This window comes from Mizuhopecten yessoensis, unplaced genomic scaffold (genome assembly GCF_002113885.1).
Source record: "Mizuhopecten yessoensis strain PY_sf001 unplaced genomic scaffold, ASM211388v2 scaffold6863, whole genome shotgun sequence".
NCBI classification, from domain to species: Eukaryota; Metazoa; Mollusca; class Bivalvia; order Pectinida; family Pectinidae; genus Mizuhopecten; species Mizuhopecten yessoensis.
In genome coordinates, this window is record NW_018406762.1 from 349,245 (window position 1) to 404,627 (window position 55,383).

Below are 55,383 nucleotides of genomic sequence, written 5' to 3' on the forward strand. Positions count from 1 at the left end.
ATACACTCCAATAATATGTCAAATAAAACTATGGAATTGTGCCGTGTTTGTAATTGATATCGGCCTGGTGTTTTGAAATACATGTTTGATGTTTTAAACACTTACTATGTCAAAATAAAACTATGTGATTGTGCCGTGTTTGTTATTTATATCGACCTGGTGTTTTGAAATACATGTTTGTTATGTGTAACCACTCTGACACGCCCCCTTTACATATTTATATATTATTTGCAAAACAGTGTAAGTTATGACAGCAACCAATATATGTTGTATGGGTTAAGTCATCAATAGACAAAAAAGAAGACATCAATCCTTAGTTATACCTCCAAAACTGAATAACAGAAATCGTATTCCGTGCCTGCATTAACTACATTCAATGTACACTATAACTTTTAGCTAAGGTATAGTAATATACAGTTGACACACCTAAATATCTTACCTGTGAAATAAAAGGTATGTTAATTACCTGTAGTTCTTACCACTTTATACTATAGCCAAAGGGCATTTACGATACCTACCTGTGAGTTAACAGGTGAACTAATTACCTCAGAGGTGTTACCTGTGAATGTCGTGACCAAAGGGCATTTATAACCGATCCTCCAAGTAACACAGGTAGAATGGTGTACCGTCGCGTTTCTTTTTGTTTCCAGTTATGGAAGAAAATATGTTTTTGAATGTATTTAAGTAAATCTAATAAGGTAAAAATGTATGTGCATCATTACAGATTTATATTCGATCTAAGTCCGTGGTATCATATAGTCCAGGGCTCGCGCTGGCGATCGACACTGGCGAATGTAAAACGTGATTGGCGATTTGAAACTGCTCTTGGCGAAAATGTCGATGTGGGGCTTTTGTTTAAATTACTGTCGACAATAGAAAAAACCGTTGGCGATAACTGTTTCTAGAGCAACTGTTACAGGTAAATTTAGCCCCCGGACACCGCTTGTGTACTACGTTTACGATGTCACGGCTGAATGCATTTCCGATGCAAGGTCATGTATTTGAACTCACCTGAGTTTTCACAAGGTCACCTGGAAACACAATGACTCCCGTCTAATATCAAAATTGCCTATTATCCAATTATAGCGATATTGTCTTATTCCGAGGGTTGCTCTGTGGAGAACAATAAGGTAAGCTAGGGTCGGGAAAGGGTTGTTTTAATTGGATTTGATTTACTGCAGGAAATCGCGTGAAGTGATGCGAGGCAATAACGAGGCACGGTCATTTGTGTGTGCTTATATTGGGACGCAAGCGGGATATTTTTCATGACTTTCTTTTTAATTTTGTTTAGCAGCAACAGGTATATAATTGCCAGGGTACATACAATTTAGTTGATATTTTGGTGCGTGGTTCTATCACGGTTTCTAATCTAATTCCGAGGTTCTATAAATAAAACGCGAAATACCATCAGGGTAACGTAGGCCCTAAACCGGCGTGACTGTACCCTGAAAGGGACATTTCGGTATTTTGGCTAATATTTGGGGATAAACGATCAATATAAGCAGAAAAGAAGACATATTTCAAATACTATAGAGTCAAACAGGGCATTTACGATACCTACCTGTGAGTTAACAGGTGAACTAATTACCTCAGAGGTGTTACCTGTGAATGTCGTGGCCAAAGGGCATTTACAACCGATCCTCCAACTAACACAGGTAGTATGGTGTACCGGTGCGTTTCTTTTTGTTTCCAGTGTTGGAAGAAAACATTTACGAATTCAAAACGAATTAGAGTAGATCTAAGTCCGTGGTATAATATACGATATTAGTTTTTTTTTTAAAAAAAATCTGAATTCTACAGTAAAGTTATTTTTGTAGTAATGGTAGTGATGATATGACATTGCTTCATGGGTATTAAATATACATGTAAACATATAGGAGGAACAAATGCAATCGGAGACTTATATATTACATATGTACGTCTCTGATGCAATTTATCAGCAGATTTTAGAACACTACAGTACATTGCAAATATATGAATCTTTAAACTAGCGCTAACGTCATATTATTTTGTTTTAAATCACGTAATTTATAGTGAGTTTTCTTTCTATCAGAGACGTATATATTACAGAGATTGTAAAATATACGTCTCTGTAATATATACGTCTCTGATTCTGTGTAGCCAGAGAAGTATATACTATATGTCTCTAGTGTAACCGTTAAGCTAAATGCATATCTTATATAAACGTCGTACGTCCCTGCCATAATAGAACCGCCCTCCGATGTAATTTTTAACGTATATATCGATTCGGTCTTCGTCCTGTCTTCAACCTTATTATATATACATTTACAATTAACAAACACGGCACAGTTCGAGTATGTTACAAACACGTACATTTTAAAAAACCAGGTCGAAGTAATTAACAAACACGGCACAGTTCGAGTGTGTTTAAAAAACCCCAGATCGAAGTAAATTACAAACACGGCACAGTTTTATAGTTTTAATTTGACATATTAATCGAGTGTTTAATAAACACGTTTTACAGATCATCAGGCCGAATAAAGTACAAACACAACAAATTTATTTAAATATATTTTTTATTACAAATCGAGAAATAAGCAAACATATTCAACAGACACGGCCGAAGTAAACTACAAACACGGCACAATTCCATAGTTTTATTTGACATATTAATGAAGTGCATAAAACATGGATTTTAACGGCACAGTTTGACAATGTTACAAACACGTATTTCAAAACACCAGGTCGAAGTAATTTACAAACACGGCACAGTTCGAGTATGTAACAAACAAGTATCTCAAAACACCAGGTCGAAATAAATTATAAACACGGCACAGTTTTATAGTTTTAATTTGACATATTACACAAGTGTTTAATAAACATGTATTTCAGATCATCAGGCCGAATATAGTACAAACACGACAAATTTATATATAAATATATTTATTACAAATCGAGTTATAAGCAAACATATTTCAACAGACACGGCCGAAGTAAATTACAAACACGGCACAGTTCGAGTATGTTATAAACACGTACATTTTAAAAACCGCCAGGTCGAAGTAAATTACAAACACGGCACAGTTCGAGAATGCAACAAACACGTATCTCAAAACACCAAGTCGAAGTAGATTACAAACACGGCACAGTTTTATAGTTTATATTTGACATATTAATCGAGTGTTTAATATACACGTATTTCAGATCATCAGGCCGAACAAAGTACAAACACGATACATATATTTAAATATATTTTTATTATAAATCGATTAATAAGCAAACATATTTCAACAGACACGGCCGAAGTAAATTACAAACACAGCACAGTTCCATAGTTTTATTTGACATGTTAATGGAGTGTATAAAACATTATTTTAACGTCACAGTTCGATTATGTTACAAAAACGTATTTCAAAACACCAGGTCGAAGTAATTAACAAACACGGCACAGTTCGAGAATGTTTAAAAAACCCAGATGGAAGCTAATTACAAACACGGCACAGTTCGAGTATGTAACAAACACGTATCTTAAAACACCAGGTCGAAGTAATTTACAAACACGGCACAGTTCGAGTATGTAACAAACACGTATCTCAAAACACCAGGTCGAAGTAAATTATAAACACGGCACAGTTTTATAGTTTTAATTTGACATATTAATGGAGTGTATTATTTCAACGGCACAGTTCGAGTGTGTTATAAACACGTATTTCAAAACACCAGGTCGAAGTAAATTACAAACGCGGCACAGTATTATTTTGACACATTAATCAAGTGTTTAAAACACGAATTTCAAAACACCAAGTCGGAGTAAATTACAAACACCGCAGTTTCTATAGTTTAATTTGACATATTAATCGAGAATGTATATAACATTTATTTCAAAACACCAGGTCGATATAAATAACAAACACGGCACAAATCCATAGTTCTATTTTGACAAAGTAAGTGTATAAAACATCAAACATGTATTTCAAAACACCAGGCCGATATCAATTACAAACACGGCACAATTCCATAGTTTTATTTGACATATTTGTTGAGTGTATTATTTCAACGGCACAGTTCGAGTATGTAACAAACACGTATCTCAAAACACCAGGTCGAAGTAAATTACAAACACGGCACAGTTTTATAGTTTTAATTTGACATATTAATCGAGTGTTTAATAAACACGTATTTTAGATCATCAGGCCGAATAAAGTACAAACACGATAAATGTATTTAAATATATTTTTATTACAAATCGAGTAATAAGCAAACATATTTCAACAGACACGGCCGAAGTATATTACAAACACGGCACAATTCCATAGTTTTATTTGACATATTAATGGAGTGTATACACATGTATTTTAACGGCACAGTTCGATTATGTTACAGACACGTATTTCAAAACACCAGGTCGAAGTAAATTACAAACACGGCTCAATTCCATAGTTTTAAACATGTATTTCAACGGCGCTGTTCGAGTATGTAACAAACACGGCACATTTTCAAAGTTTAATTTGACATAAATCGAGTATGTATCAAACACGTATTCCAAAACACCAGTTTCAAGTTGAAGTAAATTACAAACACGGCACAGTTCCATAGTTTTATTCTGATTACACCAAATAAACATAGGTGAACAAAGCACAGACACGTTGTTATTTATGAGGCGAGCTGTCAACTGACAAGTGTTCACACATGGACAGAGCTACCTGGTGATGCTTGACACCGCCCGCGGCAGCTCGAAGTGGTCGACAGGCTACTACCCGGTTAGGTCAAAGGCCTAGCTAACCGCCAGCGCAGATCCTGTTGCCGTGGAGCACAGGTAAATAAAGGGGGTAAAATAAAAAGCCACGAGTAAAATAAAAAGCCACGAGTACTTTAAAAGTCTAATGAGTAAAATAAAACGTCTAGGGGTAAAATAATAATCCAGGAGTACTGTAATTCGTTAGAGGGGTAAAATAACCTAGATATGAGTACTTTAACTTATCAGGGGGGTAAAATAATAATCTAGGAATACTTTAATTCGTCAGGGGGGTAAAATAATAATCTAGGTGTACTTTAACTCGCCATGGGGTAAAATAACTCTGAAAGGAGTACTTTATCTCGCCAAGGGGGTAAAATAACCCGGATAGGGATAAAATAAAACGTATGGGGTAAAATTTTACTCCTTTCCAGGTTATTTTACTCCTAGACGTTTTATTTTACCCCTTTACGTTTTATTCTGCCCTATTCTGAGTATTTTACTCCTTTTCTAATCACCAGTGAATTACAATTTCAGGTTTTTGCGTCACTTCGTCTTTAGCAATGTGTTTTACAGGAAGTAAAAAGTACACTGCATTTTTTATCCTTGCCATACCGCTTGTCATTCTTAACATGTGCCTTACTTTGAAATGAATATGTTTAAGCTAATCTGCATATTAAATACAATTTAAATTACTTCGACTTCTTTTAAAAGAAACATTGAGAAAAAATGTACGTACCTGCGCTCGCTGTTATCCAGGTGGGTGTTTTACTCATTTACATTAGTCCTATCTCGTGACAAGCAGTACATAAAATGCTTAAGGGTAAGATATTGTATGACACATCATGTGATATGACTGCCTTAACAACGATCATAAAAACCATCCAAGCAATTCGGGTGTTCGTAAGTGTCAATATAAATCGGCAAATCTCGCTCAAAAAAACTAATTTACATATAAGTAAAATTGTACAGGTCGTTAAAAGCGTACTGAAATACCACATTATTTTTTATAAAACGTCTCAATTATATTCTGGTGACATTTGTTAGAAAAGCCAATGAACCTTTCAAAAATCCAGTTTTATGGAAAGTTGAGCATTATGTATCTACAACAAATCACCAGTCCTGAGGAGGTAAACGGTTTCACTTTATGTACCCGTCAGAGCGTATTAACATGTTGACAGGTGACCATCTTCCACAATTTATACAGGGATATTCCCTCATACTATTCAGTTAAAAGTAATACTTCGTTTCATATAACTTAAAATTAGATTAGGCATATTGATTGTACTTGTGTTATTTTCGTTATCGTATTACACACATGAAAAAAAAAAAGCACAATGAAGTTATTTATTCAACTACAAACTATTTTATATGGAAATTGAATAAAAGACATCATTAAACCTGTGCTTTGTGTGACAGTAAAGACGGGGTACGGTGGCGTTTCTCAGTCAGTGTCAGAGGGGGACCCAGAAATTAAATTTGGGTGTTGCCTACATTTTAAACTGAGAATAAGTCAGATTTTTGAACTTATCTTAAACTAATAAATTATAATTGTCGTGTCGGTTCTTCATGTATACTACTTTCTGGCACCAAAAAGATATAGATTTTTTTTGCTGTGATTGTGACAAGTAAACTTCTACCGCCGAGCGAAGCGAGTCGATTTTATTTTTTCTGCATTGTAGATGTAATACTTAACTTTTTCAAGCACTACCGATCGTAAAAAGCAAGAATTTGTCGGACATTATTTCCATTGACAAACAAATCGAGTGAGGCGTAGAACAGTTTTCTGAGTTTGCGCTATTATTCCAGGTTATATTTTATTACGTAGAGTATTTATATTTATGAAGACCAAGCTGGGCGAGTGTTACAAAGTTCAGTAAGAAAAGTGGTAAAAATGTAGTGTTTTGGTTAAAATGTTGATGTTTGTGTCAGGCCCTTGAAATGACCACTTGTCAAAATTTAGGTGCTTTCTGTAGATTCAGCTGCTAATGCGCGCATTGTGGCAATTTAAAAAAAAAAGAAAATTGTCATAAATATGAATTATGATTTAACTGTTTGTCTTTTATTGCGAAATAGTATGCATACATATGTACAGGGGCAACACCTAATGAAAAGGATGTACACGCCAGGCTTTTATGTTAACATTGGTTATTAATCACCTGCTGAAGTGATGCTAATGAGGGTGCTTCATTTTCATTGCCTTTGAAATGTTTGAAATTTATATTTTTTAATTGGTATAATCCTGGTTTACATGTGTACTTGAAACCACCGGTGAGAATACATGTATATCTATCATGAAATAGACCCTACCTTTGAAATAACACTTTACCTATATACCTAATTCCAACAGATGGTATAATCCTCTCCAAAATGACAGGATAATCATGATCACCACACCGTGACATTGGAACAATAAGAAGATAACGTAGAGTCAGTCCGGTGAGCCTTGACCACTGTCCTGACAATGGAAGATTAGTTCCCTATTTTTTAGAGTATAAGTAGTTCAAGTTCAAGTTCAAATTCTTTATTCACCAAAAGTCTTAAGACTTATAGGTACAAAGTAATCATGATACATTGTACATGTATATATGTTATAGGAGAGTGACTATAAGCATACAAGTGTAAACTACACAAAGAACATAATACAAAAGCACAAAAATTATAAATACTTGTAGCTAATTAATCAATTTCGCCGCTTAGTGGCTAGATATAAATATTAACCTAGATTTGACAACTCTTTGACATTATTTACAGATAAAAGTTGGACAAGTTTGTAAACAGAGGGACTCTTATAATAATACTTCTTTATATACTTTAACCTCAAATCATTATAAAAAGGACATACAAAAATGAAATGAAATTCGTCCTCGACGTCTCCCAAATCACATTTGCTACAGTTTCTATTTCTGCGAATGATATTATTGTGTCTACCCTTTTCGATATTCAGTTGATGAGACGACGTTCTAAATTTAGTTAACATATATTTGTATTTTGTTTCAATATGTTTACGGAGATAAAACTGAATACTATGACTGTCTATAAGATATTGATATAGTCTACCTTTTGATGAAGCTGCTATCTTTGCCAACATATTTTGCTTAGTAACATCTTTCAATCTGTGTTCAATAATTTCAAAAGTGTTTACCAATGGTAGATTCGATTCAAAAATATAACCAAGACCTAGGGCAGTTAATTCATTCTTAATGTTACAAATCCACGGATCATTCACGTTGACACATTCATCATAACAAGTTTTTAATATCAAATTATCAGATTTCGTCAACTTCAACCAATATTTGAATACTTTTAGCTTTCTTGTAACAATTAATGGTAGTCTACCCAATTCACAATAAACTAAATCATTGAATGTAGATTTACATACTCTAAGGACTTTTTTGCAGAAATTCAAATGAACTCTCTCTATATCAGGAGCTTTGTGAAACCCCCATATTTCTGCACCATAGCTTAAGATGCTGCTGACATAAATATCAAAGACAGAGCATTGGGTTTCCAAATTCAAACAATGGTTCTTTAAAGAGGATGATAATGAAAATAAAGCCTTTCTTCCTTGGTCCGCTAAATGCTTTTGGGTTTTATAAAATTTACCATTATAATTAAAAAACATTCCCAAATATTTGAAACAGTCAACAATTTCTATGTTCTCATTATTATATTTCCACACTTCATTATTTCTTATGTTTCCCCCGTTTCTAAAAACCATGACTTTTGTTTTATCAATGTTGACTTCCAGATCCCATTTTCTAGAGTAACTGTGTAAAGAATCTAACATGTTTTGCAATGCAGCTGGACTATCAGCGAAAAAAACCATATCATCAGCATACATTAGCAGGAAAAGGTTAAGCATCTGTAAATCAATACTTGGACAATTATCATTAATAAAATTAATTTCAAAATCATTCACATACAAAGAAAACAACACAGGTGACAATATTTCCCCTTGTAAGAGACCGGTATAATTAGGGAAACAATGACTTAATTGACCCTCAAATTTTACACAGGATTTGACATTATCATACAAAGATAATAATATTTTTAAAAATTTTCCACGAATACCTTGGTGTATTAATTTACTCCACAGTTTTCCTCTATTAACAAAATCAAATGCTTTTTTTAAATCTATAAAGCAACAGTAAAGTCTCTCTTTTTTACGCAATTTCTTGTTAATTAATGTTTGTAAAACAAATATGGCGTCAATGGTTGAACTGCCTTTTCTAAAACCAAACTGAGCATCTGTTATTATACAATTTTCTTTTTCCCATGTCATAATTCTATTATTCAAGATTGATGTAAATAATTTACCAAAACAGCTTACAAGTGATATACCACGATAATTATTAGTGTCGTTAATACAGCCTTTCTTAAAAACAGGAACAATACATGCTTGTGACCAAGATTCAGGGAAAAACCCAGATCTAAAAATAGCATTAAACAACCGTTCCAAATATGGCACCAGAATATGCTTTCCTTGAATAAAAATTTCGTTTATGATTAAGTCTTCACTACAACTTTTGTTTGATTTCAGGTTTTCAATGGCTTTAACAATTTCTTTTGTTGTGATATTAGAATCAAGATCTTCATAAACTGACTCTATATTAACATTAGGAACATGTTGGTCAGCGCCATCATTCTCCTTTTGCGCCAGATATTTAAAGTGTCTATAGAAGTCATCTATTGTGAGTGTATTCATAGCTCTGTTCGACTTCCGATTATTAAAGATACTGTAAAATTTTCTTGGATCATTTCTTTTCAAAAGGACCAGCATGTCGCCTTCATATCGTTTATAATCTCTTTTAAGTTTAAACACCAACCTTTTGTAATTACGTTTGGCGGTTATTAATATATATATTGTAATTTTGATTTGATTTATGCCGGTTAAAATTAATCAACGAATTTCTGTATTCAGTATATAGATCTTTGCACCGAGGAGTTATCCACGGTTTATCTTCAATAACAACAGTTTTAGTGCGGTGATCGCGGGAGTTTCTCAGAGGGGTATCTCTACACTCACAAAAAGGTAATGTACAATCATTTAATATTCTACTTAAATTTTTCACACATTCATCAACTGCATCTTGGTTATTTAAATCAACATTCAATTGTTCATCAATTAACTCACAGTTCTCACTTAATTTATCTAAAATTAGCATAGTATTCTCGCCTTTCCATTTCACAGACGTACAGGTTCCTCTACTGTACATGGCATTGTAATCAGCCAACTCATTTACAATTTGAGTATCTAAAAATTTGCCAATACATATATGAAACGCAACTGGACAGTGATCAGAAAACATGTTAAATTTACCAGAATCAAACTTAAGTATATTGTCTATTGTCGCATTTACAACCAACAAGTAATCAATCGTACTTTTACCATTATTATTAAAAAATGTATATGTACCAGTATCGTCATCTGGGTGCCGCCCATTAACTATACGCAGACCTGATGACTTGCACAAGTCAATAAGCTTACGGCCAAAAGTGTTTACCCCCTTATCCATATTCTTACGCTCAGTGCTGACAGTTTCAACATTATAATTAACCACATTTTCTAAATTATGTACTAAACTATCATGTAATGTATCTAATTCTATATAATCATGCCTGCTTCCAGTGCGTGCATTCATATCACCGATAACATATACATCACCCATGCTTTTATATCTACCAACGGAATCTTCTAAAATTTGGAATAAATCTTCATTACAGTGATCATAAAAAACACTTCCCTCAGGTGGGATATAAGTAGCTATATATATATATATATATATATTGGATTCCTTGTTTGGGCAACACCCTTAGGCATATATAGATATTCAAACTGCTGGCAAAGGGAAGCCATAGAAAATCATAGTTCAGGGGATGGTTGATATTAGAAGGAAATCCCTTATGAAATAGAGGAAAATCTTCAAAAACCTTGGTCCAGATTATTTTTGGACACAGAAAAAGGGTGCAACTAGGGCAACACCCCTGGGTTCGCCACTGAGTGTCGCCATGTTTCCCGTTGTTGACCACTGTCATTATATCTAAAACATTTTTTTTACTACAATGTAAATGTCTATAATAAGTCTAATATTTGACAAAAATGACGGACTGCTTGTCAAGGGTGATATTGAATAAGGTTGATTTTTTTAGCAAAAGTCTAGGGTTATGTCATCCTGAAATGGAGTGTCTGTTTAGGTTCAATCAGTCCATACATAGAAAAATGAGCGACTATAGTTTTAAAGGCATAACAAACAAAAATGGTTGGAAAATTAAAACCGAAACACTGATTTCGAAATATTATTATGATAGAAAGAACCAACTGTAGTCTGCCAAAGCGAAAGTGCTTTATAGAGCTGCCTTCATCATAATGGCCAAAGTCTGATCATTTTAATATCTTTTAACGCAATAACATAATATCCATCAATATTGGCATCAAACCACACACCATATACATGCTGCAGCATATTACATGGAGACAAACGAGCATTGAAATACAAGTTTGGATTAGTTAGAGACATGTTACCAGGGAAACATGTTACCTGGAAGTGGCGTTGGTCATCTCCGGACACGAAATATTACTGCAACAACAATATTTCTATTCGGTGCTGGACTTGGAATTAATCTGATGAAAGATCCAAATCTTCAAGTGCTTTTGTGAAAATAAGACCAATGAACCAGTTGTCTTATAAAATCATCTTTTACAAAACTGTTTGTAAACAAAACATTGATTTTCTCATCAATATCTTTTCTTAAGATTCAGGATTCTGGTTGGTAAAGAGGGACAAATTTCATAAATAAAATACATGTAGTTACTTGTTTTTTTACAGACACATTCTCCTGATGCAAGTTTTACAAGCATTTATGAGTATTTGGTAAACTTGGGATGAAATAAAATATCGCAACTAGGATTATACTACGTGATCGCATTAATTAATTAGCACATTTTCAAGAGCATTTACTTTATCATTAACGATCTTTTGGTGCTGTATATACAGTGGTTTTTTTATAAACCAATACTTTGTGAATTGAATTTTACGAAAGATAACCTATACTCTTATAATAGTCAGTATAGATAATCTATACTGTAAATAACAGTTAATACGGGTAATATATACTCTATATTACAGTAAATATAGATAATCTGCACTGTACATAACAGTTGATATAGGTAATCTATACTATACATAACAGTTAGTACAGGTAATGTATACTCTATATTACAGTAAATATAGATAATCTACACTGTACATAACAGTTGATATAGGTAATCTATACTGTACATAACAATCAATTTAGATAATCTATACTGTATATAATGGCTATTATGTTTTTTGAAGAATGCGTCCTGAGTTGCCCTTAAAATCATGAACGCATTTTGATCAGTGTCATTCTGAAGCTTTTCCTTCTACTTCTAAAAACATGGAACAACCGTGAGAAGAAAACATTTTGTTGACGTTAGGCTTTTCCAGGAATATCTTTCTGGTAATGCTTACAGAGGACTTTGCATTGGAAATGTAAATATAACATTAAATGTTTGCGCTTCTGCAAATGATATCACTATTGACATGTTAGCTAACAACTGTTACAGTTGTATGTATAGTATCATTATAATATAACAATTAAGATAATACGTCTTCACGCGTTTTAAAATAACTGTTTGTTAGAAGGTGGGTGTCTGAAGCTTTGTTAGATGCATTACACTTAAAATATCATAGCATTTTTATGTGTTTTGTGTTGTCTCTTTGTCTGTGCCTGTCTGTCTGTGTGTCTGTTCCTGTCTATCTGTTTCGTCTCCTCCAGTCTGACACTGCCTCTCCGTGTTTATCTCTCATTCCCTACGTCGACCTAGATTTGTTTTCAAAAGCTAGAATGCAATAGGTGAGTCAACAACAACAACAATATGTACATTAAATCACCACACATATTTAAGAGATATGGCATGAAGTGTATACGTATGTCACCGGTACATAATGATCTAATTAATTGTATAGTTATAAGTAGTTTATTCATACAATATGTACACGTGTGTTTTACGATGTATACGCACTTGTGTAATGCAATGTTAATACATTTATGATGTTAAGTTACATTTCTACTAGCAAAACGTCAATCACGTGTATTAGACAATCCCATTTTATCAGTCAAGGATGTGCAGTATTCACAGATCGTAAACATGTACGTCTGATAAAGTCACGTACTGATAAGGTACCCTCTGTTAGGTAAACATGTACGTCTGATAAAGTCAGGTACTGATAAGGTACCCTCTGTTAGGTAAACATGTACGTCTGATAAAGTCACGTACTGATAAGGTACCCTCTGTTAGGTAATGCTTCCGTAGGTTAATGTTAACGTTAACGACCTCGCACTGATTGTATACACAATGTAGAATTAAAATCGATCTTAGAATTTGTGACGTTTCCCCTCTTGGTCCGTACCAGTCATACTGGAGATTCCGGCGAGTATACCTACCTCAACTGGAGTGTATCAATATACTAGTATAGATACAAATATCTACAGATAGGTTAATCTGGCTCTGCAGCATTGCCTGTCCGAGCAATCACTGCTTGTGATCATGGACGTCTTGTACTAATAAATATATACAGGGGATATATACAAAGCAGTATCTGTGTAACAGTAAATGCAAAATAACTACGTATAGAACATTAAATCACCTAATACTAATCCGTGCATATACACACGCGGCCGACCGCTCGCTGACCACTCACGCCCGCGACACAGGTCTCGACCACCCTACCTGTACTCTGACGATAGTTCGGAAAGCCCAGTACGGCAGATGTTTCGCTACAATGTCAGCACTACATATACCAATAATGTACAATATATAGAACTCCTCTTGCTAACCTTAAGTTACCCTGACCACTCGGTGGTCCCTATAACTCCATATAGCTATCTAACGAGCACTCACAGTGCCCGTGATTTATCAATGTAGCGGACCCGAAATGTAAAAGATGTGGATTAATTAGGTTGCCTTACAAGCGTCAGCTGTAGGGAATTTCCCTTTAGCTCAACGGTAGGGCATCGGGCTGGAGAGTCGAGGGTCGCGGGTTCGAGGTCCACCGACGGCACTATCTTTATCACTATTCCTCGTCCTACTACAGAAGCAATACGATAGCTTGTCCTACCCATAGGCCCCGCCCTACCTGTCAATCACCCGGATATTGTCCACATCACCTATGTGTTTTGACCGGGGCTAGGTCAAGGCCAGCTCTACTCTAGCGCGTAAATAACATGGAGAATGCATAGGAACACGGCGGTTGTTCATCACATATTCCAGTAATGACTGACTTATTTTTTGTATATAAGACTCTTTCATGCTCAGGGATGTAGGATAGTGAAATTCCACCCTCGGGATTTTCAAATTTGGTAAAACCCCTGGTTTTGCCGAATTTGAAAATCCCGAGGGATTGCAATGACGATACACACGTCGCCTTTTCCGAATTGCGGAATCGGAGAGTTCCAAATTCGTGACGTCACGTCAATGTCGAGCCATTGTGACGTCACGTAAAATGGAATGTAAGATTAATATAATCTCTCACCCCCTTGGCTTTGCCGAGTGTTTGGCAACTTAAGAATCTTTCCCCGAGGGTTGAGAGTCCCCTGTCTCACCAACAAAGGGGTGAATTATTCTTTTTCTCTTACAATACAAGATACCTGACCCGTGTCTGGCAGCACAGCAGCATTCAAACCCTGGAGTCACGGCAAAGTGGGCTGGTAAATAGTTGTTTACTATTTGTTGCCGTAAGGTAGTGAAACCCTTGTTATAAACTGACCTCGATTTCTGAGAGCAATGTGAGCTTTTATAATCTTTAATATCACACCTCATTTCAAATGTTCCACAGCATTATATGTTTTTTAAATCTTTATTGTTTCAGAGGACGTGTTGCTTTCTTTACATACGTTCCATAGCTCTTAAATATCATCTTGGTTCCTGAGGCAACTTAAGAATCTTTCCCCAAAGGTTGATATTCCCCTGTCTCATCAACAAGGGGGTGAATGATTCTTTTTCTCTTACCCTGTTCTTCCTTTGTGTATCATATTCACAATGGAATGATAACGTAACATGCTAAATTCAGGGTTGACGTGACGTTGAAGGATTGTTCACGTGACGTCATTGTATTGTTAAAGTGACGTCATACCATTGTTATGAATAGGGGAATCCCCCGTCTCAACCCTAGGGTGAGACAAGGAAATCTCACACCGGTAAAAGTGCTGATACACCTATCCGGGGTAAGAGAATAATAGAATCCATCCCTGATGTGAGGTATGGATAAGGTTATTCAAACCCAAGGGATAAAATATTGAGCAGGATACCCGAGGCTTTGCCGAGGGTCTTTTGCTCAATATTTAATCCCAAGGGTTTGAATAACCTTATCCTTACCTCACATCAGGCATGGATTCTATTTCTTGCTTATTACCTAAAACCCGTAAAAACAGCTGCTCTTCTAATAATGTTGTAAACTGTCCGGACATTTCTCATTTGCATATGAAGCCCGGATGGCAATTGTTAGAGACGTCAATGACCCTGACTGACCCCAAAAGGTCATAAAATGACGTCACGAACAATTGCGTGACCCCGAAATATCACTATAATTCCCCCGCCAGTCTGCGCGTGTAAGCGATCTAGACCCGTGGGTCGGATAGAATTTTCCAGCACAGCCGGAAATGCGGATAGCTCGGTCTAGTATGCATGTCATCGGTGATTCTAAGGGCCAAAAAAGGGTGTAAATCCAAATTGGAGTAATCTCCTGTTGAAACATAAGGAAGTGAAAGTTAGATATTGATCACAAGTAGAGTGTGTATACTATGAACCATACGTCACTATTGCGATCAAGGCAGACGTCGTGGACTAATAAATCCACCAGGAGAGTCTGCCACCTTGTTTCCTGACAGATGTACGTAGGACACACACAGGTATTTTGGTTCAGTTTGGATTGTTTGTGTTGTACATCCTATTAACTGCTATGGTCATTTAAGGAAGTGACAGGTTTTGGGGTGGAGGAAAGCCGGAGTTCCCGGAGAAAACCCACCGACCTACGGCCACCTGGCGACTGCCCCACGTAGGTCTCGAACTGGCGATCCAGTGGTGGAGGGCTAGTGGTAGTAGATTGTCACACGCCTTAACCACTTGACCAACGCGGCTCCACGCAAACAAGTAATTGTACCCTACAGGTGTTTTGTCCTTCTTAAATACCTCAGCGCCACCACACAGAAATTTAAGTCCAATTCTCAAGGACGACTTATGTAATGTTTGTATAACAACACTTTTGTGGGGTATTGTTATACAATTTGAAAAGTAAAAGTTCTCGAGATGTTGTATGGTCCAAATATAAATTTATTAAAATAACTTTATCTAGGTCGGTTGGTGATTTCTGGAGTATCCAAAAACACACCCGTACAGTCCGATGCCTAGCTCCTAACTGAAGTTACAAACCATAATCGTGTCCTAAGTACATTTACACAATAGCAATTAAGTAATTAGTTTGAGTGACATCTGTCATTCATAGCAATCGGCCTTTCAGACTTCGGTCGTACCGGACCAGGTAAGCCAATTAAGCTGTTCTTTGTCTGAGACTGAATGCAGTGTCCGATCTGGTATGACCAGTTAATCATGTTACGTAATATAATTAAGTTGAAAGATGTATGGTATTAGATGGACAAAGTAAATGCATGAGTTAATATGACAACAATGACACATGTCGACTTTAAGGAAAAGCTTCATAAAGAGAACTTATCTAAATTGACACAAGTTCAGGAGAAACAATTTACACATATAGTTCCAGGATAATAATTATATTTATGTCACACGATGGTATAGCTTAAATGAAAGTTTGTAGGTTAAAATACGCCAAATAACGAATATAATGATATATTAAATCAAAGATCAAATTTAGCACTTTTATCTTAAAATCCTTTATGATAATTTCCCTCCGGCTCCGGTAAAGACGCGTCCCGCGGCTTTGTTTTAACGATAAAAACCGCGTCCGTAATTTCGGTTGTAATATCTGGATCCTCTACCGTAGTTCTGTTGGTTTACAAAAACTGGCGTTGGTGGCACTAGTCTTAGTTGTTGTTTTATTGACATATTTCTTTTTTAAGTTTGTCATTTATATCCAGCATTAACTTGCTTTGCACACACAGTTTTTCTGCGCCTTGCAATTTATGTGTCAAATCTGCAATTTCTCCTTTTTGTTGGATGATCACTTCGTACAGACTGTTTTTGTGTGCATTGTCTTCGTTGACAGAAGTTAGTGCTACGCTTAGCTTTTTGTTGCTATCTGCTAGTTTTTCTTTCAATGTTGAATTTTCTGTTCTCAACAGCGTTGCTTGTCCCATGGTTATAAGGCACGTGTCACAGTCATTGGATTTTAACAGTTAAATATTGTGGTCACTTTGTAATTGGTCACGCTGACTTGATAAGTCCGAAACTTTCTGTTTAAGTTTTAAAATCAAATTACATTCTGTTGATGTGGGAACACATGGTTTTGGTATCTCACTGTCAGGAATTGACGAAAATGGTAGCATACCTTGCAGATGTTTTCTTTCCTTGTACAGTGTAATTCTTTCATTGTCTCTCCTCCTTTTGGCGCGGGATTTAGACTTTCTTTTGTTGCTCTGTTTCTCTGTTTGTCGCGATGTCACTGAAAGGGTTGTTAAGGGGGTGTCGCTATGGTTGTGAATTCAGGCGTTGGTGCCGTTATGAATCTCGGCGTCTGTGCCGTTGTCGATTCATCTAGTAATGGGGAAGGGGGTGCTCGGTGACATCAAGGGTTGACGGAAGTTTCGTCGTCGGTAATCCTTTACGAAACAGAGTCTAGAAAAGTTTCGATTTTTTCCACACTTAAAACACTGGGCTGATATTGCGGGGCATGTTCTGAGATGGCCGTTGTGAAACGTTAAGCCGCATCGGGTGCAATGTCTGTCGGTTTGCAATTCCCAGTGGTTTCGTCCAGTTCCGGTGTTATTCCAGAAACGTTGAGGAGTCTGATGAGATGAGTTGACGGCTTTCTGTTGAAACATGGTCGATCTTATCCACGTAAGTCTTGATGGTTGTAGATGTGGGGAAATCTCGCTTGGCAGTGAAGGTTCGGAATCTTGTACGTAAATTGACTAACACAAATGAATGAGGCAAATTGCCCGGATTCTCCACCAATTATTAACAACACTTTTGTGGGGTATTGTTATACAATTTGAAAAGTAAAAGTTCTGGAGATGTTGTATGGTCCACATATAAATTTATTAAAATAACTTTCTCTAGGACGGTGGGTGATTTCTGGAGTATCCAAAAACACACCCGTACAGTCCGATGCTGAATTTACAAATCATAATTGTGTCCTATGTACATTCACACAATAGCAATTAAGTAATTAGTATGAGTGACATCTGTCATTCATAGCAATCGGCCTTTCAGACTTCGGCCGTACCCGACCAGGTAGGCCAACTTAGCTGTCCTTTGTCTGAGACTGAATGCAGTGTCCGATCTGTAATGACCAGTTTATCATGTTACGTAATATAATTAAGTTGAAAGATATATGGTATAAGATGGACAAAGTAAATGCATGAGTTAATCTGACAACAATGACACATGTCGACTTTAAAGGAAAAGCTTCATAAAGAGAACTTATCTAAATTGACACACAAGTTCAGGAGAAACAATTTACACATATAGTTCCAGGATAATAATTATATTTATGTCACACGATGGTATAGATTAAATGAAAGTTTGTAGGTTAAAATACGCCAAATAACGAATATAATGATATATTAAATCAAAGTTCAAATTTAGCACTTTTATCATAAAATCCTTTATGATAATTGTGTATTATACGTTTGATTACCTGTCACATATAATGATATATAGACATATATAACACAGGTACAATGTTTTTCCATATCATTGAAAAAATAAGATTTTGTAATTCATGCCTGAAACAAAACATTACGTTTCAGAACAAAATCAATACATGAGCATGGAAAAAGTTTCATGAATACGAGCCCTGGTCTTCTTTACGTTTTGATTATTGAAGTTTTGGATGTTCTACAGAAGAGCAGCAGTGACATATAATGTCATTGTTATGTCGGTCGTAGTTAAGAAAATCCGATATCGTGTAAGTTAATTTACTTTTCTCTCAACAGTATCTTTGGACAACAGAGTCTACCACCTTGTACCCTGACAGATGTACGTAGGACACACACTTGTCATTACGCCTATACAATTCGGAAGTTGGTACAGTATGTAAAAAAAGCCCACTGAACCCTGCAGCTGTTTTGTGCTTCTTACATACCTCAGTGCCAGTACACAGAAGTTAAAGTCCAATACTCAATGACGACTTTATGTAATGTGTGTTTACCTATTACACAAGCAAAAATATAGACAAGTATTATACATGTACAATTTTTTACCGAATCATTGAAAAAGTATTATTTATTTTATTAATTTATGCCTGAAACAAGAAATTAGATTGTACATACATATATATAGGTAATTACTTGTACTCGATCATCTGTATCTACTAAAGTGTAATTAACTATGTTCTTTATTCTAATATATTCTGATTTACAAATGAATAAACACAACGTTTTATTGATGTTCGTAATTTTATTATTTTATAGATACAGGAATAATTAAAAGTAATTTTCGTTTTGTTTTCTGTCCAAACACATGATAAAGCATGTGTTTGTATAAACACAAGTGATTACAATGTGCCACGCTATGTGAAGTAGATCAAGATAACATCACGCACGTTTAGGCTTAGGATATATCTGGGACGCACAGAATGGAAACAATTTCATTTTTTAATTATTAAGGCAAGATTATTTGACATTTTTAATCAAGAGGGATATATTTTAATTACAGGAATGTCTAAAGGTATGCTTTACAGAGAATTAAACAGTACAATTTTACTACAATCGTATCTAACAAAATAAGTTAATATAGGTTATATGAAAGAAATTGCTCGACTAAGGCTGTCAGCTCACAAATTAAACATTGAATCTGGACGTTATGTTGGCACTGTTAGAACTAATAGATTATGTACAAAGTGTAATCTTAATGGCATAGAAGACGAGTTTCATTTTGTTTTAGTTTAAACAAGATATACAGATTTAAGACGGAACTTGAACACACGCACCACAGTGTAACACAGACAATTAAATACACTGTAGGTTTTTGAAAATAGTGATATATAGATATTCGGATATTCCATCTAAAATTTAAAAATGTTAAAAAATAGCGAAATAATATTTTATTTTTATTTTTTGATCGCTCTGCCACTGCATGACCTCACACGGAAGGAGGTAAAATTTGTATGGGAAGACCGTCAGTGTGAGGCATTCGAGGCCCTGAAGAAGGCAATTACCACTGCTCCGATATTGTCATACCCGTTGGAGAATTGCAAATTTGTCATAGATACGGATGCTTCTAACAGGAGTATAGGCGCCGTTCTTTCGCAAGTCCAAGATGGGGAGGAGAAAGTTGTTGCATATGCAAGTAGAAGACTGACCCCTGCACAGGAGAAATATTGTGTGACAGGACGCGAACTTCATGCAGTTGTTGCTTTCTGCCAGCATTTCAAACATTATCTTCTTGGCCGGAGGTTCTTACTACGCACAGAGCATAGCAGTTTGTCATGGCTTTTCCGATTCAAGTCACCACAGGGACAGCTGGCGAGATGGCTAGAGGAGGTCAGTCAATACTCTTTTGACATCGAACACCGTGCTGGGAAGCTGCATGTGAACGCTGATGCCATGTCACGGATTCCGGATCACGATTCGTGCCCTTGCTACTTCGCGGGTGCCACCGTTGAAACTCTACCCTGTGGAGGATGTATGTACTGTGCAAAACTACAGACTGCGTGGGAAAGATTCGAGGAGGATGTTGACGATATTGTGCCTATAGCTGTTCGTTCGGCGGAGGTAACTGCTGTCGAAAAACACTCTGAGACCGGAGAGGACTCTAATACGAAGGACGATATTCCTCAATGTAACTGGCTACAGACCAAAAGTCCGATGGAACTTCACGAAGAACAGATGCAAGATGAGGATCTAAAACAACTGTATTCATGTGTGGCCAACAGCGAGACAGTTCCTCTGGGTGAGGCGCAAGCAAGAAGTCCTGCTCTGCGGAAGTATCTACTAACCCTTCAGCAGTTCAAACTGATACACGATGTTCTCTACTACCAGTGGGAGGCAAATGGACAGGAGTCACTGCGACTCCTGGTTCCATTCCAGATGAGAAAAGAGATCATGCAGGCATGTCATGAAGCTGTTTACTCCGGTCATCAAGGGGAGAAGAGAACTCTGGAACGAGTGAAGAAAGACTTTCACTGGCACAACATGTCGATGGATGTGAGCATATTTGTTCGGAAATGTCATGTATGTGCCGCTGAAAAGAAGAGTAGTAGAACTATGAGAGCACCTCTTCAGACCTACATCTGCGGAGCGCCAATGGACAGGATACAATTGGATGTCGTGGGGCCTTTTCCTATTAGTGATGCTGGGAACAAATACATACTTGTCATCATCGACCAGTTCACGAAGTGGGTCGAGGCTTACCCAATCACACAACAGGACAGTAACACGACAGCAAAAAAACTGGTCCTGGAGTTCATCTCTAGATTTGGCGTACCCCTGGAGATCCACACGGATCAAGGACGAAACTTCCAAAGCGCCCTGTTCAAGGAAGTATGCCGGTTACTCGGAATCGCACAAACCAGGACTACGCCCTATCACCCTTCATCTAATGGTCAGGTTGAGCGGTTTAACCGCACGCTGTTGCAGATGATCAGGTGTTATCTAGATCATGGCCAGGCGCATTGGGATGAGAACATTCCCCTTCTTCTGTCTGCTTATCGAAGTACGCCACACCCTGCGACAGGATTTACACCAAACCTGTTGATGCTGGGTAGGGAGGTCCATTCTCCTCCCGAGCTGATCTACATGGATCCGGATATTTCGCGTTCCTCTGATGACGCACCCACCTACCTCGACCGGATGTTAGAGGGTATGCACATTACAGAGGAATTAGCTAGGAAAACATTGAGGGCTTCAAAGGTACATCAGAAAAAAGTATATGATCTACGGGCTAGGGGAAGAGAGTACCACGTCGGGGATCTTGTATACGTGAAGAACCAATCACGATCTGTTGGACAATCTCCGAAACTCCAATCTGTTTGGAATGGTCCTTTTGTGATCACCAAGAAATTTGGTCCGGTCGTGTATGAGGTCCGTGGCCGCAAGAAGGCTTCAGTTCTTCACCATGACCGGCTAAAACAATATTTGTCTGAGGTCATCCCGGCCTGGGTTACCAAGATAAAGCATGATCTTGGTACCTCCTCTCTCCCAACGATTGCTGAGGAAGACCATCTTCCAACCATGGATAAGAAGTTCGGGACAGAGGAAAACCACCACGAGTCGCAGAACAGCCAACAATCGCTGAAAGCCAGTTTACCAGAGGAAGAGCCAAAGACACCTGTGCCAACTGGGATGTGTTCACAGCGAACCATCTCAGATGAACCATCCCGGTCCTCGCGTTACGGCCGGGCATATAAGCAGCCTACCAAGCTTGACCTTTAGCAGGAGCTAAAGGAGCCTGGAAGGGGGTGGTGTAATGCGGATTTACCTCTTCCGGAAATCGGGGTCCGGTCCCCGGATTTGATGTTAGACGCGGAAGCACGTTATCCGGTGTTCGTTGAGTTTTACCGCCATTAAAAGGTTTCACTGAAAACTCGGACGATCTTTGTGTTGTTATTGAAGAACACAGCCAGCCATCCGGCATAACAATACTTTTCTAACTCTACAGTCGCATCACGTGTACGGTACCGTCGTTACACCCGATCCACACGTTCCCACACGTGTCCACACCCACCGCTGTAGGGTTGATCACTCCGTGTTTCTGATCCAGGAGACACGTGGCCTGTGAACCATCTCTCGGTAAGACATACACCTGATTGTTAATGTTGTCTGGTACAAACAGTCTGTCGTACTTGTCACGTGACATTTTACGGAGGTTTCTACTACCAACCTTTTGACCGTTGTTGAGTTCACCAGATCATTTATATTTGGTTGTACCAGAACTGTCTGTTATGACTGATACATTAGCAGAGCCCGACACTGCAATGTCTCCTGACGACAAACATGTGATAAACCGCCAAACCATTCCACACGTCACCTTCCTCACAATTGTATCTGACTGATTCAGTACCACTATGTCTGGTGTGTATGTACTGACAAACACCTCGCCCCTCTCGTTGATGCTGATGTCTTATGCTCTATGTGGTTTGATGTCAGCAAATGTTGTCACTTGTATGTCTGTTGTCCCGACCATGGTGAGTATGTACGGACAGAAGTCCAGTTTTACTTTCTCTATGACCACACCCTCCTTGTTGACTAGTACCAGATCCTGGTATTGATTTATTGATAAACATGCGTATCTGTCGTCGACTGGACATATACAGAACATTTTATTTTGCTGAGTAACAGTAAACTTAGAGAGATGTTGAACGTGTTTACTGTCGATGTCTGTCTTCTCGTACTGGTTCCCGTGGTGTAATTCACCTAACATTTTCGTCAACAGGACGCGGTCGATACTTCCGGTAACAAAGCTTGGTAGTTTCGGTAAAACATCCTTCACATTAACATCATACAATGGTAGAGTTGTTTTCAATGACCTTTCCATTTCAAATGTACTCGTTGTATCCGTCATTTTCGCTTTTTCAAGCAGACTCGTCAACGCTCGGACTTTTTTCTCCGATTCTTGACAATCTTTTTGGTGCATTACTGCTTCTTCCTTTTCCAGGGACGATAACTCGACCAGGACTGCATCCGCGATAGAATCTATTTCTGACTTTATCATTGCCCGCTGTGTGTTAACGTCTTTTCTCATTGTATCAATGTTACCTTTGAATGTTTTGTTACCATGCTCCGACGTCTCGTTCTTGAAGTGTGCAATTCTGGCAGATATTGCTGCCATATGTTCTAGCAAATGTTGCTTTTTGATTTGAAATTCATCTACAAAATGTTTCCAGTTGTGTTGTTTGTGTGTCTGGGAAAAACACATCAAACACATCAGTATGTCAAAATCACAACAGTACACGTCACACAGTTTACCGGGGTGTAGTTTACATACCTCCGGCACAGGCTTGTCGCCCTGACGGTTAGCCTTCCCTATCACTACCACCTCGTCGTTTTTAGTTTTCTTTCCGCGCGAATGGAATTTCTTACACTTATCACACAAATTCTCATGACAATCGTTGCAATACCATCGTACCCCGTCTTCACTGTTACACAAATCACACGTGTAGGTAACGGGTTCCTGGGCACGCCCTACGGATCTGTTACTTGCCATATTGTCGGCTGTTTTTGTTTGAATGTGAAAATCTTGATTCACAGACAGGGAAACGCCACCTAACTAAACTTCCTTGTTACAGTATGCCACGTGACCGGAAGTCAGCTGATAAGTGTGAAGAAATAGGTCAACATTTCATGAACTTCACCGATCTATTAAAAGATCAAAAGCAATCGTCCTCTTAAATACAAATTTTTAATAAAAATAATCGTGTTTGTCTGTATATTGTTGTGAGTTCACAGGTACTAGCCTAGTCTGTGAATACACCTATAATATAAGTATGGGTGTATTAACAGATGAGTCTAGTACATGTGCTATGTCCCGTAATATTGTCGAAACTTAGTACCAGTTATCTCCCTTTGAACGATCAACACTAGACCTTCCGTAATAGGTAGGGTTTTGCCACCGTTTAGCCAACTACTTCCCCTCTCAACCTAAATCTTTCCCCCATTTTATCAATAAGCAATACTCTTTTGAAGCAAAATGTGAAAATTAATTAAAAATGTGATATTACTTTATCGTTTTACCTCTGCGATCTTCTTTTACTCATTTATTATGGAATTCATTGCTTTTTTATGCATATATATTATAACTGATAACGATACTTATATATTGTTATAGATTTGTTATTATTACTTGTTGTACCTTTTTACCAAATAAAATTGAATTGAATTAAATACTTCCAGTAAAAAAATCGTCTGTAATTAATATGGGATACTGAAATTCGTTCGCTAATACGCTAACCATAAAATGCAGCTGGTGTTCTATAACTGTCTTCACGTTGTGCTAGGGAAGCAACGATATTAGAGCGCCACTTCAATCCGTCTAGCGATACAGAAACCAAAATACGAATAAATAAACGACAAAACCAATATCACGTGGTGCTTTCTACCTTATCTACTCGTACTTCGTTGGGCTGTGTCACCCCAGTCATCTGTCTCCATGACATCCTAGGTATTGCTAATTCGATCCGGGAAAAATCACATAATATTCGAAGCGAATCATAATGAGGCCACGTGATGTATTTTAAGCATAATGAGGTATATGAATTGCTATACATGGTCCAATGTCACGTGACAACGGCAGACAAGAGCTTCAGTACACAAGGACAAAATCAAAGTCGATACGAAAGTCATTAACAGTAACCGAGGAAACATCAAAACAATAGGAACTGTGGAGACATCAAAACATTAGGAACCGAGGAGACACCAATACAACAGGAACCGAGGAGACATCAAAACAACAGGGAACGAGGACATAACAAAACAACAGGAACCGAGGAGACACTAAAAACAGGAACCGAGGAGACATCAAAACCAACAGGGAACGAGGACATAACAAAACAACAGGAACCGAGGAGACACCAAAACAACAGGAACCGAGGAGACATCAAAACAACCGAAACCAAGGAGACATCAAAGCGACAGGAACGAAGGAGACACCAAAACAACAGGAACTGAGGAGAATTCAAAACAACAGGAACCAAGGAGACACCAAAACCAACAGAAACTGAGGAGATATCAAAACAACCGGAACCGAAGAGACATCAAAACAACCGGAACTGAGGAGACATCAAAACAACCGGAACCGAGGTGACACCAAAACAACAGGAACCGAGGAGACATCAAAACAACAGGAACCGAGGAGACATCAAAACAACAGGAACCGAGGAGACATCAAAACAACCGGAACCGAGGAGACGCCAATACAACAGGAACCGAGGAGACAGCAAAACAACCGGAACCGAGGAGACATCAAAACAACAGGAACCGAGGTGACACCAAAACAACAGGAACCGAGGAGATATCAAAACAACCGGAACCAAGGAGACATCAAAACAACCGGAACCGAGGAGACATCAAAACAACCGGAACCGAAGAGACATCAAAACATCCGGAACCGAGGAGACGCCAATACAACAGGAACCGAGGAGACATCAAAACAACCGAAACCAAGGAGACACCAAAACAACAGGAACTGAGGAGAAATCAAAACAACAGGAACCAAGGAGACACCAAAACCAACAGAAACTGAGGAGATATCAAAACAACAGGAACCAGAAAACTGTAAGAATTTTCCGTCATACTAGAAGAGGAATCAGGGACAAATCATGGCGTGACTTCCGTATTAAATTCTGACTTTAGTTCCCAAATGGTTTCCGGTTTATGTTTGTCACCTGACAGAACTTGATAAACATAGAAAACACCATGGTGTTTCGGTGTAAAAAACGAATATAAGGATTGAAACACATCTTACAAAATAAATTGCATCACATTTCTGTTTCAAAATAGTTTTCAAGATGCGTTGACGCAAAGAAATTTCGTTAAGGATCCATCAAAATTTAGCTGTTGACATAGTACGACAGATCCAAGTAAAAAAAAATTAGAATATAACAAAACAATCAAACAAACAACACAACTAATGATATGTCATCATTTCTGATATAACAGGGATGATCATGTCAACGACATTCTGAAATGTCGTCCGTAAGATAGTTTCAAATTCTGAATTATATAATCAATAGTAACCATTAGTCTGGTTAACATTATTGTTTCACTGACAGAATATCCAAATCAATCAGCAAGAACTATAACGGGAATAACAAAGATAGAAGTTATAGAAAGTCTTTACAGATGTTGGATAAGATCCCGTGGTTAGTTTTATAACTTAATATAGACTTCATTCTCTGACATAAAATTGAGCTTGCTAAAGATATAACATCTTTACAGAGATGTAAGATAGCTACTGTAGTTAGTTGTAGAACTAATCATAAGATTATACACGGACATAGGATGGTGCATAGTAACAAGAGGCCCAAGGGCCTTAGCGGTCACCTGAGTTATATCATAGATACTGGTAGCTTTATTTTATGTTTAGATGTGATGTGGAAATCAGCATGTAAACTAAGTGAAATACAATACTTGTCATGTCATCAATGGATAAGAATTTGAAAATATTGGTAAATGTTCCCTTTGGGGCCCCGCTCTAGCCCCTGGGGATGGGGCAGGAATCCTAATTTTACAAAGTAAAACTCTCATTTACCCAAGATGATTCTGACTAAGTTTGAGCAATTTTCTGCTGAAAATATATAAAATATATACCGAAAAGTGTTATTTCCCTATATAAACTATATTAAACGTTAACCCCTCCCCAAGGGAGAACGGATAGCTCGGGGTCCTGATATTTTCAATTTAAATAAAGCCCCTGATGATCTTTCTTTCCACGTAAAGAAAATCACTGTAGTACCTCTGAGTCTGGAGAAGAAGATTTTTGAAATATTGATTAATTTTCCCTTTGGGGCCCCGCCCTGGCCCCAGGGGTCGGGGTAGGAATCTCAATTTTACAATTTGAAACCATCTACCTCCAAGGATAATTCTCACCAAGTAAAAATAATTTCCTACAGAAAGTTGTCAAAATATACCCAAAAGTGTTATTTCCCTATATAAACTATAGTAAACTTTACCCCCTCCCCAAGGGAGAACGGATAGCTCGGGGGTCCTGAAATTTACAATTTAAGTAAAGCCCCTGATGATCTTTCTTTCCACGTAGAGAAAATCACTGTAGTACCTCTGAGTCTGGAGAAGAAGATTTTTGAAATATTGATTAATTTTCCCTTTGGGGCCCCGCCCTGGCCCCAGGGGTCGGGGTAGGAATCTCAATTTTACAATTTGAAACCATCTACCTCCAAGGATAATTCTCACCAAGTAAAAATAATTTCCTACAGAAAGTTGTCAAAATATACCCAAAAGTGTTATTTCCCTATATAAACTATAGTAAACTTTACCCCCTCCCCAAGGGAGAACGGATAGCTCGGGGGTCCTGAAATTTACAATTTAAGTAAAGCCCCTGATGATCTTTCTTTCCACGTAGAGAAAATCACTGTAGTACCTCTGAGTCTGGAGAAGAAGATTTTTGAAATATTGATTAATTTTCCCTTTGGGGCCCCGCCCTGGCCCCAGGGGTCGGGGTAGGAATCTCAATTTTACAATTTGAAACCATCTACCTCCAAGGATAATTCTCACCAAGTAAAAATAATTTCCTACAGAAAGTTGTCAAAATATACCCAAAAGTGTTATTTCCCTATATAAACTATAGTAAACTTTACCCCCTCCCCAAGGGAGAACGGATAGCTCGGGGGTCCTGAAATTTACAATTTAAGTAAAGCCCCTGATGATCTTTCTTTCCACGTAGAGAAAATCACTGTAGTACCTCTGAGTCTGGAGAAGAAGATTTTTGAAATATTGATTAATTTTCCCTTTGGGGCCCCGCCCTGGCCCCAGGGGTCGGGGTAGGAATCTCAATTTTACAATTTGAAACCATCTACCTCCAAGGATAATTCTCACCAAGTAAAAATAATTTCCTACAGAAAGTTGTCAAAATATACCCAAAAGTGTTATTTCCCTATATAAACTATAGTAAACTTTACCCCCTCCCCAAGGGAGAACGGATAGCTCGGGGGTCCTGAAATTTACAATTTAAGTAAAGCCCCTGATGATCTTTCTTTCCACGTAGAGAAAATCACTGTAGTACCTCTGAGTCTGGAGAAGAAGATTTTTGAAATATTGATTAATTTTCCCTTTGGGGCCCCGCCCTGGCCCCAGGGGTCGGGGTAGGAATCTCAATTTTACAATTTGAAACCATCTACCTCCAAGGATAATTCTCACCAAGTAAAAATAATTTCCTACAGAAAGTTGTCAAAATATACCCAAAAGTGTTATTTCCCTATATAAACTATAGTAAACTTTACCCCCTCCCCAAGGGAGAACGGATAGCTCGGGGGTCCTGAAATTTACAATTTAAGTAAAGCCCCTGATGATCTTTCTTTCCACGTAGAGAAAATCACTGTAGTACCTCTGAGTCTGGAGAAGAAGATTTTTGAAATATTGATTAATTTTCCCTTTGGGGCCCCGCCCTGGCCCCAGGGGTCGGGGTAGGAATCTCAATTTTACAATTTGAAACCATCTACCTCCAAGGATAATTCTCACCAAGTAAAAATAATTTCCTACAGAAAGTTGTCAAAATATACCCAAAAGTGTTATTTCCCTATATAAACTATAGTAAACTTTACCCCCTCCCCAAGGGAGAACGGATAGCTCGGGGGTCCTGAAATTTACAATTTAAGTAAAGCCCCTGATGATCTTTCTTTCCACGTAGAGAAAATCACTGTAGTACCTGTGAGTCTGGAGAAGAAGATTTTTGAAATATTGGATAATTTTCCCTTTGGGGCCCCGCCCTGGCCCCAGGGGTGGGGGTAGGAATCCCAATTTTACAATTTTGAAGCCTCATCTACCAAGGATGATTCTGACCAAGTTTGAAAAAAATCCATCCACTGGTTCTTGAGAAGAAGTTGAAAATGTAAAAGTTTACGCACGACGCACGACGCACGACGCACGACGGACGCACGACGGACGACGGACGACGACGGACGAAAAGCGATTGGAATAGGTCACTTGAGCAAAGCTCAGGTGACCTAAAAATAAACCTACTTTACAGAGATGTAAGATGGCTACTGTAGTTTGTTGTAGAACTAAACATAAGATTATACACGGACATAGGATGGCGCATTGTAAAACAAACTTCTTTACAGAGATTTGGGATGGGTAATACAGTTAGTTGTAGAACTAAACATAAGATTATACACGAACATAAGATGGCGCATGGTAAAAACAAATCTTCTAAACAGAAATGTAGGATGGGAAATGTAATTAGTTGTAGAACTAAACATAAAATTATACCAGGACATACATGTAAGATGGCGCATGGTAAACATACACCTTCTATACCGGGACGTAGGATGGGTAAGGTAGTTAGTTGTACAGCCTAACACAAGATAAGATTGAGCATGGCACAAAAAATAGTTTACAGTTAAAGTAACTATTCAAGTATCGCCCTTTATCAATTAACTAAAACGAAACATCCAAAGTCAAGAATCGCGTTATGTAATTGTACCATAAACAATTTGTATACATCAGATATATCCTTCAGTTGTTGACAAGTTTATGTCAAAGGCATTCGTTTATTGAATATTCAAGTTCTAGTGTGGCGGGATATCGCATGACGTAATAACAGTATCTATCATCTTCCTTATTTAAATATATAGCAAGATATGTACATTATCTAGTGTGATGTCCATCTATGCTAGTTAAAATCCTTATTATTGTAAATGTTTTGGAAATATTGATCTCATTGCACAACAAATGTGTTAAAAATTAAACTGAGAATGTACCATAGTTCGTACGCTAGGTCAATATGCACCCACTGTCTGTCTGTGTGTCCCTGAGCGTCCCTGAGCAGGCCAACAATAGGGTATGGTTTGGAATTATTGACTTTAGCGTCCTATACACGGTATATGTCATTCAAGGACGTACCTATATGTGTGTAGTATACACGTGTGTGTAATGTGCACTGTATACAGGTTGTTGATGTCGGTGTCACATTACAATAAAGAGATTTCACATATCTGACTGTAAAGTCATAATTAGAGTACTGTGTCCTTACATTTCCATGGGTGCTAGCGTTGTGGTATATGGCCTTCTAACTATATACAGGGCTTTTACTGATGTAATAAGGTAGTTGTAAATTTCACTACCCAATTTACGTATATTTAAGACGTTCTCTCTGGTCTACTGAATAGCCCTCATCCTTTTCCCGTCCTGCTGTCTTTGCGTTTTCATTGTGGAGTTGTTACGCACATGTTTATAATTGTAGCTGTACTGGTATATGTAATAGAAATAGATAGTACAGGGTTGTTTCTTATGCTCTACTGCTTTGATATATATTTGGTGTCCATGGCTACATTTAATGTATCTAACTCTGCTAGTAATGTCATGCATGAATATTTCGTAAGTAAAATGTGTCCGATATGGAAATGAATGAATACCATGTTCTTTGGATGTGTACAGTTTTATTATATGATTAATTTACCGGTATTTACTAAATTAAACCCGCTTTGTTTCTCGTCCATACAGATAATAGTACACATCTTTATAGAACACAAGCTATTACCTTGTCTCCGGGTATGTAAAGTAGATCAGCATAACACCATACGACATTTGTAATATTGATATTTGCATATGTAGAGTATTCCTTCGAAAACTAATAACAAAACAAAAAACGAAAAACATTTAATTTTGTATCCTTGTCAACGACAGGATTCAACAGGCCCTATACCTATACGTGAGTATTATATACGTGTGTGTAACGTGCGCTGGGAGCAGTTTGTTGCTGAAATATATTCTAGAGTCTTCTAAGTTCTGTTGAGACAAGAATAGTCAGATACAATAAGTGGATATACAAGTCCATCAGTAGTTAAAAAGGAAGCAAACATACACACCACATTACATTTGTAACGAACAAGTAGGTGACATGATCAGCAGTTAGAGCCTTTTTCGGATGTTATCATCCCATTACTTGATGATGTGTTGATCGGGATAAAGGACAACTCAGAACCAAACGTGGGAGGATGCTGCTCTGCTGGGAAAAGAGAGGTTCCTATTGACAATCTGCGGTTATATGGGTAAAGGTCAATGTCAAGGAAGGTAAAGATGGACTAAAATTTGTCAAAAAAGTTTGTTCGGGATGATGGCACAATAGTTAATTCTGTGTAAGCCGATTTCCCCATCAGGAGAGGGGAAAAGCCTGCTTATTTTTATTTAGAGCCAAACGTCAAGGTCACAATGGCAAAAATAGGCTGTACAATTAGGAAAGTTTTGTTTTAGATTATGGGATTATTATGTGGCAAAATAAGGACATTGTGGCTACCATTAATCTGATTTCATTATTAACCAAGGCTACTTGAATTTTGTAGAGTTCTATCGACTTTTCCCTTTGTTTTTATTTGTTTATTTCTAACTTTAAACTCCCATGAGAATTAATGGATAAAAGCATACAAATATACATAACGTACACGTCACTATCCTTGGTCTAAATGTACAGGTTTGTTTGTTTGCGTCGAGTGTAACGTCCTTACAGTATAATTACGGACAATGCAGCTATTAATACACCAATTTCTGTAATATGGTTCCTTTTCTGCAATCTGAACTTTTGTTTTTGTTTTCCAGCACTATAATTGGGTGCATGCCTTCAAACCAGGGGCCCCGTTTTGGATGGTAGTTATTACTTGATTAACGTTCAACATTTAGAATAAATGTAACGACCGATTTATTTCCAAAATCTATAGACGCAATCTCATCAGTGTATGTAACGTTCATTTTTGATAGTTGAGAACAATATGATTTTTTTTTCTGTAACCAAATCTGGTTGTTTCTGTCGTCGGCAGGAGAAAGATGATTATGATTTACATATGCGTGATAGCAATAACCATGATGGATACATGTGTGCCATGTGTACTCGTGTGTGGTGCAATGTGTTCACGTTTGTGATATAATGTCTATATGTGTGCGATACGATGACTACTCGTATCTTATACAATATTTACACATGTAAAATACAACGTGTAAACTAAAGCATTACATGTGTAAACGTGTGTTATATACGACTGTGATGCAATGTGTACACGTGTGATAAACTATGTATATGTGTGAGATACAATATGCACTCGTGTGTACTATGATATTCACATTTATGCTAGACAATATGCATAAGTATGCGGATGTGATGCCATGCGTACAAGGATAAGATACAATGTGCAAACGACTGTTACACATTGTATATACATGTGTGTACGTGTGTTATCACATGTATACATGTGTGTAATACAATGTGCAAACGACTGTTACACATTGTATATACATGAGTGTACGTGTGTTATAACATGTATACATGTGGGTGATACAATGTGCAAACGACTGTTACACATTGTATATACCTGTGTGTACGTGTGTTATAACATGTATACATGAGTGTGATACAATGTGCAAACGACTGTTAAACATTGTATATACATGTGTGTACGTGTGTTATCACATGTATACATGTGTGTAATACAATGTGCAAACGACTGTTACACATTGTATATACATGTGCGTACGTGTGTTATAACATGTATACATGTGTGTGATACAATGTGCAAACGACTGTTAAACATTGTATATACATGTGTGTACGTGTGTTATACCATGTATACATGTGTGTGATACAATGTGCAAACGACTGTTAAACATTGTATATACATGTGTGTACGTGTGTTATACCATGTATACATGTGTGTGATACAATGTGCAAACGACTGTTAAACATTGTATATACATGTGTGTACGTGTGTTATACCATGTATACATGTGTGTAATACAATGTGCCAACGACTGTTACACATTGTATATTCATGTGTGTACGTGTGTTATAACATGTATACATGAGTGTGATACAATGTGCAAACGACTGTTAAACATTGTATATACATGTGTGTACGTGTGTTATACCATGTATACATGTGTGTGATACAATGTGCAAACGGCTGTTACACATTGTATATACATGTGTGTACGTGTGTTACAACATGTATACATGTGTGTAATACAATGTGCAAACGACTGTTACACATTGTATATACATATGCGTACGATTGTGTTATGTTTCATACATGTGTGTCATATAATGTGTACACGTGTATTACACAATTTGTACATGCATATCATTAAATGTTTCATGCAATGAGTAGACATGATTGATACCAAGTTGTACGTTTGAGTCATTCAATGTTAACACGTGTGTATGATACGATGAATATACGTTTGTTATACAAGTTGAACACGTGAGTTATACAACATGTATACGTGTGTTATGCAATGTGAACACGTGTGTTGATACAATGGATATACGAATATGATACAATTTGAACACGTGTGTTATGCAATGTGTACACGTGTGTTATTTAATGTTAACACGTGTGTATGATACAATGTGTACACATATAAAGTTACTAGCAATAACTCAATCACGTGACGGTTTATGTTAGACAACCCCTTTTTCATCAGGGGAAAAGAAATTATGGTAATTATGGACAGTTTTGACTTGTCCTGATTTACATGACTAAGGGCATTGTTGATAGTTTGTGAACCTGTAGCTCTGATAAAAGTCTTGTACTGATAAAATTCACGTCACGTACTGTCAACACCAACTCCCCTCTGTATTACTGTATACCGTTAAATATGGCTTTCCAATGTTTACATCAATGTACTCGTACCTTTGAAAGTATTTCGGAAACTTCCCAAACGACAAACCCTAAGTGCATAACCATTTTCCTGAGGTTGAAATTGAATTAAAATACACCTTAGCATACCATTAATTACTGTCTTTTGACAAATAAAATCTAGTGCTATATTTAGATTTGAATAAAGATTGAATATTTCTGTGTATTTGATAACGACTGTATTAGAGGTAGGTACTTATTGAATTCGGTTATAATTACAGCATGCCAACATTAATTCACACTACACCAAACAGCTGCTGCTTGGGGCCAAAAGAGGTGGATATCAAAAATGGAAGTGAACGAACCCTTTATTGCGTAGACCTAAAGAATTAGAGGAGCACAGTTTAAATAAATAAATCAAGAGTAGAGAGTGTCTAGCATTGCCATTACTAATCAGAGATCACTGTTACAATCAAGGTTACAACAGACTTCGGGGGCTACGGTATCCACCAGCAGAGACCACATGTACCACCTTGGATCCTAAAGATGAACGTGAGCCACACACATGTGATTGCACCTATACATTCGGTTATAATTAGAGTTTGTAACAAGAGGCCCAGAGGGCCTGTATCGCTCACCTGAATATGTTTAAAATAATTGGTATGAAGTAAAGATATAGCACGCCATGGTAGGTGCTGTAAGTACATATGAAATTTCAGAAACATCCATCCAGTACTTGAGATAAAGCGAGAACAAACTTCAAACAGAGTCCCACCCCTATTGGGCCCCGCCCCTCAGCCCCCAGGGGGATGGGGGGGGGCAGACCCACCGTTTATACAAAATTGGTTCCCCTTCACCCAAGGATGCTCCAGACTAAATTAGGAAAAAATCCCTTAGTCCCTAGGGTAGAAGAAGGATTTAAAAGGTTTTACCTCTATTTCCCCTATTGGGCCCCGCCTCTCTGCCTCCATGGGGCGTCAGACACACCGTTTATACAAAATTGGTTCCCCTTTACCCGCGGGTGCTTCAAACCAAATTTGGACAAAATCCTGTCTTCCTACAGAAGTAGAAGGATTTTGAAGAATTTGCTATGTTTCCCCTATTGGGCCCCTCCCTGCTGCCCCCAGGGGAGCCACATTGGCTGTTTATTCGAAATTGAGTCCCTTTTGCCCAAGGATGCTCCATACTAAATTAGGATAATATCCCTTAATCCTTATGGTAGAAGAAGGATTATAAAGGTTTTTACCTCTATTTTCCCTATTGGGCCCCACCCTCAGTCCCCGGGGGGGGGGGGGGCACACCCACCGGTTATACAAAATTGGTTCCCCTTTACCCAAAAATGCTTCAGACCAAATATGGGCCAAATCCTTTCATTCCTACATAAGAAGAAGGATTTTGAAGAATTTGCTATATTTCCCCTATTGGGCCCCGCCCCTTAGCCCCCAGGGGGGCCAGACTCACCATTTATACAAAATGTGTTCCCCTTCCCCAAAGGATGCTTCTGACCAAAGTTGGTCAGAATCTGCTAAGACTTTAATGACTAGTAGCGTTTTAAAGAAAAAGGTGACGGATGGACGGACGGACGACGGACGGACGACGGACGCTGCGATATGGCATAAGCTCACCATGGCTAAAAATGAATTATACTCAACCCTACAGCGTTGTTCTTCTTCTTACATACCTCAGTGCCAATACACAGAAGTTAAAGTCCAATATTTAATGACGACTTCATGTAATGTATTTGTTTACCTGTTACATGTACAGATATATAGACATATATAACACATGTACAATGTCATTCCTATAATGGTCTAGTGTATGTTTTATGATTCAATATAAAATATTGAAATAGTTGATGTAATGTGATCGCTATCTTCATTGATTTAACAACAATAACTGTATGTTTTATCTCGCGTAGATCCACATTACATTACAGAACGTACATATCTAGCTACACATCTAAATATAGAATATAAAGGGTACTATCTTTATGTCACGAAGTATCAGACAGTTTAAGTTGAAGAGAACATAAATATTCTATACAAAAAAAGTCTTCAATCTTAATTTGTCAACAACATACCAATATATATGGTCTCCGTCGGGTATTATTTAACAAACTCATTATTGAACTCGAGGGTGTTCTACGGAAGGGTGTTAGTGTCATATGATGTCATTGTTATGTCGTAGTAACGACAAACGATACAGAGTTTTACACACCTTTCTCTCAACTGTAGTTTAGAACAGTTCTGATTTTCACCTTTCTGACCCCTAACATCACGTACGAGTCCTAGAAGGACGAAGCTGCTGAATAGTGTAATATAATGTTTGTTTGTGTACAGAATCGATCACCAATTATAACAGGTACAGTCACATGTACGTTAATCCTAAAAACCTATACAATCTGCCAATACTCATACGGGCCTTTATTTGACCACGTCACAGGTCTTTGTGAATTGCCGTCCTCATCTGGATAACATTTTAGTTCACATTTGTATAATCTACTTGATAGCCCTCCATCAGTTCTCACGGTCTGTGAGTTCTCACTGTGGTGTACATAGGTATGTAATTGTACTCGATCATCTGTATCTACTATATATATAGTGTACTTAACTCTGTTCTATATTCTAACATATTCTGATTAACAAATGAATCAACACAACGTTCCATGGATGTTTATAATTTTATTATTTGATAGATACATAAATAATTAAAATTAATTTTCGTTTTGTTTTCTGTCCAAACACATGATAGTACATGTGTTTGTATAAACACAAGTAATACAATGTGTCACGCTATGTAAAGTAGATCAAGATAACATCACACACGTACCACAGTGTTACACAGACATTTTAATACACTGTTGAATTTGTGAATAGTGATATAAAGATATTCGGATATTCCGTCTAAAATATTAAAATGTTAAAAAATAGTGAAACCATATTTTATTTGTATTTCTTGTAAAACAACTGGATTTATGAATTGTAGAAACGTTTTCAGTTTTTGGATTTTAAGAATTTGACCGAATATAGGAAAATAAAACTTGTAAATGTAAATGACAGATTATTGGTCAAAGCGTTATTGTGATCATTATCTGAGAAACTGTAGTATATCTATGTGTATCTTTCGTTTTATGATCATCACACTTTCATATTGCTATTAAAATGTACATATAAATATATATATATATATCCAATCATTCTAAAAAAAAAACACCTATCAATTATAACGGTAAATCGTCCAAATATAGGCAAAATAAACCATTTACGTCACGTGATACATGATATTGAAGTTTATGAGAGATTACATTATATTATAGAGGATAGATCAAAACAAAGTCAATTGAATCTATCTGTTGACACAACAGGTGATTAAAAGACTGCTCAACCCCCAAACACGGGCATATTATTTTTGTCCGTGAAATCATTTTTTTAGCACATATATTCAGTACAAACTAAACTTTTCTTTTGAAAACAAATTTTCCGGTTGGATGCGGTTCCACTTTTTTTCGGTCCACTATTTCCATTACGTGCAATATACAGTTTATTATCAACCGTTAACGTTACTGATTATCTAGCTTCACACCTTAATAAAGTCAACGCCAATTTTACACCACATATCAATAACTGATCCATTCAATTCTATAGATCTATATATGTAGTACAGGTAGAACATTAAGGGATTATCTCTAAACACATTTGTACCCGGCGATATGTTCTATCATTACCACGGATTTCTGTATGTCACAATACTTTTCTAACTCTACAGTCGCATCACGTGTACGGTACCGTCCACACACCCGATCCACACGTTCCCACACGTGTCTACAGCCACCGCTGTAGGGTTGACCACTCCATGTTTCTGGTCCAGGAGACACGTGGCCTGTGTACTATCTCTCGGTAGGACATGCACCTGGTTGTTAGTGTAGTCCGGTACAAACAGTCTGTCGTACTTGTCACATGAAATCTTACAGAGGTTCCTACTACCAACCGTTTGACCGTTGTATAGTTCACCAGACCATTTATAATTGATTGTACCAGATCTGTCTGTTATGATTGATACATTACTAACGTTCGACACTGCAATGTCTCCTGACGACAAACATGTAATATACCACCCCTCCATTCCACACGTCACCTTCCTCACAATCGTACCTGACTGATTCAGTACCACTATGTCTGGTGTGTTTGTACTAACTAATACCTCGTCCCTCTCGTTGATACTGATGTCGTATGCTCTATGTGGTCTGATGTCAGCAAATGTTGTCACCTGTTTGTTATGTAGTGATAGTTTATATACATATGTACTACGTGGATCTCTGGTCATAAGTATGTCTGTTGTCCCGACCATGGTGATTCTGTACGGACAGAAGCTCAATTTTACTGTCTTGATGACCACACCCTCCTTGTTAACCAGTACCAGACCCTGGTATTGAATTATTGATAACCACGCGTGACTGTCGTCGACTGGACATATACCGAGTATTTGATCTTGTTGAATAACAGTAAACTTAGAAAGACGTTGAACGTGTTTACTGTCGATGTCTGTCTTCTCGTACTGGTTCCCGTGGTGTAATTCACCTAACATTTTCGACAACAGGACGGGGTCGATACTTCCGGTAACAAAGCTTGGTAGTTTCGGTAGAACATCCTTCACATTAACATCATACAATGGTAGAGTTGTCCTCAATGACCTTTCCATTTCAAATGTACTCGTTGTATCCGTCATTTCCGCTTTTTCAAGCAGACTCGTCAACTCTCTGACATTTTTCTCCGATTCTTGACAATCTTTTTGATGCAATACTGCTTCTTCCTTTTCCAGGGACGATAACTCGGCCAGGACTGCATCCGCGATAGAATCTATTTCTGACTTTATCATTGCCCGCTGTGTGTTAACGTCCTTTCTCATTGTATCAATGTTACCTTTGAATGTTTTGTGACCATACTTCGACGTCTCGTTCTTGAAGTGTGCAATTCTAGCAGATATTGCTGTCATATGTTCTTGTAAATGTTGCTTTTTGATTTGAAATTCGTCTTCAAAATGTTTCCAGTTGTGTTGTTTGTGTGTCTGGGAAAAACACATCAAACACATCAGTATGTCACAATCACTACAGTACACGTCACACAGTTTACCGGGATGTAGTTTACATACCTCCGGTACAGGCTTGTCGCCCTGACGGGTAGCCTTCCCTATCGACGAGACGTCATCGTTTCTAGTTTTCTTTCCGCGTGTATGGGTTTCCTTACACCGGTCACATAAATTCTCCTGGCAATCGTTACAGTACCATCTAACCCCGTCTTCACTGTCACACAAATCACACGTGTAGGTAACGGGTTCCTGGGCACGCCGTACGGATCTGTTACTTGCCATAGTGTCTGCTGTTTTTGTTTGAATGTGAAAAACTTGACTCACAGACAGAGAAACGCCACCTTACTATAAACTTCCTTGTTACAGTATGCCACGTGACCAGAAGTCAGCTGATAAGTGATAAATAGGTCATAACTTCATATTATATATTACGACATATGGTCTGGAACTTCACCGATCTATTAATAGATCAAAAGCAACCTTCCTCTTAAATTCAAATTCTCAATGAAAATAATCGTGTTTGTCTATATATTGTTGTGAGTATAACACCTAAAATTTAATCATCGAAACTTAGTACCAGTTATCTCCCTTTGAACGATCAACACTAGACCTTCCGTAATATATTGGGTTTTGCCAGCGTTTAGCCAACTACTTACCCCCCTCAACCTAAATCTTTCCCCCATTTTATCAATAAGCAATACTCTTATAAATCAATATGTGAAACTTAATTAAAAATCTGATAATCCTTCATTGTTCTACCCCTGCCCAAATTGATATTTCAATAAATACTTATCGTACAGCAATATGGTAGTGAGTGCTTGGCTTTGCTTTTATGTATATCATTTGAAGCTGTCAGTGTTTTACACTTTTGACCTTAAAAATACAGCAATACCGTTTACAGAAAGCTCGCATAACTAGAAGCGAGATAATGATTTTCTTTCTACCCTCTCAAAAGTAATTTTCTCCTGTCTAGTAATTTTAAATTAGAGTTTTCCTCGCCATTTTTTCGTGTGAATGCCCAGCCAACTTAACTGCTAAGATTTATAAAGTTGTAAATATTAGCTCAAAAACAAAAATATCAGGGGTGGCCGAACTTGCACCGGTCTCCCGTCTGTAGATTTTTTATCGTTGATGATTGGTAAAAATGTATTCACAATATAATGTTTGCATCAATGACGCCATTTCCAAAGCTAAAGTAGATATTTGTTCTTGTGCGTAACGTATATGTGGGTCGGGTGGTGCATTGGATAGCGCGCTCGTCTTCACCAAGATGGATGGATTCAATACCAGTTACCTGCCCGACGACGCGGGTTTTCTCCGGATACTCCGGTTTCCTCCCACATTAAGAATTAAATCATCTGCGTGCTTCCGTCAGGTCACACAAAGAAGGATTGAATAAGTTCGGGGAAAACTGTTTGGTAATTGCTATAGAAAAAAGTGCAAATTACATATTTGACGATAAGTCTATAAAAGTAAATTTATATAGAGAGATGTTAGTTAAAAATGAAATTAAAAAAAGAAAAAATTGTAATACTTTGATGTAACTGAAATTGTCGTTATATCGATATATAGTCTGAATTCCTGTTCCATCCTGAAACACCGGATTGAATTTCAAGTTTTGTAACTGTCACTGATTGACAGGTGATGATGCCAAATAAAATTAAACAGTTTCTGCCTGTAGTTATCAATCGGCATGCATTGTGAAAAAGTTGATTTCGACATAAATGAATTATCCATTGTTTCTTCTATGAGTGTTGATGCATACATAAATTATGTAAAGACTATAACCAGACTTTCAGAAATGTTAATTATTTCGTTCATATACACAATAACGATAGATAAAGTCCAAGATTTTCCGGTTACTTTTCATCCTTCCGGAAAGAACCGATGAAGGCCGATGGAGTGTGACGTGCTTGTGACGTCATAGTATGATCATCTCTGAACGACGTTTCATGCCAGCTAGTATCAAAATTTATGTGATCGATTTTTACACTCAGAATGTATATTAGTTTTTACCTAAATAAATAAGAAATAAAACATGGGTATTATTTTCACTATATGAAGATGTTCATGTATGAGTTGAAACACAATTGTTTTTGCTTCAAGGATACACTTCCTGTTTCCCCACTGGACGTCTACTTCCGGACGAAAAAAAATAAAGGCAATGTGTATAAAGGGAAGCAACTCTGTTTACGCACGCATGCGTTACCATTAAAGAGCTACGCTCTTATTAAAGAATTGTGTATACTAGGAAAATTCATCTATGAGGCAAACAAATTAAGGGTATTATAATGGAATATGATTGTCTTCATTCTCTGTACATTGTCCATGATTTGTGTATAATATGTATTGTATACTGATGGGTCAATGGCCTAAAGTTCGAATAAAACTTCAAAACTTGAATAACTTTTGTGCCATACAATAGTGCATTTTAATATTTAGATATACGTTCAAAGAAAAAAACAATCCATCAAACAATACAATTAGTTTGAGGGGTAATGACAGATTTGAAACAAACTGTTAAACCCAATGAAGGTACAACAGGTTTTTTGTGTAAGGACAAGGTCGTGCATTTCTATGGTTACCATTTCCATCAGGCGACAAACATTCGGAAACCATTCGGGTAATTCCGTCTGTTTGATTTTGACGGCACATCATGATTGGTCGCCGATTCCTCTCACGATATCACTCAGGGTTTCCACTTCCCATACATTTCTATAAATTCCTATTTATTTTTGCCACTCCTATATTTTACCTACATTTTACTTAAAGTCCTATATTACAAACCAATGACAATGACAATTGTTTTATTCTCATAAACAATACAGTGTAGAGAATACATATATACAAATGGGTGGCAATAATACATGGTGGAACAGGATGGACATTAGTATTGTAAATTAATTATGTCATTAATATTGGTAATAAATTTAGCCAATGATGTCAATTCATGTTGTGTTACATAATTGAATAATGTATGATATTTAAATGTGTTTGGTCTTTCATAATAATATCTGGACATATGTTTTCGCCTACTATTGAGAATTGGTTGATGTGTACATGTAAACAGATAATGAAATTCGTCGCCAATTTCTCTTAAATAACATAAACTACATAATCTATTTTCACGTGGCATATTGAACCACCTACCACTTTCAATTGGTAACTTAGTATTACATGTTCTTAACTTACAATACGCTTTGGCCAGTTTGATATGAATTTTCCTTTTAGTTGAAAAATGTGTCTGAGTGATAGGGTCAAAAGGGGTCAAATTCAGACCCAGATGTGAGGTCCTTTATACAAATTGTGAATTTCCTCTTCACTGGGTCTCCTGTCCCTCCTGGGAAGGAAGTAAAATGTACTGTATTTTATAAAATCATTCAATTTTAGTTATAATTATAATCATATTATTGCAGTTCGACAGTATGAAAATTTAGTCAAAGACTCACCCCTAGGGCCTAAGCTAAACTTGGCTAAAATTTCAAGAATCTTCTTCTGGTCACCCATTTTCCCTGCAGAGGGATAAAGTTTACGATAGTTTATAAAGATATCACAAATGAAAATGGCATTGGTTACAGGTAGATGTAAATACCAGATACGATACCTGATATGTTAGGACACTGTTGACAAACTTGCTAGTATTTACAAAAATTAAGCAGGCTTGATGTTCAACTCCTTAAGTTTTCATTTGATTCTTACATAATATTATCGTTTTTAATGACAATTTATTTGTCACCTTTGTATGTGGCATTTAATTTGATATATGTTCATATATATATACAATTGTTAAGATTTAGTTCTGGTAAACTTTCGGGCCTGGTTTTCGGATGAACACAATACATAATATGCAGTAGGGAATTCCTGTATAACATCTACGTCAGCCTATCTGATACACAAACTGTCCAAGCATCCGAGTTCTGGATCTAATATGGATTTTTTACCAAATTGTTGTAACTGTGAAATATTACAACTAAAATTTGTAACCAGGAGACCAGTCTTCGCAAGCTTAACAAATGAACAAATGAGTTATAACTAAAACAGGGTTTTTTTCCCCGAATTTCTGCATTGTATGTACATTCCTGTATAAAAAAAAACCCGTTTATGTCAGAACTCAATTCTACATATGATAAACTATAGAAAAACACTCAAAGAATTAATATCGCGTTTATTCATTGTTGAGCTGACTGAATTACTGACAACCGATCTCTGTACGTGTATGCGATACTCCTAGGAATCAGTGAACAGCTGGGCAAACCTACACAAAGAACGTAACAGGCCATTATGAATGTTCTTAGGAAATGTCAACCGACGGTTCAGTTGTGTTTGACTATATGTTTAAATTTGTTTTAAAATACCAGTTGTGGTTGTTATTTAAGTGTAGATACTATCCTGTAGAACCCTTGTGTGTCAATACAATAGATAACGACGTACCTGTAAACCAGAATCATACGTAATATAGGTCAGACGTCGATACTCACGGTAAGGGTACCTGTACAGGTAAACACAGGTGCAATGAGATGTGTAAAGTCGTAGTTAGAAGATTGGGTTTAAATATGGCAATCTTTCAATAATTGTACACGGTTTTTTTTATGGCCATACAAAGCGGTCTCCGTGAATTTTCTACTTCATTTTGGTGTACCTCAGAAGAAATCTAATTATCCCAAACAAATACTGTAAACTCAAATAATAGCGCATTATCCAATTTTTAATAGATTAGCGCATTGATGAATTAACTCCCCCGGAAATATGCAATACAGAAGAATGTCCAAGAACTTATTTTATGGCATGTAAAATTTAATAATAGTATACGTACATTTATAAATTATCCATACTAGATATGTTCTCAATATCCTAACGATTTTATTGTGTGGCCCCAGATACATGTATATAGTTGTAACCTGCACTAATAGCAATGTACATTTCGATTATTCAGTATAATTAACTCTGATATTATCAATATATCTGATATATTAATGAATAAATACCATGTTCTATGGATGTGAATAATTGTATAACATATGGATTAAACAAAAGTTTACAAAGTAAATCTCGTTTATTTCCAGGCCTAAACACATGCCAGTACACACGTTTGTCTAAAGCACAAGTGATTACACATTGTGCCACGCTATGTAAAGTAGATCAAGATACCATCACACCTGTACCACGTGTGTAACACAAACATGTTAACACAGTGTTGGATTTAGTTGATAGTGATATTAAGATATCTGAATATTCCATCGAAAGCCTAAAATTTTAGAAATATGAAACCGAATCATATTTTCAAGTTTTTGACCAAAACCTGAAATAATGGAAATGTAAACTCGTCTTCAGTTTTCATAGTTGTATTTTTAGATTTTTGCCCAATTATTAAAACAGAAAATGTGTCCATATGATTACCTGTTCATCTAAGCGTTGTTATGATCATGATCTGAGAAACTGGCCTTGAACCAAATATATCGTTCGTTTTCTTATCTTTTCATTTACTTCATAACTTATGACGCATCCCCATATTACTTTTATTTTACATTGGAGTATTTATTTCTATTCTATACATGTAACGTTTATTGTCATTCAACGGAATGTTTTAGTTCACAAAAAGCACTATATGTTAATATTATATATATATAAACTACAATCATTCGATTACTCATGCGTTGCCCATAATTCGGACGTTCATGCCGAGTTTCCATTTAAAATAGGGGAATTAGTTATATACATGTATGGGTTAATCACACATTCCCATTGTTATACATATATATCCAGTCATTCTAAAATGTGAGATAAGTATGACTTCATAACGGTAAATATTTATATACAACGACAACCTTCCAAATAAAGGCAAAATAAACCCTTTACGTCACGTGATGTCAATGTTTGTAATTTCTATCAATACCACGGATTGCTGTATGCCACAATACTTTTCTAACTCTACAATCCTATCACGTGTACGGTACCGTCCTCACACCCGATTCACACGTTCCCACACGTGTCTACACCAACCACTCCAGGGTAGTTCATTCCATGTTTCTAGTCCAGGAGACACGTGGTCTGTGTACTATCTCTCGGTATGACGTACACCTGGTTGTTGTAAAAGTCCGGTACGAACAGTCTGTCGAACTTGTCACATGACATCTTACAGAGGTCCCTACTACTAACCTTTTGACCGTTGTTGAGTTCACCAGTCCATTTATATTTTGTTGTGCCAGATCTTTGTTTTGATTAATAAATTAAGACTGCAATGACTCTTGACAACAAACATGAAATGCACAAATATTTTAACTTGGAGTATAAATTATTAATTACATGACTTAAATGCTTATAACCATCAATCATCATTAAGGTGTTCGTCAAATAGGCCTACAGGTGGCCGCATGAGCAGGATTCACAGTGAACAACTACAGTATTTCAAGCATGTACGCAAACCAACTTTCTTATAACTTGCTTAAATCATGTGACGTGGTCAAATAATAAAGTGTTAACATTGATAAACAGAATTCGGCTTTTATTCTCTCAAAAATTCTTTCAAATCTTTGCCAAATTTTACATTTGATACATTGGTCATTAAAAAAACCGTAAATTGGTTTTAGCAGGAGAGCAGTTGCATGAGTACAACACTCAGTTCCATAACTGGTTGGTGTTGTAGTTCGCGCTGTCGCTGGTTGAGGCGAAGCTACGATATTTACTTCGTTCCGTCGACTCGCAACAAACGAAGACGAAAGAACGAAAAAAGGATGCTTTTGCGACTGAAGGGGTTAAGAAAACCCTGGTCATCGTTTTTGAGAATTATCCATCCGTCGCCTTCTGAAACAGCACAATAACGAAAAGATGTAACAGAACTAATAAGCCAAAAAGATCTATCCAGTTTTATATTGTTCCATGTAACGCTTGGAAGTCCACTTTTAGTAATATTGAAAGTGTGAAATGTATTAAGCATTCAAGTAACGAAGAGTGTTGGAATGCTGTTCAATCTTGTTACATCGACGATACTCACACATACAAAGAACAGCGATGATAAGAGTACATATAGGGTTTAAATGGAATTTTTTTCATGTACATTGCGGCAATGAATAGCAGTAGCTGATCTACATATCTTCTGAGGAGCGCTCCATTCATATATTTACGTTACGATGAACAACAATAAAAAAAGTTGTAACACTTTTTGTAAATTTAATATTTTTGATATTAGTATCGGACAGAAAACCATAAAAAAGGAACAGCCAAAACTCCAGCCTACAAACAAACTTCAAACGTTCGACTTGCGCCGATCAGCTGATTTGTTAAAACGAAAACAAAACACTATAATCTCATAATAAACAACGCTTGGTATTTCCTTTCATTTTTGAAAGGGTTTTTTTTAAGTTTTTTTTATTGATTTTTTTCATTTCATAGACATATACATATTAGACATACATCAACATATTATACAAGTAATTTCAAACACACATCAAATACATACATATATCCACATCTGTCTCCACACCGTCTCATCTTCAATTCATATAAGCCTTAGTACATAATTAGGCCCACATTCCTATACTCAAAAGTATGCTTAAGCACATATACATACAACATATACACACAAGATACACACATATATACACATACATACGCACAACACACATACATACATACTCCACACACACTGCATATACATACATGCATCATTCATACAAACATGTACATACATCTGCACACACATCCACGCCTATACACATACTGTACAATGCATCACATGTATGCATAATAATGCAGCATAAATATATATCGAGCGGTGAAGAAACATTCTTTCGTACCTACACATAAAAAAGTAAAGAGGGAAATCTAGGCAAAGGCAAAAGCAGCTGGCCAGAAAGAAAAAAGAGAAAAAAACAACCACATATCTATTCTAAGAACAGAGACCATTTGCCCCATATCCTTTGAAACTCATCACATTTATTTTTCTGTTGGTATATAAGATTTTGTATTCTAATTCCCATTTGTATGTGAGTTTTCAAAGTATTCAATTGTAAATCTTTCTTTAAGCATCTAGAATTGTAAATATATTGTTTTATTATAAGTAGCAAATAATTATCTGCTATATGAGCCTTTTGATTATCTCTATATTTGCCAAACAGAAACATATTTTTTTCGAAAACTAAATCAATATTTTGTGTATTTAAATATATTTGAAAATTTTGGAGTAATTCCTGGGTCTTATCACATTCCCACAGAAGATGTATTATAGTTTCTCTTTCTGTTTTACAAAAAGTACAATCTCCATTTTCAGTTAAACCAACTTTTTGTGTATATGAATTAGTAGTCAAAATTCTATGGTTTATCCTATATTGTAACCATAAAAGCTTTGAGTTTTCAGTGGTCTCCAAAAGACATTTGTAAACTAATCTCCAATCTTCCACAACTATTTCTAATGAGAGATGCCATTTTACCTGTCTGTACAGCTGGTTGAGTATTGTTTTTAATGAGTACTCGATATACATCTTGTGCTCCTCTTGTACTTTTTATAACTAATTTCAAATTTATAGGTACAAAAGGTAAAAATAATCTCTCATGTATATTTAGTCTCTGTCGATCAACATATTTGCGAATAGCTGCAACCATTCCCTGATAAGTAAAAAAATTGTCCTGATATCATATCTGGTATTAAACCTTTCATGTGAATAAATAGATCCATCATGTCTAATCATATTATGTACATGTGTTATTCCTTTAGAGTACCAGGTTTTATAGAGCACTGTTTGCCCGCCAATTTTGATATGTTCATTATACCATAAAGGATTTTCCAATATATTATTTTCATATTGTTTGCTCGCCAAAACAGTAGCAAACCAGGCTTTTAAAACATCCTTCCAAAATAAATTTGTTGTATTATTAGAGTTAGCCTTGATGTTTTGTATTCCACAATTTGCTAGGTAGTCGGTATTAAAAGCATTATTAAACATATTTACCCAATTATTGGTTTCTCTGTATAGTCTTCTTATCCATGTTGACTTCAGTGCTGTGATAAAGTGTTTAACATTGATCATCTTTAGCCCCCCCTCGTTTGGACATTTTGTTAATACATCTCTTTTGACACGATCTGTTTTACTATTCCACACAAACTCGTATAAAATACTATTTAATTTTTTAATGAAAACTTCATCAGGGTTTGGTAATGCTATAAAAAGATGATTCATTTGGGATACCAGAAGGGATTTTACAATTGTTATTCTTCCAATTGGAGTTAATATTCGTCTTTTCCAATTAACAATTAATGATTTTAATTTCACTAATTTTTTATCAAAGTTTAATTTGGTTATCCGGTGAAGATCTACATCAAATTCTATCCCTAATAAGTTAAAATTGGAATTACCCCATTATAGGTTTAGATTAGTCTCGTATACTGTTTCACTATATTTTTGGTTGCCAATCCAAATCACTTGGGTTTTTGAAAAATTTAAATTCAGTCCTGAAATTCTGGCATATTTATTTAAGTCTGAAATAGTGGTATTTAGAGATAATCTGGTGCCATCTAGTATGACTGTGGTGTCATCTGCGTATTGTGATAGTAAAAACTCCTTATCTCTTATTTTTATACCTTTGATATTTTTATTATTTCTCAATTTAATTGATAAAATTTCCGCACAGTGAATGAATATGTATGGTGATATTGGATCCCCTTGTCTGCACCCACGCTCAATATTAAAAAAGTTTGACAAATTGCCACCTTGAACTACTGCTGATTTGGAATCATGTTGGAATAAGTAGATCCATTTAATCATATTTTTACCAAAATTGAAAAAATCAAGTGTTTTACTGATAAAACTCCATGAGACAGAGTCAAACGCTTTTTCAAAATCAATTAGTAATAAAAGTCCTGGTAAATTATTTTCCTCTGTGTAATGCATAATATCATAGATCAGTCTTGTGTTTTCGCCAATATATCTCCCCGGAATAAAGCCTGTCTGATCAGTACTGATTAATTTCTTTAAAAGAATTTTCATTCTATTAGCAATTGAACGTGAACCAATTTTATAAACAATGTTAAGTAATATTATTGGTCTCCAATTATTCAAAAACATTCTAGATTTATCTCCCTTTGGTATACATGTTATTATTCCTTGTTTTTGTGTTTCAGATAGGTTTGTTATCTCAAAACCATAATTTATAGATCTTTCAATAAAATGTCATATGCTTTCCAATTTTTTTTAAAAAACTCAACTGTGAAACCATCTGATCCTGGACTTTTGTTATTTTTCATTTTCATTAATGTTTTTGCAAGTTCACTAATGTTCAATGATTCTTTTAAGGCTTCAGATTCAATATCCGATAGTTTTGGCACATCAAATACATTTCATAATATATTTAAGTCTTCATCGAGTATATTATCATTTTTTTATATAAGTTTTTATAGTAGAGTTCAATTTCTTTTAATATTTCAGACTGATCTATTATAACATTACCATTTGATTTCTCTACTCTTGGCATAATTTTGTTTGTGAAATTTCTTGACTCAAGTCCACAAAAGTATTTACTAGGCTTTTCCCCTTGTATCCATTTTGTTTTTGACCTTATCATACTTCCCTTAAGTTTGTGTTTCCTTATTTCTTCTAATTCTGCCTTTTTTGTATCTAATGTGTTATTGTACTGATTATGATGCTCTAACTGTTGAATTTCATGTATAAGGGTTTTTTTCTTTTTCTGAGAAGTGTTTTTTTCATAACTAGAGTTGGAGATTGATTTCCCTCTGATTTCCATAAGGAGTGTCTCTAAAAATAGCTGGTCGTTAATTATAAATTGTATTTCATTGTCAGGTATATTACTAATGTTTTCCTTATTATAAACTGGTAGTATATATTGCTCTTTAGTTCTTAAAAAGGTTTCATTGATAGACTTAACATAATCTGAGTCAAATAATAAAGTGTTGTTGAATTTCCATAAACCTCTCCCTTTTTTAAAATCCTTAAACTGTAATGTAATTGTTATACTGGAATGGTCAGATCTATAACTTGGTTCAATTGTTGCTGATTTTAGGCTCGGTAAAATATTTTCAGATATAAGAAATAAGTCAATTCTAGATTGTTATAAGGTTGTTTTTTACGCCAGGTATATCTTTTAGCTTCTGAGTGTGATTCTCTAAATGAGTCAATCAAATCAAACTTTTCCATAATTTCTAAGACTTTATTTCTAGCGTTTGAATTATTGATGTGTTTGTAGTTATCATAATCAAGAGTAGGATTTATGACAAGATTAAAGTCTCCACATATAATACAATGATCATTACCTAATTCTTCAACTATATTAGCAACATTTTCATAAAAATCTGGTTTGTCTGTGTTTGGTCCATATAATGTGACTAATGTAATTTTCCTATTATCTATTTGCAAATCCAGCACTAGAAGATTTCCAGCATTATCTTTTTTCATTTGTATAACTTTGTATTCAAAATTGTTATTAAAAAGGATAGCGATTCCACGAGAATATGAATTAAAAGAACTAAAATAGCAATCATCCCCCCAGTTTGCTCTTATTATTTGCTGTTTTTCTTCGGTAAAGTGCGTGTCTTGTAAACAAAAAAAAATATTATAGTTTTTCTGTCTCAGGTAAGAAAAGACATCTTTTTGTTTGTTTAAGTCACATAGTCCTCGACAGTTTACAGACAGAATTGTTACACCCTCCACGGTAGAGCTTGATAAGACAATTTATGCATGTAGTTATAAGTGATATGGGCCATGTGGGTTTCGATGTGGTATAACTTCGTAATACTATGCCAGGCTTTGCAAAGGTTGAAGAAGAAAAAACATGTAACGAAAAATGAAACAGCACAGATACAAAAACATATACATAATACTAACACAAAAAAATGCTGATAGCTGTCAATAGGGTACAAAAGCGCAGTAATTTACCTTCCCAAAACAGTGAGATGATGGAGCTAGACACATACCGGAAGTAAGCAAGCGCTGACGAGATTAAGATTTTGTCTCCTGTGGTGCGTTCGGATACGAGCACACTAACAACATGAAAGTATTGTCAAAACCATATTTTTTTCTGTATCTTGTTCATCATTTTTTTAACCATTTTTGAAAGATGATCATGATTTTTGCATTTAACGCCGCAAATTACATATTTAGTAAAAGTTTATGTCCACACTATTTCAAACAATGGTCACCATAGTAACTATCCAGGGCATTCGTCGGCCGAGCATGCCGTCGGCGGTGGGCACTGCTCATTTAAAGTTGAATGTAAATCCGTGGGAATGTGCTGTTTGCCTGAAATCCTGCTGAAGTAAATGAAGATAACGTGGTGGATGAAGTGCCCTGTGTCATTACAAAGTTCTCTGATGTACTAGTTGATGTCACGGGGACTACCCAGCCAGACGTTTGGGTGTTCGAAAGTTCGTGAGCACGATCGCGAGGAACCGATGGCGAGTCGCCATTACACATTATGATTATGTCCCGCGATGGAGTAGCCGAGATAGTGTGAGGCACTTGTGTTACCTGTAAGTGTTCTGGATTACCGTCTGAGTGCATAGATAGTGGTTGAATAGTTTGTCAGCGGCCGAATCCGGTTTTATATATCAATAATTGAAGCCAGTGGAATACATGCGTTTTGTTGGGGATTCACTAGAGGAAAACCCAACATGATAGTTTTTTTGTTTTGTGTTATGATTGATTGTTGCATAGCTCGTCTGAAATAAATTCAAAAGAATTAACTCGTAGCTGTTCGTGGAACTCAAGTCCCCTGGTCACNACCCCCCCACCCCAACCTTGGAGGTAAGTGGATATTTGTGTTAAATGTAGGGGCGATATAATTTCCTTGTGTGCCGTCTGACGAGCCACCCAAGTCCTCGTATGCTCTTTTAACAGGCCGTCTAGTGTACGATTCGCTTTTTTGAAATTTATCCCGCGAACAATATCAATATTCCGACCTCTTGGTTCAAATCTAAATGTTAAAAAAAACTTCTTTCGCCTGTGGATTTGGAAAAAGAGCATCATTTGTGTGATGGTTTAAACGGTTAGATAATTGCTTTATATCAAAATTCGCAATTACTGATTCAATTTACCAGTTCTGTATAACAGAACGTATAACACGGATCGACAAATTCAACAATTTCCAAATATGATTATTTAATCCATTTAACTGTTTAATAAAAAAAAGTTCCCGGTGTATTAATATCAAGTGGAGTTTGTGTGTAAAATCAGCTGACCGTTACACGTGACTGATTGTCATTCATGATGTTTTCATGATGTTTTCATGATCTAGTGCATGCTGTTTTGAGTTGGTTGGTTCATGTAGAGAAGAAACAGTGAGAATGTAAATATAGTGCATAAACGGCAACACACCAACCTTTCCCCAATCATACAGCCGCCTAAGTGAGGACAAGGTGTTTGATGCATTGACGACACAAAGTACAAAACGTATCCCTAGTTTCGCGTAATTGGAGAATGATTTATCCTAAATATCCTGAACTACTCAAAGCAAATGCAGTATTTAAAATAGTCCACTGCGCATGCTATGCTATGGTTTATGACTTCCAATGCACTAAGACTTGTCTTGACAAGCGTTGCTGTCTGTGGAACGAGGAAAAAAAGATACCTGCTTTTACCCACTGTATATTGTAAGTTGCTATTAATGTAAGAGCCTATGTAGAATTGGGAGTTTATTTTGTATCTTCTTCGAGAAACGAAACCTGACAAAATATATCTGCTGCACCCGTTGGCGTATTTGGGACTTTCTGACTATTTTCCCTAATGTCCCTTTTTCGGCAATAACACGTTTTTGACCTTGATTTTAATCGGTCCCCTGTGCTGTGATGTTAATGGGTTCTGTACCTTGGATGAGACGAGCAACCGTCATTTATATTGGTGCTTACAGCGTGTTGCTTGATTGCTTGACATTTCAGACGTAAACTAGTGGAGAGAGGAGGTATACTCTGATTAGCCCATTGTTAATATAGTACGACCGGCTGAAGTGTCATTATCCTTAGACTCAACCTCATCTGACCTTAACTGTTTGATGATGAAAACTCGAATACAAACCAAACCAAACTTGGCCTCATGTTTTAATATACATGGTTCGTATTGTATTAATCAGCCATCTGGAGTCGGACAAGCACAAACTCGCCCGAGAGCTTTTCCTTTTAACTAGGACATCGTCAAAGGTAGCAAAAATAGGGTATTATTTCTGTCACACTTTGGTTCGATCATTGACACAGACACTACAAACGTTGTTAAAAGAGGTTTTAAATCGGTTCAATTGAAGTTTAAAAATCAACATATAGTAGCGCAAGATCACTTTTGAAGACGAGATCCACCTTTCATTTGCTGGTGAGTTTTTTTCTTACAAGAGCAGATATCTAGCATAATACAATATGGCAGTTGGATATAACCTACATACTCTAATATTCAAATGTTCTTCTAAGTTCTGTAGAGACAAGAATGGTAAGATGAAATAAGTGGCTGCGAGTCCATCAAAGGTTAAACAAGAGGAAAATATAAGCATGACATTGCATTTGTAGCGAACAAGTAGGTAACATGGTAAGCAATCTGAGCCTTATTCGGATGGTATCAAACCATTACTTCAGGATGTTTTCATCGAGATAACAGACAGCTCTGAGCCAAACGTGGGAGGATGCTGCCCTTGTTGGAAACAAATTGTTTCAAATTGATAATCTATAATAATCTATAATTATTAGATTTAAAAAAGGATAATCAATAATGTTAGCAAGGCCTGTGCCAAGACAATATAAATTAATATAAAGAATGTGTAATATGTGTGTTACACAATATATAAACGTCCTTAATTAAATGGACATACCTGTGTAATTTTATGTTTACACTTGTATCATACAAAGTGTATATGTGGGCTTTAAAATGGTGCTGCGATTGTTGTTTAATGTAGATATATGTTTGATACCAAGTGTTAAAGGGACATCACGTGAAAAGGCGTTTTTTTTTAATGAATGTATGTATTGTATGCACTTCCACTTATGTTAACTCGCTATCCCCATATTCATAGTCCGTTCCAAATGTCCAGTTTGACCACTTGAATTGTGCGGGAAAGCCCGGCTAAAAATAGCGCCGATAACGTCACCTGATTAGGCAGCAAACACAAGTGGTGCGAGCGAGATGAAACGGTTTACAAAGGGGCCCTCAGAGAGGGGCCGTCAGGCAACTGCAACTTCTTACCGCACTATGAAACCAAGTTATATGATTTCTAATTCCGTATTCAAACTTATTGAACAGTAATTATTCATCATCAGAAGTTAATTGCACACTTGCCAATATTAAGAATTTAAATTTATTTAGCTTTTAACATAAATTTGTTGCCAATAAAATTAAACAAAGGATGGGGCACAAGTTTTTACAATTTATCACAGCCTTCTCCCGTGACCGGTACAGGTGGTACGGGGCTAAACACTCCCTCAACAATGGGACAAACCTTTCTGTAAAAAGGAATATTCACGAGACGAATATCCCTTTTCAAATGTTTACATAACGTGCATATATGCAATGACAATCTACATGCGAATTTAAAAAGGAAACGTTTGTGAATTTATTTATTACATTAAACAACTCAATGTCTTTGGCCATTTTTTTTCTAGACCATGAATATAAATCTATGTATACTCTCTTTCCCACTTTCACTGTCTCCAAACGCTAACATTTAGGAAGTCATATTAACCATCACACACAATAAACTGTATGGCAAAACCACTACGTGTACATGTAGAATATGTGTCAATAAGGAACGTGTTGAGATACTTGATAATTATATTTTTTCAATACTTTACAGAGATTAAAGCATACTTTTAAATGGACCTTTTTATGCTGAGACAACTTTTCTTTAATCAGTTCCTTTGGTCCGAAACAGAAGCCGTAGTTATCGGCAGCACGCGCCATTTTTATAACGTAATCAAATATTTTTTCCCCTGTTTTCAATACGTATTCCGATTCTATCTGAAGTCGAAAATTTATTCTTTATAGAGAAAAGGTTGTTACATGATCATACATTCTAAGTCAACATCATATGAAAACATGAACTGTTGAAAAATTACGATTTAAAAAAAAAGTGTTATGCGATCCTATTTACTAGAAGTAGGTTCTCCTTCCTCAGTTATTCATCCTGGTCCGTCATTTTGACATTTTTAATCTAGCTGCGATAACGTAG

The 55,383-nt window shown here is 36.5% G+C and overlaps 3 protein-coding genes across 4 annotated transcripts in view; all 3 read right to left on the reverse strand.

The window, feature by feature from the left end:
• The window catches only part of LOC110452784 (ornithine decarboxylase-like), a 23,696-nt gene extending 18,228 nt beyond the window's left edge, over positions 1-5,468 (reverse strand). For both annotated transcript variants that reach the window (XR_002463225.1, XM_021501460.1), the window contains exon 1: positions 5,436-5,468. The gene's annotated coding sequence lies outside the window, so the exon portion shown is untranslated. The remainder of the gene's footprint in view (positions 1-5,435) is intronic.
• A 17,511-nt stretch (positions 5,469-22,979) lies between these two features.
• LOC110452768 (tripartite motif-containing protein 42-like) lies at positions 22,980-24,062 on the reverse strand. Its single transcript, XM_021501445.1, has one exon. The coding sequence runs from the start codon at positions 24,060-24,062 to the stop codon at positions 22,980-22,982; it is 1,083 nt and encodes a 360-aa protein (XP_021357120.1).
• Positions 24,063-36,848: 12,786 nt separating this feature from the next.
• On the reverse strand, positions 36,849-39,603 carry LOC110452737. Its single transcript, XM_021501382.1, has one exon. The coding sequence runs from the start codon at positions 39,517-39,519 to the stop codon at positions 37,912-37,914; it is 1,608 nt and encodes a 535-aa protein (XP_021357057.1). The 5' UTR covers positions 39,520-39,603; the 3' UTR covers positions 36,849-37,911.
• Between the last annotated feature and the right edge of the window lie 15,780 nt (positions 39,604-55,383).

Excerpts from the sequence above, each read along its gene's own strand:
- LOC110452768 (XM_021501445.1), bottom strand. The coding sequence starts at position 24,062 with ATGGCAAGTAACAGATCCGTAGGGCGTGCCCAGGAACCCGTTACCTAC.
- LOC110452737 (XM_021501382.1), bottom strand. The coding sequence starts at position 39,519 with ATGGCAAGTAACAGATCCGTACGGCGTGCCCAGGAACCCGTTACCTAC.